General features: G+C 41.0%; 2 protein-coding genes across 2 annotated transcripts in view; both read left to right on the top strand.

The window, feature by feature from the left end:
• The first annotated feature begins 29,343 nt into the window (after nt 1-29,343).
• Nucleotides 29,344-55,113, top strand: LOC134494699 (protein FAM217A-like). Its single transcript, XM_063299946.1, has 3 exons — nt 29,344-29,441; nt 31,310-31,980; nt 55,019-55,113. Exons 1-3 carry the CDS (start codon nt 29,344-29,346, stop codon nt 55,111-55,113), a joined length of 864 nt encoding a protein of 287 aa, XP_063156016.1.
• Nucleotides 55,114-70,511: 15,398 nt separating this feature from the next.
• LOC134494700 (protein FAM217A-like) overlaps nt 70,512-70,583 on the top strand; it is a 25,591-nt gene continuing 25,519 nt past the window's right edge. The window contains exon 1 of the mRNA XM_063299947.1: nt 70,512-70,583. This exon is cut by the window's right edge and continues 26 nt beyond it. Coding sequence (XP_063156017.1) covers nt 70,512-70,583 — 72 coding nt within the window.

Below are 70,583 nucleotides of genomic sequence, written 5' to 3' on the forward strand. Positions count from 1 at the left end.
ACCTGGTTTTGTCACCATGCTTGGAGTGGGGAGAGGAAGAGCCATTCTTGGGGCTGGTTAGTTCCCTTGCCCTGCAGGGATCAGCCTTATCCCTTTATGGGCTGCATTTGATCTGCCCTTTATTTATAAAATAAATAAAATATATCTGGGTGCTAATGAAAGGCTTGCTGTGTTCAATTGGGTTGGCACTTCTGCAACAGCACTGAATAATTGATATTCAACTTTCTATCAAAACTTTATCCAATGTGATATATTGCCTGCAGTTGTGCAGTACATTTGCATTTCAGTAAACTTGTGATATTTACTGAATGACACAGATTTCTACTCCCAAACTGCATAGCACAGTGACATGGACATGCCCAATCGATTCCATTGTAGATTATGCTTGTTGGTTGCATTGGCGTACTACTCCATTGCAGTTTTCTTTCTGGAAAGTCAATCACTACTTTGACTGGATCATCTTTTAGCTCATATAGAACTCTCCAGCATGCAGTAAAGAAATAAGCTAATGTTAAACTATAAGACAGCCAGTTCAATGTATGATTCAAGGCACTGGATTAGAAACCAGGAGAGAGTTCTAGACTGCTTTAGGCACCAATTCTAGAGGAGTGACCTTGGGGCAGTAATTCTTTTTCAGCATGTTTCCAAGAAAACTGCATGGACTTGTCCAGGTAGTTGCTAGAACTGACCTGAAGGCACAAAAAGAACAAGAACCTCCTATATAGATTAAGTTCGTCAACTGTAGTAAATGAATGTAGCTTGCAGTCCTATATCCTATAAGTAAATCTCATTGACCTCATTGGATTAACTCTAAGTAATTGAGCATAGGCTTGTACAGTTAAACTACGAGGCCATAATATAAACAATGTACTGAGATAAATGCCTTAATATTATTTTGGCCAGCTTAACAGAATTGAGGCATTCATGGATAGATGGATAGCTAAATAGCTAGATGAGACAGAGACAGAGACAAGAGACAGAGACAGAGAGGTGTGCAGAAAGAAGTGTGATGTCCTGTCTTTTGAAAAACTTGATTGGTGTGAGTTGTCTTCATGACAAATTTAATCTCAATATTTATGGAGTTTGAAGAGATTCCTGCTTTGCTGTAGCTTTGACACAATAAATAATGCAATGTGAATAATTCTGCATTGGGAAAGAATGTTGATATTCTAAAGGAAGCTTGTTCTAGCTTTTGATAATCTTTATGAGGCAAAACAAATTGTACATGCATCACTGAATATGCAATTGATGTTAACCCATTGAATTGTTCTGAAATTCAGTCAGGCAGTAGTATTTTATTCAAGCTGTGCAAGCTTCAGTTGCAAGACTTTATATACACAAATTCTTTTGTTATTAAATAGCTACTGGAATCCAGCCAGCCTATAATTAAAGCTGTACTAGTAAGGGTGAGATGAGTGGGCATTAGTTTAGAGTGATAATGTCCTCAGTGTCCTCTGAAACCAACATCTATTTCCAAATCCTTTAAGTTGGGCAAGGTATCTGATAATTTCAATATAATCAAAAGTATTAATAGGATAAGAAAAAACCCATATAAACATTCACATATTTGTGTATAAGCTTTACAGGTATTTTTAAAGCTGTGAGAGTTCTAGGGTTGTATTTTTAATCCCCAAAGAGTTTACAAATTTCTTTGTAGGCCTTTATTTGGACTCCAAACATTTAGCCAGCAGGGTTATACTGACAGCACATCAGCTCTATAAACCTGCAACATTTATTATTATAAGAATTGTTGGGTTCCAGCTTACAGAAAGAAGGAATGGAAAACAATAGAAAAGAAATTTTACAGACTTTTTGAACTATAGCACTGATTCCTTCCAAGGTCTGATTTGCTATTTTTTAAAACACAAGAGAAACAAATCCAATTGGTTTGGCTAAACACGATTCTTAAGGAAAGTTGCACTACTGAGAAACCGTGGCAGTGCTAAAAAAAGGGTTTTTTTTAACAAGCAGTGGAACGCTGATGAGATTCCTTGCGGTTACACTGAGTTACATGGTTGACATTTTCCATAGACTATGAAGCGGAGCTGAAACCCCACTGCTTCTGGACAGTTTTGCTCTGAAGAAAGTAAGCTGTTTCTTTTCTTCCAGTTGCTGATGGAATTTAAGGGACTTTGAGGAGAGGGAGAAACAACTTTTAGGCTTGATTAGATTATGTAAATGTTAGAAATGAACTCAGTCCCCATTACATTTCATCACACTTTCCCACAACAGCAGTGCAAAAATACACCAGAAATAAATTCCATATTATTTCAGCCATACAAGGCTATTAAGAAAAGAAAAACAAGTTCCCCAAATGAGGAAAAAACCTTGAAAATGTGCTAATTCCTGTTCCTTATATTTCCACCAATTTTATACATATTCATATTCCCATTTATTCAATCAGTCTGGAACAACAAACCTTGGACTCCAGTTTCAGTCCCCCTTAGTTAGCTAAAATGTCCCATAATCCCCATCAACATAGTCAGGGCTAAAACTTCTCAAAGGCTACCTCTCCCTATGCACCAATTTCAGTAGTTTAATTACCCCTTGTTACTCCTCTGTATGAAATTAGAACTGCACGGCTAAAACCAGAACCTATTCTCAAGATTATGGAATAGCTTCTTCCAAAATAGGGTCATTTCTCTGCTTCTCTCTTTTTACTTTCACTGTGTTTCCTAATTTGTTTATTTTATTGCAATATTATGGCTAGTTTTTCTGTGTTTATACTATTTTAAAATTAAAACTAGGCCTTTCTTTCATTAATTTGTTTCCTTGCACTTCTCCTTATTAAACTGATGTCTTTTTCTTCATTTCCAAAGATTAAAAAAAAATCATTTAAGGAAGTAGGACAGAAATGCAAAAGAGGAAAAGAATAGACAGGAAATTCATGTTTCACACATGATTTTAATGGCTACAGAAAATAAGCTGTACTAATGAAAATCTCACCCCTGAATGTAAGAGAACAAGGTGTGTTTCATTAGTCTAGGTTCTCAGAGAATATGCTATCTTAAGAGAGGAAAAATAGGTCATGTGAAATTTAATAGAAGCATTGATATTATCCATTGTGAAATATTTAAAATGAATTTGAATTCTCAACTCATTTTAATTATTTATGTGGATATGTATAATGGTTTAGTTTAGAACTATTGATTTAGGATTTTTTCCCTTATTTTATTGAGTGATTTCATAAAGAGAAATCAAGAGTGGAAGGAGAAGGTGGAGTCAGTTGTTTTGCGTGTATATGAAAGTCAAGCCCAGGACAAAGACTGTGAACAAATGTGTATAGAAAAAAAATGCTAATGAGAAAAGCATAGATGTTTTGTTTTTTTACAACTAAACCAAATACTCATACACATGCACACAAAACAAAACAAAAAAACCTCTGATCCATTCTTTTTCCTACAAGTCCTTTTTTTTTTTCTGGTGCCTTTGAGTCAGTGTTGACTCTTGGTGACTGACTCGACAAGTCCCTGCAGTTTTCTTGGCAAGATTTTTTGGAAGTGGCTTGCCATTGCCTCCTTCCAAGGGCTGAGAGAGACTGACTGGCCCAGGGTCTCCCAGCTGGCTTTGTGCCTAAGGCAGAACTAGAACTCATGGTCTTCCATCTGATGCCTTAACCACAACACCAAACTGGCCCTAGCTGCCAGGTAGCAATCCTATATTCAGTCCTGTATGTTTATCAAACCTAAACCCTGTTCAGACATTTGCTTAAACAAGAGAGTATAAAGGGAGATACACAAGACCATTCTTTTCAGATTCCCCCCCCCCCCGACTGTGCAGAAGTAGAAAAGAGCAAGGAGTAAGACTGCGTATCTTCTCATGTTGAACTCTCCATGTGTATACTGAACTGTTTTGCAACTAAAACCTGAAACAACTAATTGCTATAGAGGACAGAACAGATGCTTGATTCATAATGGAAAGGCGGGTGTACTAGGAAAAACCTCTTTTGTTTCATAATAAAGATGTGAGTCATAATTACAGTGCAGCGGACCTCCTTCGGTATCCCAAACCCTGCTAGTTCATGCTAGCTAGAATAGAAAGTGAGGTTTTAGAATCATGTCCCTTTCCCTTACCTACTATCAGCATAAAAGATAATACAAAGAAATTGAACTGTATCAGTTCTAGAGTTGGTATAACTGTCCCAGCTGGCTCAGATCGATTTCAGACAATAGAGCAGTTTTGGTCCAGTGGTTCCAAAACCAATTCTCTGCTATTCCTTCCTATAAAAGCCAAGAGTGCACAATGTTAACTCCTGCCTGCCAACAATATGACTTAGGACTAGAACCTTGCCGTTTCATTTATTTTATGCAAAACAAAAACCAGACCATTAAAAGAGAGCAAGAACCCTTTTTTGGTTACCCAGCTATAAGAATACATCCACCCTGTCCTAACAGTCAGAAATCACGCTGAGATGAGGAGTAGGTCTCTAGTGTTTATTACTGCTACATTAAACAGAATCCTAACAAACTGAAGAAGCGTGGGAAAAACCCAGACAGATAAACCCCGAAAGTTAAGGCGGGTCTGATCTGTGTCTCTTTGAATGGCTGCTTAATTCCTCAGTACTACGCATGTGTTTTCCCCCCTGGATAGAGGCCCCCTCCTGCTCGCCATCAGTACTCATGACACATCCTATCCCAAAAAAGTCAGTGTGCTTAGGGTTTTCTTCTCACTAAATCCCACCCAGGGCCGCAACTAGGGTCTGTGTCACCCGGGGCAATCATGGATTCCGCACCCATTTTGGTGCCCCCCCCCAGTGCTCATTTTGGTGCCCCCCCAGTGCGGCACCTGGGGCACATGCCCTGCTTGCCCCCCCCCCCCCAGTTGCGGCTCTGATCCCACCCACTCAGGAGTGAAGCAAAGACAAGATTTGATCAACAATCCAAGAATCAGCCAATGTATCAAAGAGTTCTACACCTGAGAGGTTTCAAAAGAAGAGCAAGGTCAGGGTCCAAGTAATCATCCCTATAGAAGAAGGCAAAAAATCTGTTATATGGCAATATTTCCAGCAGTGAGTGGCACTCTCATCCTCACAAATGATGGCAAAGCGGGGTCAGTCATATACCCTATTAGTGTAGCACCATTTACTGAAAAAAATTGTACATTCAGTTAGTTACAATAAACACAATTCTAGTGACCCATAAAAATATCCACAAGAGCAAAGCAGCATTTTTAATTACTCTAAGCACTGTGCTCAGTACTCAATCTATTTCTACACTTATTTTTGAAGGAAACTAAAGAATTTTTTCATTTTTACAACTTAATCAAAAATCAGCCTTGTAAATTTGGCTTTAATTTATGCAAAGGTCAATAGAGAGACAGTTTGGTATAGTGGTTAAGGCACCAGGCTAGAAACTGGAAGACCATGAGTTTGCCCAGTTTTGTGCTACCATCTGCACAATACACTGCACCATCACTTAGATTTTGAATTTCTTAACATGGTATTTTATTTCAATTCATTTTAGTATTTTCATTCTTAATTAATTTTGGATCATAGTATATTAATTGCTTTTGTTTTTATATATATGTATTAATGTAAGATTGTTGCTATTGTATAGTTTTATTGTGTCTGGCCTTAGGGCTGTAATAAACATGATGATAATGATGATGATGATGATGATGATGATGATGATGATGATGGAAGATCATGAGTTCTAGTCCCACCTTGGGCATGAAGCCAGCTGGGTGACCTTGGGCCAGTCACTTTCTCTCAGCCCCAGGAAGGAGGCCACGGTAAACCACTTCCAAAATCTTGCCAAGAAAACTGCAGGGCCTAGTCCAGGTAGTCACCAGGAATCAAGATTGACCCAAAGACACCTCCCCCCTCACCCCAAAAGTCCAATTATATCACTGTAAAGGGCATATGAAATAAAAGAATAAGATAGCTGCATTATATTTCTATGCCTGGTAGTTAGCAAGTGCAAGGATATGGTCAAAGTAACTGTTATGAAACTAGGGCAACCACAAAGGTGCAGAGGAGCTTAAATTTTACATATAGTAGCCTAGCTAAGTTCTCCCTCTTTCAGTCTTAGAAAATGACTGTTTTTACCAACATGAAAACTTTAGATACCTGGAGATTTCCATCGTTACCCACTGTATGTTGCCATGGCACTACAGATACTTTGCTAAGCAGCACAAGATAAACTATAAGTAGGGAGCTTCCAGATTAGTTAGAAGATGACCAAATATGGAATAATTCATGTATTAGCCAATGCTATTGTATCACCTGTAACTCTTCATGTGAAAATGACTGTATTTTTTGTATATATATTTTTTATTAAGGATTTTGATTACAATAGGAAAGTTATAGGCATGAGTGACTGGCAAGGCCTCCTGATCCAGGAATGGGCACAGTTGGTGCACAAGATGGATCTGCGCAAAGACTCCCTTACCCATGACTGTCACCTGCTCCTTGAGCAGGAGCCATAAGCCCAACAGGACTTCCAAAATGCAAATCACCTCTCTCTGGAGGAGTGCTACCCCACTGAGAGTCAAAGACGACGTATCTTTGGATCCAGGAGAAAAAGACCTAAGCCACTCTGTCTTGCTAGGATTGAGTCAGGGCTGGTTCCTCAGACTCCTGTCTCTCAGCCTCCAGGCACTGGCTCAGCACCCGGATGGCATCACCTGCCTGGGCAGGGGTGGAGATGTATAAATGGGGAAGCGGTGAGAGACCTGAACCCTGAGGCACCCCATACAAAAGAGGCCTAGAGTTGGGCTCCCCAACCAACACTAACTGGAACCAGCCATGAAGGAAGGAGGAGAACCACTGCAAAACAGTGCCCCCCACTCCAACCCTCAAAGCCAGCCCAGGAGAATACCACCGAGAGATCCAAGAAGGCCAATGTGGTTGCACTGTCCTCACCCCAAGGCTTCTAGAGGTTATCCACAAGTTCAACCAGTATCATCTCAGTACTATAACATGGCCTGAAACCAGACTGAAAAGAGCCCAGATATTCCACTTCATCCAGGGCCCTCTGAAGCTGAGTGCTTTCCACCCTCTTATCAATTTTCCCTAGAAAAGGAAGGTTGGAGACTGGACAAAAGTTGTCTAACATCGTTGGGTCCAAGGAGGGCATCTTGAGAAGGGGATGCACTAGCAAATCCTTCAGGGCAGGTGGCACTGCCCCCTCCTGCAAAGACAACAAATTATTTCTTACATTAATTAATGATGCCCTATTACCACTGCTTGCACCCAACCACCCGCCATCTTCCAGGAGGACTTAACCAAGTCGGAAGGGTGTGGGTCCAGAATACAGGTGGCAGAACTCACAGTTGTGAGTACTCTGTCCACCTCCTCAGGATCAACCAGTTCAAACTCTTCCCAGATAACTGAGCTCAGATGAGCCTTGGACACCTTCATAGGATCTGCCTGGCCAGAGTCCGACTCTGAGTGAAGCTGAGTGACTTTGTCCATCAGATGTCGACAATATTCCTTGCAACTTCCCTGCAAGGGCTCCCCTAGCACCTTCTTACCCAGAAGGCACCTGGTCACCTGAAACAGGGCTACCAGCTGGCTGGCTGTAGATGCAGTAAGAGCGAAGTGAGTTCACTTTGCCAGTCTTATTGCCACAAGGTAAGGCCTAATGAAGGCTCTTACCTGTGTTGGTTGGCTTGACTTTGTCTTTTCCCAGTGGCACTTTGGCGTCTCTTATGTGATGAGTCACAGAAGACTGTTTTAAAGTTTGTACTCTGTTTATAATACAAAACTGCATTGATTGCCTGAAGACAAGAAATCAAAATTGACAACAAATTATTTCTTACATTAATTAATGATGCCCTATTACCATTTGCATTGTTTCCTAAAAAAACAGCTTGCAAAATACCATTTGGCTCATATCAGGAGGTGATTACAGTGATCAAATTATCTGTGTTGAAATATTTTTTTCTTGGAATAGCACTTGAAAGCTGATGATCTTAAATTATAATAAATCATGAAGATATGTTCCCCCTCAATGTATACTAATTATCATAAAAATGATTTTTAGTTAAATAAGTTCAAGTATATTTTCCCTAAGACAATTATGATTCCATTCACTAGATGAAAACTAGCATAATTAAAATTACGGTTTATTTGCTTTTATAGAAGACTATTATGTAAAGATATTTATGTTGCTAGGAAGCAACAGAAAATCTTCCCCTTGCAATGTCTACAAAGAGATAAATGAAGAGACAGACAGACAGACAGTCATAGATAATCATTCTTCCCCAAAGCAGCAAGTGTGAATATTTTCCCACGATAGTCACAGTTCTGGATTATTATTATGCTAACCTAATCAGTGGTAGAAACTAATATCTATTCATTACCCACAAACATAATGGTTCACTTTCAGAGGCAAGAATTATTCAAGTATCAATTCATAGAGATATGTGGTTTTTTTATTTTTATGGGAGTATAGGATGTTTTTAGAATATAAAGTAAACTTAAACCAAGATTAATACAAAGGAGATTAAAAGACTGATGTTCTTGTTTTCAGAAGCTGCTGATTGCAAAGAAAAAAGTGAAAAATATGTGTGAGCTTAAAACTAAGAAATAGTACACATTGCATTGGACTTCAATGGTCAATTGAAAGTCAGTATTTGTGGATCGATGACCAAAACAACGTCCATATACACAGATATTACCAGATAGAGTACAAAGAAATCAAATTGACTATATTATTCCTAAAAGGAAGTGGAGGATCAGTTATAGCATCAAAAACATGGCCATAGTGAATGTAAAATAGATCATGAACTGCTCACATTCAAAATTTATTTATTTATTTATTTGTTTGTTTGTTTATTTATCCCATTTATATGGCCACCCATCTCAACAAGTGACTCTGGGCAGCCACATAAATTGGATAAATAAATAACGTTCTAAGTCAAGCTAAAAAATAAGAATGCTAACCAGTTTCCACAATCTGATCTTGAGCATATTCCCAACTAATTTTAAGGAGAACATCAGGATTTGCTTTGAAGTCCTGAACTGTATTGATAGAAAACCAGAGGAACTGTGGAATATACTTAAAGAAGTCGTTAAGGATGAATGTGAAAAGAGACTGCCAAGATGAAGAAATAGAAGAAAACAAACTGGATGTCAGAACAAACCATGGAAATTGGAACAAACTATGGAAATTGCCAAGAAGAGAAGAGAAGCTGTGTTAATACGTTTTCTACTACAGATAAGGTTACTATGGTAACTAATCATCTTGGCCGGGTGAAGAGGTTGAATTTAATTGTCCTCTTTTCGGATGTTAATTTTTGCACCTGGGGAGAAGAACTTGCCTGGACTTGTTTTAGTTTTCAGTTTCCCTTCTGTGTAGGCATGTAGAGAGTTAAGCAGCTCTCACTGAGAGCCTGTAAATATGTTTGCTTTCTGTAAATAAAATTATTTTTATAGAAATGCCTGGTGTGTGACTTTTCTGATCTCTCCTGGGCCAAAGGCTTTCCTAGCAATCTGCCAACAAGCTGAAGCCAAGAAAGACAAAAATCTCAGATAGGAATTTCACGAAGTGTTTCAGAGAGCTGTTGTAAGAGACAAGAAGCAGTATTACAACAACATCTGTAACAACATCGAAGATGGAAACAGGCATGGAAAAACAAGGAAAGTTTTCCAAAAGATCTCTGAACTCAGAAGGAGGTTCCAGCCTCAAATTGGTTCACTAAAGGGCGCCAATGGGCAGATAGTAAGTGATTCAAAAAAGATCAAACAAAGGTGGAAGGAGTATACTGAAATTCTGTACAGTAGAGATGCAATCATCCAAGATATCTTAGAAGATATTCCCTATTTACAAGAATCTCTAGTACTAGAACATGAAATTAAATCAACACTTTAGTCATTATCAGGTCAGAAAGCTACAGGAACTGATGGAATACCCACAGAAGAAGAATCAATAATGGTTCTAACTAAGGTAGGCCAGCAAATCTGGAGAATGACCCAGTAGCTACCGAATTGGAAAAGGTCAACCTACATTTCAATTCCAAAACAAGGAGACTTAGCAGAGTGTGCAAACTATCATACAATATCCTTAATTTCACATGCTAGCAAACTAAAGCTTAGGACCATCCAGCACAGATTAGAGGAGATGTCTAATGTTCAAGCTGGCTTTAGAAAAACCCAGGGAACACAAGACATTATTACTGATGCACGCTAGATAATTGAGAAAGCCAAAGAATATTTTAAAAAATGTCAGTATGTACCTTCATTGATTATAGAAAGACCTTCAATTGTGTCGATCATGTCAAGCTGTAAAATGTGCTTTGAAAAACAGGAATCCCAAAACATCTCATTGTTCTCATGTGAAACCTTTATTTATTTATTTATTTATTTATCAATCAAATTTATCACTGCCCATCTTTCCAGAAAAGGGACTCTGGGCAGTTTACAATAAAACATATACGAAAAGCCATATAAAACTATAGAATAAATATAATACAAAATAAAATACAAGTATGGTAGGAACCCGATGGCTAAAAGTTCTCTATGACCCGCAAGCCAAACAGGGCCACTCTAAGGAACTAGCCATCCCCAGAAGTGACTATTCTCCCTCCCGCCCCAGGAATACTGACAAAACCAGGTCTTTGTTTTCTAAAGTCAGGAGGGAGGGGGCCAACCTCACTTCCGGGGGAAGGATGTTCCAAAGGGCGGGATCTGTTGCAGAAAAGGCCTGCCTCCTGGCCCTGCCAGATGGGATTCTCTTGCAGACAGGGTTCGTAGCATGCGCTGTCTGCATGACTGGGTGGGACGGGTTGATGTAGTGGGGATGAGACAGTCCCTTAGGTAGCCTGGACCCATGCAATGTAGGGCTTTAAAGGTGGTAACCAACACCTTGAATTGAACCCAGAAGCATACTGGCAACCAATGCAACTCGTGGAACAAAGGAGTAACATGTGCTGATCTTGCAGCACCTAAGATTGCCCATGCGGCTGCATTTTGCACCAGCTGTAGCTTCTGGATATTCTTCAAAGGTAGCCCCGTGTAGACCACATTGCAGTAGTCTATATGGGAGATAACCAAGGCATGAGTGACTGTTCAAAGGGCGTTCTGCTCCAGGAAGGGCCATAACTAGCGCACAACACGAAGTTGTGCAAAGGCCCTCCTAGCCATGACTGCCACTAGCTCTTCGAGCAGGAGTCGTGAGTCCAGGAGGACCCCCAAGTTACGCACCGGCTCAGTCTGGTGCAGCGCAACCCCATCCAGAACTAAAGATGACAATTTCCCAGAAATCGAGAGCCATTAATCCACAGCCACTCAGTCTTCCCTCGGTACAGCCACAACCTGTTGTCCCCCATCCCGGCCCCCACAGCCCCCAGGCACTCAGAAAGGGTGGTCACGGCATCACTTACTTTACCTGGGATGGAGATGTATCATTGAGTATCATCAGGATATTGATGATACCTCACCCCATAGTGACGGATGATCTCACCCAGTGATTTCATGTAGATGTTAAAAAGGAGCGGAGAGAATACCGAGCCCTGCGGCACTCAACAAAGTAGGGGCCGTGGACTGGTTCTCTCGCTCCCTATCCACACCGACTAAGACTGACCCTGGAAGAAGGAGGTGAACTAGCGCAGAACCATGCCACCCACCCACAACTACCTAAGTCGGTCCAGAAGGATACCATGGTCGATGGTATCAAAAGCCGCTGAGAGGTCAAGAGGAGCAAGGACGGATGCACTGCCTCCATCCTGCTCCCACTGACCAATGCCGTTACCGTCCCTTAACTGGGCCTGAAACCTGACTGAAAGGGGTCTAGATAATCCGTTTCCTCCAGGATCCTCGGGAGCTGTAACGCCACCACTTTCTCAACCACCTTCCCCAAAAAGGGGAGGTGGGGGATTGGGCGAAAATTGTCCAGTATAGTAAGGTCCAGCGATGGTTTCTTGAGGAGGGGGTGCACCAGCGCATATACAAGTCAGGAAGCTGTAGTGCAGACAGAACATGGTGAAACAGACTGACTCCAGGTTGGCAAAGGAGTGAGACAAGGCTGTATATCCTCCCCTTATTTATTTAACCTGTATGCTGGATAAATTAAGGCAAGCTGGACTGGGAAGAAAATGAATGTGGTTCTAAAACTGGAAGAAGAAACATCAATAACCATGCTTTGCTGCTGCTGCTATATATTTAAAGGTTAAGGAACTAATTAAGAATTAAAGAAAATGATTATCATGACTCCTACAGGTCTTATCTCGGCTCCTAATCTTTTGGCAGGAATGCATATCCAGACAAATTTGATGATAACATCTGCAATATAGATTCCACATTTTAGTTTAAGGAAGGGTTTGCAAAGGTAGAATTTGTTATAAACCGTAACTTATTGAACAAGCTCAGGGGATCATATGAAAAGCAAGCTAATTATATTTGTTCAGCCAACGTTGGTTTGTTTTTCAATTATTAATATCTCAAAGAAATGAACATTACATACAAATAAACTAGGAGTTAGTCAAGTGCAAATCAGGATTTGGGTTTAGGACAGAGTAAGAAGCCAATCAAAAATGATAAACAACTATGTTTTCAAATGAGGCTGTTGCCAGAACAAATCTTGGTATCTTTCTTGGGATGGGTTTGGCTTAGCCTCTATTTTCATTATGAACAGAATGAGAACATTATGTTGACCAATAAGAAGCAGAAATGTTAAGTCTTTGGCATTTTTTTCATACGTCAAATACATATGCTTCATGTGTTTAAATGCACAGAGGACATACGTAAGCTGTCAGAGATGAAAGATGATGTGAATATAAGCAGAATCAACCTGTCAGCTGAGAGGAATCTGTCCTTGCTGACCTCAAGTATGTCATACATTATGTTTCATAACTACCAAAAGTGTAAATTGAAAGCTGACTTGTGTTAAGTTTTTTGTGAGTTATTATTAAAACAGAATGACTCTTAATTTATATCTTAAAAGAAGAAATACAATTATTCAGTGCAGGGGGTATAGTCCAAGTTATCACATAAGGCAATGAAAAACCTACCTAAAGTTTCCCAAGTAGAGATACTCACAAGAGGTAACTGGAATGATCTCTGTTGACTCTCAAACAGCCCTGGGAGCTCCTGGAGACATAGCGAGCCTGGATGACTGTGAGAGCAGCAGAGAGAAGAGGCAAGAGGGGGGCCACAGCGGTGGCCATGAGTGAAATAATTCAGAAGCTGCTACAAAAACAGAAAGGGAAGAAGCATTCCGTAAGCTCTGGGAAAGGAAATAATATTAGGAAGAGAGGCTGGCTCCTTCCTGACTCACTGGAATATAGGAGGGAGGAAAGGAAAAACACAAGCAGACTTGCAAGCTTCTCTTAATGTAGCCTATCTCAATAAAGCTTAGTTCTAGTCTTCTTCTGGAGTCTGTTCCCTCATCTGGACAACCGCAAAGGGTTGACAGGCACAAGCCAGCAAGACAGCTGGACCCAGTTGGACCGGCAGTAGAGTCGTTGTGGAGGCTAGCAGTTTGCTGGGAATAGTGCCAGGCTGGTTTGTTGTGGTTTTTTCCCGCCAGCTGGATATAATGGGTCTGGCAGCTGGCATGGTGTGGCTGGGGAGAGGTTGTTCCAAGTGGCAGACCTGGTGGGCTGGCAAGACTTAGACTTCAGAGATACTTCAGTGGGCCCCCTGTTCTGCCAAGTGTCCAAGTAGTGATCAGATGCTCAATTGGTTCTTTTCGATCCAGAGACAATAAGCACACCAGTGGATAAAGAGATTTTAAGCTTTATTATAAACTTAAGCAAACAGTTAAATAGAAACACAGTTTAGGCAGATTAAACAAAAGTATAAAAAGCATAGCATAAAGAAATGAAATCATTACATACCTAAGCAAGTTGAAACCCTATCCCCTTAAGCTGTCAGGAGCCTCTTGACCAAGACAGCGGAGATACCCCAGGATGGCTTAATTTCCACAGCGCCCAGTGCTCACGTCTGTGCAGAAGCTCCCAAACTCAAAAGACAATCCTAAGGTTTTTATCAAAGTCTGGCCCCAAAACCTCGTGACCCTGTTTCCATGGTACTGAGGCTGCAGGACTGGCCTTAACGAGGACAGTTCCTGGGGTTTGAAACACCTGTTTCCAAGAGTCGGGGAAGCTATACAGATAAGCTAGTGCTTAACAAAAACAGTCTAGGGGTATTCTCTTATCTCCCCCCCCGCCACATTCCCAACACAAATAAAAAACAAGCCAGTTCAACATTAGTATAACTCAAAATAAACTCTAAGCTTCTTCGTGTGAAGGAGAGAATCAAAATATGTCACTGAAACTCCTCGAAATAACAATGGTCTTCCGCATTGACACTCCACTCCACCCCTGGCATATTTTGTTCCTCACACCTTCATATTTTATAAATTCCAAGTCTCCAAGTAATAAATTGAACATTTGTATACAATCACTTAACTTTAACATACACCATACAGATCAGTATTAACAGAATGCAAAGAGCTATTAGAAAAACAATTACTGGGTGCCAGGCCAAATTTAAAACACTGGTCATACTTGGGCTCTGTCCATATTAATTGAGCTATTGAGCTGATATTAAATCCCATAGGAAGTGTAAAGTTCCATTCTTCAGTCTCCCAGCCTAGAGTTTTTGTTTCAGACTCAATTGCTGCAAAATATCCAGTGGTAGTGCGAATGTGGGATACATTACATCGACATTCTCTAACAGGTGGCGAGATAAACTTCCATCCTCCCAATAAACCGGGTCTAGCGATACTATACAGACACACCCTCTACCATTATCAATGATCCTAGGAGCATCATCATTTAACTGAATCCATACACAGGTAGCACTGCTAAAATTAAAAGCACATGGTCCAAATGGAGTAGCACGGGTTGGGCGAAGCCATCTTTGAAAGCCCCAGTGTTCATATCGGGTGGTCATAAAAAGGATTCCTCTGTGGTAATTGTGAATTGAAGTGAACTTTCCACAAGTGATTAGTGATTATATCAGGGAGTAGAAGATATGGATAGGCAACTATAGTTGCTCCTTTGATTATGGACGTAACTGAAAATTTTAACACTGAATATTGTTTTCCAAACTGGGTTACTTTGATCCATTCTCAATTTACATCAGTATTAGAAAGATAAAAATGGCTGTTAGAAAAATATGCATACGAAAAGCCCATGCAATGATTAAACATGGCACTACAATTATGCAACAAAACATCAAAACTTTTTTCTATCACACTCCCATCTTGAAAACACTTTATTAAGCTCCTCCAGCAACTTCTGGGTATACAATGGCATTGCTCTGCTTTCTTGAACTGTGGATGCAGGATGAACAAACATGCTCCTATGAACATTCCTGCTTAATGGCACACATTCCTCTTTGAGCAGCTGTTAGCACACAGAGGTTCCCAATTTACTGGGTGGTAGGACATCAGTGGTAGTGTTCAAGGTCTCTAAAAGAAAATCTAAAAATACATATACTTTAATCATAACATGTTCCACTTTAACAAAAGGTATTAAAGATAGCCCATAATCCCAGTTCCCAAAAACACTGCTTTTTTCCATCTATTCTTTCTCTCACAAAAATCCTTATCACCATCATAAAAACTTATTGTTGGTTAAATAAGATAAACATACTTTTCCTTTAACTTTTTTTCCTAAAAGGTCTAATTGATAACAACAGTACCTTAATAAAGACTCTAAACACAATAGAAATCGACCATGCCAATGTATTGGCAAAGCAGAACAAATCCAACAATTATAATGATCATTTATTGAGGCATACTTATGCTAGATGTCTTTATTAACCCAAGGATCTGCAGAAGCAACTGCAACCCAAGATACATTCCAGGCTCAAAAAGATGTTCATCTAGGAGATAGAAAATAGTTAGAAACAATGACAGATTTATTGTGAGCAGTTTTACCTTCGCCAGCTTGCTGTATCAAACTTTTTTCTTGTGGACGTAATTCCACCCTGACCCTTTAAGGTATTATCTTTTGGCATTTACCTGTTTTTGGCGGGGTGGGGGGGGGAAATCACAGGTTTTTCCAAAATTAGCTGGGCAATTCGATTCTCTTTCTCAATAGACAGACTGCTGTCCCTCCTTTACATAGGGCAGCCTGAAGGTCTCCTCTGTAAACTGGGTCTATTACACTGTGCTTCATACCTGGATTCCCTTTACAGCCAAGCTAGACCTGGGGGCAATCCGGCTATCAATTTTTGGTGCAGCTATGATCACAGAGCTAGAGCTACAGAGATCCTGCCCAATTGCTTTTTGAGTGCCCCAGTAGACATTAGTACATTAAAAACAAAGTAGGGCTTCAAAAGATATTCAAATCTTTTGCAAAAGAGAGGGCAAAAATCCCCTAGTGCAGTTGCTTCCTTCACCAACTGCCTCCCCCAAACCATTTAACATTTTCTGGAGGGGCTGTTGGAAGAGCGGGCTCATTAGCAACCTTTTCCAAAAATGTGACCCGTCTCCAAATTACCATGTGTTCAATGCTTAATGGTGATAAATATAGCACCCTTGTTTTGTTGTACATAAGTTTATTTTATCGAAGTAGAGGTTTGCGCTGACCTCAGCTTCATTTTTCTTGTATTGGAATCACTTATCCACCCCCTTATTTATGAGTTTGTAGAAGGAGCAAAGTGTTTATGCTAAGTGTGGGAGGATCCCAGCACTCTTCAAAATGGCTGCAACTCCTTCACCATCTGGGGATGGGGAAAAAGTTGTACCTTGCCACCCATGGTCTGGGGCAAAATCCATGTCCTTTCTGACCATAGGACTCCTAAAAATGTTTGTAGGTCAGTTGAACACTTCTGCAGTAAAGATAAATCATCAAAGATTAACATTATCACAATAATGCATGCCTCTATACCCTGACAGGGCAGGGCTAAATGCAAGCCAACTTGTTGAGCACCACGGTTCTAATGTACCAAATGTGATTTCTGCTCCAGGCTCTTTCATCTAAAGCATCTTCTTCTGTTTCATATGTAGTTTCATTTCATTTCTGTTTTTCAAAGTCCCAGAACTGGGAATGCATGCCTTTTTGCATGGCAGGTATTTGTTTATATTTAACAACAAATGTCTTTACATTTAACAATAATTTGTACACCTAGAAGTTGAAGTAGTGGATGTCCTGTTCCGGTCCCTTTAAAATGGGGCCAGGAGGGCCGGGCAGGGATTGTGATTATGAAGAATATGCCAAAGTTTAGCTTCAGTCTAAAATGAAGTTAGTAAAATTTCATTTTAAACTAATTTTGTATTAGCTCTTAATTCTTCTTAGGTCTGGAGAGAAACTGGTATAGGTAAAGAAAACAATTTAAACACATGGAACAACATTGGTTTCATTTTCTTCAATGGAAAAATCATATTCCGCAATGGATTATAATCCTAAAGGACAAACACAAAAAATATGGAACATGGCTTTAAGTTAGAGACAATGGATGGATAATGAAGATGTATGTGTAACTTTTCTTTCTCAGATTAAATTATTAGTGAACTTAATTGATAACTTAAATTATTAGTTTATCACTAATAAAAACTACGTAGAAACTCTGAAGTTCACTAGTAATTCACAATTGTCATATGACATTTTAAATCTGCTTTTATTATTTGAGGCAAGTCTGTTTTTGTACAGAATTTGTTCCCAGCTTAAGGACAAACTTTTTCCTTTATAAAGAATATGATAATATTATGACGAATAAAAACAATTTTACATTCAAGGTTGCATGACAATTGGACTTAATCAAATGTCAGTCTTTTGCATAATGATATCAGTACAAATTACAAACTTTCTCATTTCTTTGGAATAGATAAGAGAATTCCATTTGGCGGGGTCCAGGAAGCGGGCCTTCTCTGCAGTAGCTCCCGCCCTGTGGAACTTGCTGCCCCCAGAGGTGAGACGGGCCCCATTACTCCTGGCCTTCTGGAAGAGTCTGAAGACCTGGCTCTGCCGCCTCACTTGGGACGGAGAGGGGAATAGATCTACGTGGGGATGGCTGATATAGACCACTCCTCCCACATATGGACTGGTTAGATTCTCCTGCCACTTGGACTTTTTTACTTTTTTACTCTTATTTATATTTATTTATTAGAGTAATTTTATCTTTGTATATTCTATTTTTATTCTATGGTTGTTGTTCTAATCAATTATTGTAAACCACCCAGAGTCCCCCAATGGGAAGAGTGGGACGGGGACTGACTGACTGACTGACTAAATAAATAAATAAATACAATAGACAATCTACCCTCCATTCTATCTGTTAAATTCAGGTTTATTGGACATGCTTTTGCATTATCATATGGGCTCTTGAAACGGTAATGCTAGTTTATACTAATGATAGGAATAGGTACTCTTGACACCTGTAGAATTTAGAAGTCTATCAACTGGAGACAGATGGAAAAACGGCTCATATGAAGAACATGGAGCACGCACGGAGAGTCAGTGCAATGTAGTGGTTAAGGGATGGGACTCAGACTGGGAAGTCCTAGGCTCAAGTCTACTCAGCCATGGAGCTTGCTGCGTGACTTTAGACCAGTGATTCTCTTTTAACCCATCGCAAGCTGGGGGGAGGTTTGATGGGGTTTTATATGGGGGATTTTAATTTTGTAAGCCACCCGGAGTCACTGTATGTAAGTTGGGTGGCCATATAAATTTGTGGAATCAACCTTCTTTCCTTGAAACTTTTTTTTAACATATGGCAAAATTATATTGATCTGGAAAAGGACTATAGAAGAAAGTTACTTTCTTCTCTTTCTCTAGTCCAACTTGCTTTGGGTTGGAGAAAATGTGGAGTAAAGAAGATGGAACTTCACATATTGTAGTTTGAGTCATAATTTATGACATGTTAACATTCTAAACTGTAAAGCTCTTGAAGAGTGCGTAGGCTGCTATCACCACACTCGGTTCTTTGAGTTAGAGTGAGGAAGTAGTGGTTGATTTCTCTGTTCTCGTTTGTTCTGTTTTTGCTTTGTTCAGATTGTAGGCTATAAAACATTAGTTTTTAAGTTAGTTAATGTTTTGTTTTTTATTATAGTATTCCATAGAGTTAATATAGCTTTTAGTCAGTTAGTCAGTTAAGTCAGTTGGTTAGTCAGTTAGTCAGTCAGTTAGCCAGTTCATCAGTTAGTCATCTAGTCATTTAGTTTCTTAGAGTTCTGGGGTTTTTTTATTATAGTATTCCATATAGTTAATATAGTTTTTAGTCAGTTAGTCATCTAGTTAGTTAGTCATTTAGTTTCTTAGAGTTTATTTTCTTTGTGATCATGCCAAAGAACCAGAAACTGCTTTATGTATCAAAAGCAAATGTTGTATATGGCCCACAAAGTGGAAAACCTGTGGGCAAAGGCATCAACCACAGCACAGGTGAACAAATGTTCACCTGTGGTCAGCAGAAGAGCATAGAATGTGCACTACCCATGGCACCTGCCTTCAGTCCAGCCTATTTTTCTCAGAGAAAACTGAGTAAATTTCGTGCTGAAGAGGGTCAGCCATCTTCTGGAAACAGTATTACGTAAGTTTTAAATATCCTGAAAAAAACTTTTAAGAGCAATGTATTACAACTAACTGTAATACGAGTTTTGTGGCAATATTTCATTGACCAGACATTGAACATGCAGTTAATTTAGGCAATATTTAAAGTTTGGTCTAGTGGTTAAGGCAACGGACTCGAATCCAGGAGTCTGAGAGTTGTAGTCCCTCCTTAGGCGCGAAAGCTGGCTGGGTGACCACGGGCCAGTCACTCTCTCTCAGCCCAACTCACCTCACAGGGTGGTGGTTGTGGGGAAAATAGGAGGAGGAAGGATTATTAGATCTGTTTGCCACCTTGAGTTATTTATAAAAATAATAAAGGCAGGTTAGTAAATAAATAAAATAAATACATTGTGCATATGCTTAGATCTAACTTTTTTTAGGGCTCTTCCCCATGGTTAATGTCCATTTAATCTGGACTCAAATTGGTAGAAAAGTATGCCGGCATATACTGGCCTGCTTTCAGTGTTTTGCACCGGTGCATGGAGCAGCTCCGTTGCGCCCTCTGCCACCTCTCTTGCCACACCTTGTCCAGCTATGGCAGTCTTGGGATCAACTATGAATGTTGGACAAGGTAGCCAGAGAGGTTAGGGCTGGCATAAACCGCCGGGTCTCTGGAGCAGCTCTCTGTGATCCGAGATTTGGTGAAGGATCAGCTCCACCATCGTTTCTCTTGCCACCTTGCCTAGCACTTGCAGCATGGAGATTTGTTACAGAAATAGCAGGAGTGGCCAGAAAGTGGGAAGAGATGGCTCTTTGGTAAAGTCCAGCTGTGGGGGGGGGGGGGGGAACCAGAGTCCACTCCTAAAGGCCTAATGGCCATAAAAAACAGTGCCCAAGGAGCTGGAATGCAGTGGGGATAGGTGTTACCTGTAGTCTCCTAAAATGGCCAACTGGGGCTGAGCAGACTATCAATGAAGCATCACTAATCACTTAAATTATCAATGAAATGTCACTTGTATTGGGAAAGGAGGGAACGTTAAAACGGTAACAGCCAAGGAATATGAGCGAACTCTGTTGCAGCAAAAAGCAAGGCAGCTGTGCCCCCTCCCCCCAAGGATTATGGCACAGATTTTGACAGACTAGTCTTCCCCGCGAAATGCAGACAGGCTCCCCAAAGCTATAGGGCCTTGCCTATAGGACCTTGTAATCGCTACCTGTTAATATTGCTAAGTAACACCACAAACGCTGCTCGTAAAGAAATATTAATGAATAGTATCTCTCACCAAACAATCCCCACAGGCTTTCCTCGCGTCGGTACCACTCACGATCCTTTAAGGAGGCAACTTACCCTTTCCTTGCCTATGACCCAGCTAGCCGGCCGAGGGGAGCATTTCACAGAGCCAGAGCGGGGCTGCCTCGGCCCGAGACTCTTTCCCTCCCCATCGCTCATTCCTCCCGAGAGAGGCCAACTGGAAGCGCCCCATCAGGAATAGGAATGGGAAAGGAGCGACCGGCCAGAAGGGATCAGAGGGGGCGCGGGGAAGAGCAGCGCCAGGGGAAAGAAACCAGCGGCCTCCTCGCCCTTGAGGGGCCTGGGGGTCCCCGCGGGCTGCGGCGGCGCCATGGCCGTTCCCATGGCGACTGGCGGCCCGCAACGCACCCTGAAAGCCGAGGCGGAGGCGCAGGGCGCTGAGCTCGAGCTTCGCCCAGCCGTGTCCTGCCCTAGCATGTACCCAGCGCTGTGTGTGTGTGTGGGGGGGGGCGTCTGCCCCTGCTTCTCCTCATGAGGAAGAAACGCTCGGAAGTTTCAGAAACTTCCCAGGCTAGAAGGCCGCATGCGAGTCCCCGACGCAAAGGAAGCGGCCTTCGAGCCGCCCGCTCTCCCCAATGGGAGGCGATCCTGACTGTCTCCTGGCCGGGTTGGGCTGCCCTGCGCTTGCGCTTGCGCTTGCGCTTCTCTTCCTTGCTTCCCGGTCGGTCGCCTTGGGAGACGGCAACGCTTTCTCTCTGGCTTGAGAGGGGGGAGGGGTCAGCCACTGTCTTGACACGGAGGACTGATGTCTCCTGTCAAGTGTTCTGTGTCTAAGGACCGCCCTTTATTTTCTGGCTCTGCTTCTTCCAGTCAGTTTAACCACTGCAATCTAATTTTCTGAATGAATGTGTGGTTCTAAATAACACATTTTTTTCACCCTTTCAAGCAGCCTTTCCCTGTCTGCTTTCCAGATGCGTTCGATTACAATGCTTGCTGTCCTCAGCAAACATCCTTCTTGGCCATGATCTCAGGATCATGAGAGATGTAATCCAATACACTGTAGGACGTCAAGTAGGATTTGTACTTCTTTCACATCTCTTTTACTTCATTTGCCTACCATACATAGCTTGTTTTTTATTCCCATTGCACATTTCATATCTCCATCTAGTTCTTGCTTACCACTAGTTCTACTGTACTTCATACCCCTCACCACACGCGTCCCTAAACAAATATATTTTCCCACAATGTATCTGCAGCAATTTTAGGAGGAAGCAACAACGTATTTTCCCAGAAGTCATTCTGTTGCGGGGATATAATTTTCCAATCCTTTAATACAGTTTCAATGAAAATTGTTATCATAATGTCCAATATGATTATGTATATTCTATGGAAAGGAATGATCAACGGTTGCCTTTTGGGCAGCATGTGTGTGACACTGTTAGGCAAAACATATGTCCTCCCACTCTTTGGTATCATTTTTAAGATTTTGTTTTTGTTTTATTAATTTAATAATAATAAAAAAATAATAAAATAATTCTTCCAGCCTAAGTGCTTATCCATTACACCACATAAATATGCAGTTGCCTTTAAGGACAAACACTTAAGGGCTAGGCTTCTTTCTCTCCCCCAAATAACTTCAACTGTTTGATAACCCTATAAAAATGTCCTCTTACCTCTTGGAAGATGACTTTCTCCTTTGCTGGCTGGAGCACAGAAGCTGCTGAGTTTTTTTGTGTGCCTTTTGAAGTAAGATGACCATGCCTCTGGAGATTATGTCCCTTTCAGAGGACTAAATAAGGCATATCTTGTTTTTAGAAAAAACAAATCCTTCAATTTTGTCTTTTTTCCCTATGGTCTTACTTTAACATCTGCTGTTACTGTTCCTTTGCAACCTGTCATCCTGGCCCTAGTTTATTTTGAGAACAGAAGCCAACGTAGATGAATATTGCAATGTCTTCTTGAGAGAGAGCTGGTAAGAAATACTTCAAGCATGGACATCTAATTCTAGCCCTATAGTGATTTTTAAAATCATCTTAAATTCAGCCTAGTGGAATACGATTTGGCAGAGCTCTGTCTGTTGTTCCTATATTAACTATCCCTATCACATACAGTTGATTGTCATTTCTTGCTCATCCTGATATACGTCCTTTTTGTCTCTTTCCTAATTCTCCTCCGCAAACAGGCTTGGTGGTGAAAGCAAGACAGACAAGACTGCCAATTTGAAGGAAAAAAAAGAAGCTATCCCTGCAATTTATGGGACTAGAGTGCCACTAAGCACCTTCTCTCACCAGGTACATGAATCTTTCATCAAATGAATCCAGGCCTTTACACGGTACCCATTCATTCTGTACTATATCCGCTGTTTAATGATAAGCTGGATAGTTTGTCATATGAATTAGAGCCATCTTGCTTCAGACTTGGTTCCAGAAAGGGGTTTCAGAGCACATGGGAGCAGGAACACACCACCTGTCTGCAACTCCTCAAAGCAACTGAACCTTTTTCGAGAATCATGCAGCTTCCTACCACAACTGCCATACGATCTGAGGAAAACATGTGGCTGCTTTAAAGACCTGTAGGCAGATACTAAATCCATACTCCTGAATCCGCTGGAGCATCTTTCCTAAAACTGAATTCAAAGTGCTGCGCAGCCCTATAACTATACTGCGTTATCATTTTGAAGAAGCAAAATAGACCCAAATCTCAGATCAGAACATTATGCAAAGAAAGACCTGTCAAATGTTGAATAGAATAAACAGTGAAGCCTGCCATTTTGAGAAGTACTAATATCAATTGAATAAAAGTATTCACAATTGAGGTATTGTGCGTATTGGTTAAATTTTGAAGTTTGAGGCATTATTTTTAGAGAAAACTTGCTTTCGGAGATACAGTGATATGCTGAAAACTCTATAGTTAAGGAAGTTATAATAAGAAAGAGAAATAAAGAGAAATAAAATGAGGTCCAAATTAAGATTGAATAAAATTTGTTGGTTTTCACATTGATAGGAAATGTATTTATGAACTTTATTTCATACTGTATGTGACTTTTATTTACCTGTGCCTATATTATCACATAATTGAACTCTCCCAGTTAGATATACAATCACTGACATCCACCCACTCCTGGATAGAATATATCCTGGCTCTGATGCCATATGACTGCCTGTGATAAAAGATAGAGGGGAAACAATATCATAACACTGTCTTTAATATATTTTATATATGGTTAAGTTTAGGAATCATTGTATGTTTTGAGACAGAGGTATCCTCACCATGGAGGACTAAGAAAGCCAAAATGGTGGGCTTGACTGCAATTCAAAGTTATGCCTCTTTTTGTATCTGCGTACATCAACACATGTAGAATGGGGCAAGGCTTCAATCCACAGCTCATGCCTGCCATTTTGGATCCCTTAGCACTGTCCATTGCAGCTGGCAGTTTTGAGTTGATTTTTTATCATCACTAGTATTTGAAAACAACTTGGTGGCACATAATCAATCAATCAATCAATCAATCAATACCTGGGACTTTAAGTACAGATTCCCCAGTCCTCATAATTTCAGTGTTTAGGCTACTTCATTGTATATCTGTCATTCAGTTCTAGGGCTGGAAAAAACACAGAAGCAATGCAGCTGGTGTGTTTTACTTTCTTTCTGAACGTGTGTAGGCATTTCTTTCTTGGTTATATTCTGTTGTACCCAGTTTAACACCAAACAATAATAGCCATGTTTATCATGAAAAGCAATCAGTGGATACAGCATCTTTATTAGGTTGACAAGGTGTAGAAGATTACTATAAGCTGCTAAATTTCAACACCTTTTCATCCAAAAAGCATGATTTGCTTCCAAGAACTCTTGAAATTACAGGAAATGAAAAATAAGACTGAATATTAGGAATTTCCTGATGATAGGAGTTGTTAAACAATGGAGCAGTTTACCCAGAAGAGTGAAAAATCAGAAATAGCACCTTTTAAGACTGATTTTTATTTTAAGGCATAAGCTTTCATGAGCAACAGCTCACTGCATCAGGTGCATAAAGGGGCTTTCCTGACATGGGATTAAGTGCAGTGCAAAGTCTTCATATGTATGAATTAGTTCTTAGGTGTTAATCTGATATGAGGGCTCTCCCCAAGCTTGGTGAGGAGAAGCAAGCAAATGTCTATTAATTCTGTTTCTGAAAATATTAATTACCCAGTTGGTGAAGTCAAAACTGTTTCCACCATGTATCTCTGAGATACATAGAGCTTTGGCCAGTTTTCAAGTAGAGTATTTGAATTACTTTGTGGAGAGAGGAATGATTTAAAACATACTTGACCCCATATACAAGCTTTTTGCCTCCTAAAACTGAAACTAGAGAACCATCACAATAGGTAGGGATTCAGACCTGTTTTGTGTCTATCAATTTTGGCTTTACACTACACCTCTCTTCTGTGCTCTTTGCATAGGTGTGATTATGGATGTTTTTCATACCTAACTCATTGTCTTGGGAAGGATCCAGATAGCCTTGTGCATACACCAAGAGGGTGGAAATGTCTGATTTCTCTGATGACTGCTTCCCTTGGTGTCTCTGGCTCCCCTTTGGAGATTTGTCCAAAGGAGTTAAACTTTGTAAAAGTTCAGTTTCCCAAAATATGTTGATCATTTTCTGTTAAACAAATAGAAGTTTTTGATTGATTGATTGATTATGTGCCATCAAGTGTTTTTCAACTCCTAGCGACTACATAGATAGATTTTCTCCATGGTGATCTATCCCTAACCCATTCTTTCAAGTCTCCCAATGGGGCACTCATTGCCCCTGTAACTGAGTCTGTCCATCTTGCTGCCGGTTCTTCTCTTCTCTTCTCTTCTCTTCTTTCCTTCCACCTTTCCCAGCATTAGAGCCTTTTCCCAGAGAGCTGGGTCTTCGCATAATGTGTCCGAGGTAGGATAATTTGAGCCTGGTCATTTGTGCCTCAGGTATGAACTCTTGGTTGATTTGTTCAATGATCCATCAGTTTGTTTTCTTGGCTGTCCACGGTATTCCCAGGATACTTCTCCAACAGTAGAGTTCAAAAATGTCAATACTTTTCTTATCCTGCTTCTTTAAAGTCCAACATTTGCTATAAGCTCTGTATTTATTATAACTTATATATTGCGATAACAATAGCAAAAAGTTAACTCTTGAGACTCTAAAAGAAAGACTCAGCAGGTAGCAATATCTAGCCAGATGTGATTGATCTGGGAAAAGCTAAGCAGAATTGTTATTGGAGGCCACCAGAATAGACTAGACTGGAGGTGAAAGAATAAAATAAAATAAATGCAGAATAAGGCAATGGCAAATCACTTCCATATTCTTGTATAAAATAAAATAATAAAATAAAATAAAATAAAATAAAATAAAATAAAATAAAATAAAATAAAATAAAATAAAATAAAATAAAATAAATAAAATAAAATAAAATAAAAAGGGACATGTCTGCATATTCACCAGGAGTCAAACTCAACTTGAGGAAAACGTAAGGTGATACAATCAGGCAGGACATTCTCAAATAACCTTTCCCAAAATGCAGTCCCAAGTTGACTCTTCAATGTTTTTCAAAATGCGCCATAGCTATGGTGGCAAAGTTTTATTTATTTTGTAAGAGGCCTGAACTCCATGACAGCTCTGAGTGGCATACAGTAATAAAATCATTACTAAAAAGATACAAGTAAAAATGTATAGTTTTATTTATATGCAGTTAGTGAAACTGAACATGAGTATAACTACAGGCATCATGTGTCTATGGCTTGGAAACTGGCTCTTCTGCTGAAAAGAAATTTCATCCACCAGAAGATAAGCTTGCCACAGGAGGTGAGATCAAGTGCAGATATCCTTTATGTGAAGAATGCGCTGCAGCCAGATACTCGGCGGATAACGGATCGGAGGCCACTCCTGAAATTCATCTCTTTGGAAGAGAGTAGGAGACTTGCAAGATTGATGTCAGCCTTACCAAGTAGACCTAACAGGAAACACAATCAGATCGGCTAGTTCTACTTTATTGTCAGATTACATGAACCAGATCTTGCAAGTCTGAAAGTACAATTCTCCTCCTATCTCCTTTAGCCCTGAGGAATTAGGGAGGGTCTCTTCCGAGCCTCTTGCCCCACCCTCTATCCAGCTACAGACTATGATGTCTCTTATCTGACCATTCCCTAGGCGGTGTCTCTGGGCCCAGTCTCCCCAGATCATTCCCACGTACCATTACAGGCAGGAGTGGGATGGGGGTAGTGCATCTATCCTTGCTCTTCTTGACCTCTCAGTGGCTTTCAGTACCATTGATGATGGTATTCTTCTGGACCAGCTCCAGGAGTTGGGGTGGGCAGCACTGCGTTGTGCTGGTTCTCCTCCTTCCTACCCAGTTCCAGTTGCTGTTGATAGGAGGGAGAGGTCCAGACCGTGGCCCTTAGTTTGTGAGGTGCTACAGGGCTCAGTCTTCTCCCCTTATTTAACATCTACATGAGGTCACTGGGTGAGATCATCTGATGGTTTGGGGTGAGGTATCACCAAGATGCTGATGATACCCAGCTTTACATCTCCACCCAGGCCACCTGAGTGATGACATCCCAGTGCCTGGAGGCTGTGGGGACATGGATGGGGTGTTTGGATCTTCCGGTTCCAGGGATCTTCCACCTTTGGTTCTGGATGGGGTGGCACTGCTCAGACAGACCTGGTACGTAATCTGGGGGTCCTTTTGGACTCATGGCTCCTGCTGGAAGAGCAGGTGGCAGTTGTGGGTAAGAGGGCTTTTGCACACTTTTGGTTTGTGCACCAGTTGCACCTGTTCCTAGACTGGGAGGCTCTGCTCACTGTCACTCATGTCCTCATGACCTCCTATGTGGACTACTGCAATGTACTCTACATGGGGCTGCCCTTGAAGTGCATTTGGAAGCTTCAGCTGGTGCAGAATGCAGCTGCACAGATAATAAATGGCACTAATTACTTGGCATATGTAACACCACTATTTTATGAGAGGCATTGGTTGCTGGTGTGCTTCCAGGTGCAGTTCAAGGTGCTATTTTTCTCCTTTAAAGCCCTTCTCGGCTCCGGACCCGGTTACTTGAAGAACAGTCTCTTCCTGGTGTTTTCTGCCTGTCTGATCTGGTCTGGCAGGAGGGGCCTGCTCCAGGTCCCATCATCTGAGGAATGCTGGTTGGCAGGCCCCGGAAAGCGTGCCTTTTCTGCAATAGCGCCTGCCTTATGAAACATTCTTCCTCCAGAGATTTAGATGACCCTGACCCTGCTGGCCTTTCGTAGGTCCCTAAAAACCTGGTTCGGTGCCTGGACCTGGGCCCTTGGTGTGTGAAGGGACCCATCTCCTGGTCTGTTAGCAACTGTTGTTTGTGATACCTTCCTTGGCTGCTGTGCATTTCGATTTTTGTATTTCTAGTTGGAATTGTTTTTAACTTATTTTAATGTTCACCTCCCAGAGTGACTTGTTGAGATGGGCTGCCGTACAAATTGATCAAACAAACAAACAAACAAACAAACAAATAAATATATGTGGTCGATTTTATTTATTCATATTTACTTTAAAGATTTACGTCCCACCTACTTCCATAGGAGAGGTGTGGAACTCGAAGCCTTAATGCTAGCCCTGAGCCTGTTTTGTAGCCACTGGAGCTTCCTCTGACCACCACTGCTAGAAATTACTGGCAGTTTCCCACCATTCTGAGTCACGGAATACATAATACAATTAGTATAAGGCCTAAAATAGGTTTAACGTAGTTTTTTAAAAAACAGAATTTCCCCAAACATCTCTCCGAAAGCTGGGAAAACACATGGAACATCCTTGTCCCGTCTGTATTTGTGTCGTGGCCCCACCCACACACGTCCCTGTGAGGCCAAGTGTGACCCGTACCCCTTCAACACGTATTAAGGCAGCCTTTGCCATAGTCGGCCCACTCTTCTTTATACAACTCTAGAATCTCACAGCATAAATAAAAACGCAGAATTATAACCTAAAACAGGAGAGAAAAAGCAATTAAATAAGTGAAATGTTAAAAGAATGATTTGATGAAAGCAATGAGATTATCTCTTAAAAGCCCTCCTAAAACACAAGGTCTTTACCACCTTCTGAAAAATTATTGGAGAGGAAGTGGGATGAGATCCCTAGACATTCATACTTCCTCTTTGATTCTTCCGGTCTCCTTTTGGATATAATCTGCTTCAAGTCCTTCCAGAAAAGTTATTTTACTGAATTCCAGAATCACATAAAATCTTTGAAAAAGGATATACTGTACTTTCTGAAAGGAAAACTGCCTTGAATTTGAGCTATTACCGTAAGGGAAATGAGACAGAAAAACACTGTCAGTTTCTTCTCAGAGGACCTCTGCTTTTTAAAGGTAAATCATGTGGGAAGCCCCAATTTTTCTTTCAAGTGATTGTACTATATTTCAGTATGAGTTGCACATCTGTGGAATTTCTGAGGCCGACATGCAGAACTGGGTGTAGCTTTGAGATCAAACATGTAGATCATTATAGTGCATGTTTTGCTTTATAAACATTACAGTGGCTCCGTTCTTTTACAGGACCGCTATAAAACTGCAACGGAAAAGTTGGCAACTCCTAACACGCCAAAAAATTCTAGGAAGGCACAGGTAGTATAAATTTGCAAAAATCATTTGTTTTACAATTTACTTATGCTTGAATTTCAGTGATTTTTCCAAGCTACATACCAATAGTATTTTTGTTAAAAATGTTTTGCATCTTTCAGCTCAATTCAAACAGCAGCAAACAAGGGCAATTCCATTCCCGGAACAATGTACCTAAACAAGGCAATAATTCTGTCAGCAGGTAAAAAAAAAAATTGAGTTTAAAACAAAATTAAACAGAATAAGAGCACAAGCAAGCCACTGGCACCTCTCAATGTCTTCATTAATAAAAACAAAGTGCCAAGTACCAACTTAGGGTAATCCTGTACTCTCACTGCATTTTTGCAGTTCTTGCTTGCTAGCTTCATTCTTTGCTCTTTGTCTATGCATGACAGAAATGCAGTTCTTGCTTGGCTTCGTTAAAAGCATTGAACTCATTTTCAAACTCTCTTGGAAATTACCTTGCTGAGTGGATTGGCATGTGCAAGAGTATGCCAACATAAAAATATATATATATATTTAAAAAACTAATTGTGGAAGAGCAACAAGTATGATAGACATTGAGATATGTCTGCTTGCAAGAAAGCTATCTCTGGGAATGACTTCATATGGCTTCTTATAAGCTATTTATTGTTAATTACCTATTAATAATCATAGTTAATAATAATCGCAATCTTAAAAGTCCCCATGATGAATACTTTAAATTTCTATGCTCTCAGGGCCAGTTTAAGCAGAATTTGGGAATTTGGGGTCTCTATTGGAGACGATGGACATAACCCACATTTTGGACCCTTTTTTTGTTGCAAAGCAGGTGTGTAGTGAGCTGAATACGGGGCGGGGGGCATTTCTATATGCCCTTTGCTGAGATCAGATCACTTCCTAATCCAGATGAAATTGGCCACCCAAGATCTCCACAGTACGAATAGCCTGATTAGGATGATCCAGCCCAGGTGCTCTCTGTATCTAGAGATGGCTTCCTGTGGGCTTTAGGATTTTCTAGGCAAACCTGCTGCCATACCCTTCATCCTGGGTACATGCTGTCACCAGGAAGTGACCTGGGTGCTTAATGCAATTACTCCCAAGGGGGCTCTTCCTGTTAGCTGATCCCAGTTGGCTGATTGGTTTACCAAAGACCTGCTGGAGATGAAGCTGTAGAAAAGGGGCTACAGCATGGTGGAAGAAGAGAAAAAGTGAATCTAACTGAACACAGGTTTGAGATCACGTTCAAACGTACGTTGTGGCAAGGAGGGAGGTGAAGCGTTCTTGTTTCTCATTCATCCTTTATGGTATCCCGAGGCTGTCATCCAGCAATGCTGTTCAGGGAGGCCAATCGCCTTATAAGAAAAATAGGTTCCTCTCCCACCTGGACGTTCTGACTGATCAGCACAACATTTTGCTGATCAAGTCACTCAGATTTGCCAAGTCCTGATTGTTCCTGGGTAGGGTCTGTTGTAGTGACTGGAGCAACATTTTGCCCGATCATCTGAGAGTTCTGATGATCTGTGAACTCTGATAACGTAGATGAGGTGCTCTGTCATACGTTTTCAGTCATTTGTGTACGTGATTCTTGCCCCTCTTGACTGAGGACCTGGGGAAAGTGTTCCTGATTGAATCTAGGTGATCAATGTCTCACTTTGGAAGAACAGTGCCAGCAGTTTTCAAACAGGCTATGCTTACCCACGCCTAAAGAGGCTGTTCCTGAATTTGCATTGAACAGCTATACAGCTTGTCTCTAACATCCCCTATTTAGGGAAGGTTACTGGAACTTTCTTGGTATACCACCTGGCCCTTCTTTGGCCAGGATTCAGATCAGGGCATGGGCCAGAGACTGCCTTGGTTATTCTTGTTGAATGGCCTTTGCTATGATCTTGATGGGGGTAATGCATCCTCATCCTTGTAGTATTTACATCAAGTATTAATTTGATGGAAATACAAAGTCTTATTTCAGAGTATTTCGCACGGCACTTCAGTTGCAAATGTAGTTTTTTTATACAGAGTTGGTGATGCTTCTTCTTAAGAGGTACAATGTGACGATCAATATTAATTTAGCTTCTTTCATTTTCTCTTCAGAGACTTCAGTAAACCTTGTGCAGAAATGCCATCTACCTCCAGTGATGTTCCTAGAAACGTAATCCATACTAATCCACTGGTACAATCTTTTTTGAAGAGACATCACCCTGTTTCTTATCCAGGAACTAAGAAGACCGCATCAGAGAAAAAGTGCAGAGATGGCGATGGGGACTTTCCCAAAAGGACAAAGGAAGCTACTACTACTGATTCTTCTCCTGCTAGAAATAGTAGTGGGGATGACGTGCATTTGGCAAACAAATGGAAAGTGAAAAAAAGAAATGATAATGTAGAAAGAAAGCTTTTAGCAGAAGAAAAGGCAGCAGCTGAGACTAAGAGAAGAAATAAAGCTCTGCTGGAAAAGTTAAAAAATGTAAATCTTAACTTAAAACCGGACCCTTTTGAGCACCAGGAAGATGATGTTCCCTCTTCTTCTGCTGAGAATGACACGTTTCCATATCCTGATTTTCTTCCTTCACCCTACAATAATTTGAATTTAAAAAAATTGTCCTTGTCCAAGTCAGATGATTGGAAATCATCTATAAAGCCACCACTTAATGCCTCGCTCAATAAACTAGTTTCACGTCTTGTGCAGATGGAAAGGTTACAGCACGCAACTATCTTAAGAGAAAGGGCAAGCGAAGCTACTTGTCCTGCTGTGGCTGCTAACAATCGTACTATTTTGACAAAAGAAGTACCCCAATCAAAACAGCCAAGGCCACTTGATTGTTGTCAAGTAAAGCGTGATGGAGATACTCACAATTCTAGCTGTGGTGGGCAACAAACAGACGTGCCAAAATGCCAACAGAGCCATAACCACAAAAATCCTGCACCCTCTATGCATTCATCCTCAACGATGACCCGAGCATCTTGCAGCAATGTTAAGTCCAACAAAACTCCAGCAGTTTTAAGCTCCACAAACGTAGCTGCACGACCATCTCTCTCATGCTCTGGAAGCTCATCCAAAATCTGCCCAGATGTGACACTGAATTCTACAAATGTAGACTCATCAAGCACAACCGCAGCTTGTTCCTTACCTGACAGTGAAAGTTCAAAGAATAAACAAACAAAGACAAAAAAGAAAGACCTTTAAAAAAGGGGGTCTTTAACAAGTAGACCCTCCCAATCTCAGAAATTAAAATCTGTCTCTCTCAATTCAAAGCAGAAGTCCTCCAGTGTTGATCCTCAGTGATCTCTGGAGTGAAGTAATCATTGATCAGTGTTATTTGTGCAAAACAATTGAGCAAGAACATTTTGGAAAGCGCCATCTTAATTTGTATTTATGTGGAAGAATGAACTCACCACCTGGGACGAACAGGCATTTTTTCTTCCTAGGATGCAGAGTGTTGGCGCTACCCTGGGAAGAAGGGTTAAAACAGCCACACCCTCTCCTTAATTGGAGAGTTTGTTTAATAAAACGGGAACTGAAAACAAACATGTGGGTGAGTGTGTCGAGGAAAAGAGTTAAGCCCAGAGGACAGCAGAGATGTGGGAAAGAGAAACTCCAACCCAAAGTGCCACTTTGGTCTGGAAACCAGGAGACCCTGAGTTCTAGTCCCACCTTAGACATGAAAGCCAGCTGGGTGACTTTGGGCCAGTCACTCCCTCTCAGCCCAACTCACCTCACAAGGTGGTTGTTGTGGGGAAAATAGGAGGAGGAAGGAGTATTAGGTATGTTCCCTGCCTTGAGTTATTTATAAAAAGGGCATTGTCACTGGATCCCACCTTTGTCAACAATTATGTTCTGCCAAGTATCCATGCAGTGGTCAGGTGCTCAGAAATACACTTTAGGCAGATTAAACAAAAGTATAAAAAGCATAGCATAAAGAAATGAAATCATTACATACCTAAGCAAGTTGAAACCCTATCCCCTTAAGCTGTCAGGAGCCTCTTGACCAAGACAGCGGAGATACCCCAGGATGGCTTAATTTCCACAGCGCCCAGTGCTCACGTCTGTGCAGAAGCTCCCAAACTCAAAAGGCAATCCTAAGAGTTTTATCAAGGTGTGGCCCTAAAACCTCATGGCCCTGTTGCCATGGTACCGAGGTTGCATGACCCAACCTTGACTAGGATGCTTCCCAGGGTCTGGTGCACCTGTTTCCAGGAGTCGGGGAAGCTGTACAGATAAGCTAGTGGTTAACAAAAACAATTGGGGGTTTTCTCTTATCTCCCCCCCCATTCCAAAGAAAGTTAAAAACCAAGCCAGTTAAACATCAGTATAACTCAAAATAAACTCTAATCTTCTTTGTGTGAGGGAGAAAAATCAAAATACTGTATGTCCTCCTCCTCCTCCCCACCAAAGAAGTTTTTCTAGCTTGTGAAAATCTTTTAAATGTTGCCATGTGACGTTACGCAGCATACTGAGTTATTTAAATGTCATAATACATTCCATAGAGTTTTTTGAACTGCAGACAGAGCCACCAGTGAATTGAAAACCACCCTGAATTGTCCCATTTCCTTGCTGGATCATGCCATTTCCATGGTTTATTCAAAACATTCAAAACATGAAACTTACATATTTATTTATTTACCATTCATGATTTCTATGTTCATAATGATTTTTGCTTTTTTTTTTTTTTGGTAGGTACCACTTTTTTCTGAAAAACAGAATTGCAAAAGTTAATATATCATAGGAAACTGTACTTAAAAAGGAACAAATTACATAAGCTGGACAGCCCTAAAATGAAAATGAGCGGGGGACGCCGAGAAGATGGCCAACTGAACAGACTGCCCGCAAGCTCAGCGGGCAGACCTGGCAGCGTGGGAGAACTACTCAAACAATTTTGCAAGATTTTTAGAAGGTATCAGTTGGCTGAGGGCTTTCTGAAAGGAGTGGAAGAGATATATCAAGAAGGAGAATCGTAAGGATCCAGAATGAGCAGGCATGCTGCTCAGGAAAGAGCTGCAATTCGACTTGCAGGACTGGTCTGTTTGTCTCAGGGCTTGTTTCGGGAATGGGATAGCTCTGATATGTGGGAAGTTCTTTGCAGACTTGCTAAGGGGGGCACTCGGGCTCCTTGATTCATTTATAAAAAATGGCCTGTGTATAATATGGAGACAAATAAATGTTCTGCTTTACTAGGAGGTGGGATAAAAAACTAAGAATAAGTATGTGGATGGATTTCAGGGCTGTATGACTCTCTTTTTCCATAATGATTCAAAGTTGGTTTGATTTTTTTTTTAAGGTATAATAGAGGCAAATACAAGGAATATGTTAAAGATTGTATGATTAAATGGGCTAAGAATTCTAGGTACAATATTATGATAAAACGGTGGGAAAACATGTGGAACAAAGGTCTGAAATTCACTTGGGACCATAATTTGAAAGAGAATTTTTATAAAATGCTGTACCGTTGGTATTTAACTCCTGACAAGCTGTCTAAAATGTATAATGGGATATCAAAAGTCTGTTGGAAATGCTCACAGGGGGAAGGAACTTTCTATCATTTATGGTGGACTTGTGGAAGAACTAAGAAATCCAGGAACCAAATATGTAGTACTATCCAAAAAATTCTTAAAGGGGACTTACAATTGAAACTGGAGCTGTTGCTCTTGGGTTTGGTGGAACAACAGCCTGAAAAGCAACATGGAACTCTGTTCTGATATATGATAACAGCAGCAAGACTCTTATATGCTCAGTGGAGGACTGGATGATTCAATTGATAGAATTAGCACAAATGGCTAAACTGACAGCAGCGATAAGAGAAAACACTGCAACTAGATTCGTTTCCATTTGGAAACTGCCCTTGGACTATTCACTGGTAACGCAATAGAATGAAGTCTTGATTTTAGGTTTTGATGATTGAGCGGTTTGATTTTAGAGATACAGTGTTACTAAATGTTTAAGTAGTAGTAAGAGATTAACTTTTATGTACTTTTATACCTGTGCTGGAAAAGATCAGAAGCCATTGGTCTGATATGCTTCTTTGCTTATTCCTGTACCGTTTTAGCTTTTCCGGTTTCTTTTTAGACTTGTATTCTATCGGTCTTATACTCTGCATTATGTGCCTTAATTATATCTTGAACAATTAATAAAACATAAATTTTCAAAAAATGAAAATGAGCCATATTTTTTCTTTGTTCTTTTATATATTCTTTTATAAATACTACAATTCTGTCTAGGGAAGAGTCCTGGTGGTAGCAGTGATAGGAAAAGTTATGTATACAGAGTCGGGAGAGAAGTTGGCGGGATTGCTTATGATTCCTTTTTATGCTTTCTTAACAGCATTTCAATGAGCTCCGTAGTGGCTACATCAGTGCAACCCTATTGGGCTAGATTTGCATGTAATTATTTTACTCCCCACAAACAGTTGTGGGGGGAAATAGATACATCCAATTTGTGAAGCTCAGATTACCTCTTTATACATGTCACTGCAAGTGTAGCATGATCTAAGGTTCAAGATTTCTAAGATTTAGATAGCTAGACAGCAACAGAACGAACGGGATAGTGATATATGTCATATACGTGTTTTTTTCTTTTTAAAGAAATTATTAAGAGATTTTAGATATAAGAAATATTTAGCAAAGTAAATGTGAAAAAGAAAAGAAATAATTAAAAAAGAGAGAAAAGAAGATAGAAAGAAGAAAACATAAAAAACCAGAAAGCATATATAAAGAAATTGCTTCTACTACACAATCAATTACTGTAGGGTTCTGTAGTCTACTAAATGCCTCTACATTCTTTGCAGCAGGATTAGGTGATAAAGTCTATCTGAAGAATTGTAGTAGGAAAAATGAGCTATCTGAAACATGTTAATGCCACTGAAATATCTGCTTCACAATTTTTACAAAGGAATGACTAATGGAGGCACCAACATACCACATAGCCAGAATATCTACCTACCTACCTACCTACCTACCTACCTACCTCCATCCATCCATCCATCCATCCATCCATCCATCCATCCAGTGTTCTGTCACGAATGTACTGTATAAATTTGCTTGATGCATATTTGCCTGATGCAGGTAACTTTTATAGTCACCAAAACTTCCTCAATCTGGTTCCCTCCTGCTGAGACTATGACAGCAAGAACGTACTGTATTTTCAGTGTTTGCAATTAAGTAGTACATCTTCTACTCTCAAGCATCCACAGAGACTAAAAGAGGAACAGGGTATTTGTAGGTACAGTATGTGTGGCAGCTGTGCCACATAGCTAAAGGGAGGTAAGGGAAAGGGAAGCATGGAAGATCAGAGAAGGGCAGATATAAGGTGGTGTGGAGGAGAGGAGGGAGAAGCAAGATTTACCGGTCTTGTCTTACTCACCAGAATTACCATTCAGAATTTGTCTTATCCCAGATTTCAGGGTGTTGGTCTGGGTGGGCCACAACCTGACCTGGAATGGTCTAGGCCAGTGCTTCCCAAACCTGGGTAAATTACCCACACTTGGGTAGAAGTGGTTTTTCTTCGAGTAACAACACACAAACCCATTACATTGACTTTAAGTGTTTTATCTACATTGGGTAAAAAGGACTTTCTGATGTGCAGTTGTGGGTAAGGAAGGAAAAGGTTTGGGAAGCAGTGCTCTAGCCAAACTTCTGAGTCACAGTGTGCTTGTTCGATGCTTGAAACAAGACACATTTTTTTGTCTTGCTCACACCCCTATTACTGCATGTGAACAGCACTTTTGAAGCATTTTAGAGCATGAATGGAATAAAGTTGGGGAATTTAAGAGGAGACAAATAAGTATGCCAAGTTGCCTAGCTGAATAGATCGTTGTTTGAAGGCTAAAGAATTTACTGAAAGTTACAAAGACAAACTTCTGATACAAGGAGCTTTTGGATTGAGCTAGTTCCATATTAATATTATATGGATCACCCCTTTTTTCTTTAGTTTTAGTTCACTTAAATTATTGTTACTTCATTTAATCACTATCAATTTCTGTATTAATTTCTTTTTGCATTGTATCATCACTGTTACATTATTCCCTTCTGTTTATTATATTTTGGCTGTTGTATTTCACCAAAACTTTTTAAAAAAATCCTGTACCCATGTTTACACAGTCCAAAATATTGCAGAAAAAAGAAGTGTACCTTGTTTTCTTTCTTGGCCTGCATATTTGACTTATTTCATCCAAGACTGGCTTAGGTTTGCCTACTACTGTAAAATGTTATTTGCACTCTTGGCACACTGTCTTTGAATTTGTTCAGGAAGGTGAAGAGTAGATTAAATATCCAGGGGAATAAAAGACTGAACCACCTAAAAGACTGAATGACCCAGCATTTGGGGAGGGGCAGGGAACAGAAGGAGCATGGCTGGCTATCCATTGAAGGTTCAGGAATCACTTCCCAAGGGTTTTTTTTAAAAAATCTCCAGAATCTTTGGTTTACATTTTGAGCTCAAGCGCATAGGCAGAAATTAGGGTAGCGTGAGGAAGGTTTTTCAAGGAGAACCTTGGGCGGATCTCTCAACTGAAGATGAGTGTTTTCTCATCCTCAGTAGCCAGAGGGTATTAAAAATATTATCACTATTAATTGCCCTTTTCGTGTTCCCTTTGGTTGTTTATGTTTGGGTGTGTGGGTGCCCATCCCTCTAACTGTATAGAAAATGAAAGGGCAACAGTTTAAAGAAGTTGAAATAGAAAAGCTGGAGTAAAATTTATTAGAGAAAGCTAAATCATTTGTCTCTGCACCCAATCTTTTCCACTATCATTGGCAGTAATAATAAAAAGATAACTGCTTTAATTGGGGTGAACTTGACTCCTGATATCAGGGCTTTGTTAAGGTGCATATGGACCAAAGTTACAAAAGGCCTTTCTGCTTTGGTCTTGGAAAGTAGAAAAAGGCACAGAATTTTGGGCTGAAATTCCTTATCAACATCTTCAAACCCAAAGTCCAATGAACCTAGGTCACCTACTAAATCCTACGCTGTGTCCTGATAATGCAGTGTTTGGGGGTCAGGGATCCAACTTGGTCACTTGACCTTCAGAGGAGCAGTAGACCATCTGGTAATACTGGGTATCAGTGGAAGAGGCATGTGGAACATTTTTGGCCTTTTCTTTTGGTGTTTTCAAGAGAATTTAAAAATAGAAATGAGAGTGAAAAGCCTCTCAAGGGCAATCCAACCCCCCCTCAAAATGGACCAAAATCAGGCGGCTGAAGTTTGACAATTTTATGTCAATTTTTCAACAGTATGGTGATGGGGGGCGGCAAATGGGATGCTCGGGTATCTATCCCTGCCCTAAAGTAATTATCTATACCTTATTATTCTGAATGTTTCTGAAATGAAAGAGACAGCATTTATTTTTTAAAATGCAGTGTATATTTCTAAATTAAAAAGTAAAAATAATAATTGCAATACCATGGCCTCTAAAATTTTCCAGTTATTATTAGCATATGGAATTTAATTTGATTATAGATTAGATTCTTTTTGTTCCACAATCCGTGTGGAGCCTAACAACATAAAAATTAAATCAACAACAGAGAGATGGCAATAGGCAATGCTGAATCCATAAAAGAAGAAAACAGTTGTAAAACTGGCATCCACAGCACAGCATACCTGACAATTTCCTGAAGCCTTCTATTACCCTCTCCAGGATAAAACCAGTTGATAACTACAGCTGCAGCTTGAAGGTAGTTCTTCAAGATTAACAACTGAGAGTATCTTCTTCCTTCCTGTTGAGTCTCAAGTCCCTAATTGCACTTCTATCATTTCAGAAACAGATTGTACCGATTTCTGCTTCCAGGACATTCTCCTATTCCTGATATTTATAAGAAGAAATGCCATTAATATATTGCATTATGGGTACTCTACAGTCACAAGACCTAGTGAGAATTAAGCTCTTTGGAAACCAAGGGACTGCTTTTGTTTGTTTTTATGAAGGAACATAAATCTGAAAAGATTAGCAACTCTCAGGCAGTACTTAATATTTCTACTCTGAAACAAGGTAAAGGTAAAGGTAAAGGTTTCCCTTGACGTAAAGTCCAGTCGTGTCCGACTCTAGGGGGCGGTGCTCATCTCCGTTTCTAAGCCTTGGAGCCGGCGTTGTCATAGACACTTCCGGGTCATGTGGCCAGCATGACGACTCGGAACGCCGTTACCTTCCCGCCGAAGCGGTACCTATTGATCTACTCACATTTGCATGTTTTCGAACTGCTAGGTGAGCAGGAGCTGGGATTAACAACGGGAGCTCACCCCGCCGCGCGGTTTCGAACCGCCGACCTTCCGATCGGCAGCTCAGCGGTTTAACCCGCAGCGCCACCACGTCCCTTACTCTGAAACAAAGGATGTCATAATTACAGTTATTAACCATATGATGGTAAAATATACCAGATTTTGCCTGAACATAAACAGATATCACAGATAATCAGCATGCAAGTTAATACTTAATTGATAAATATGGCTTGCCAATGTAATTGCTTTTATTTATTTATTTATTTGGTGCCTTCCAGTCAGCCTTGACTCCTGGTGATTGCCTGGACAAGTCCCTGCTGTTTTTCTGGCAGGATTTCAGAAGTGGTTTGCCATTGCCGGCTTCCTAGGGCTGAGAGAGAGTGACTGGCCTAAGGTCACCCAGCTGGCTTTGTGCCCAAGGCAGGACTAGAACTCACGGTCCCCTGGTTTCTAGACTGATGACTTAATCACTACGCCAAACTGGATCTCCACTTGCTTCTAATACATTCCCCGTATTCATCTCTACCTATCCTGATTTTTACAGGGGTGTGGACAGTGCTTTCTATTTAAAATTCTTCTTCTTTGGTCCTCCACTTTACATATAGAAACAAATCTGTTGAGAAAAGATGGAATAAATGTAAATATGTTTTATTTATAGTTGTATTCCAGAAATCCTGGAAAACTCTTCGTCAGTTGTGGTATCTGTATATGAAAAAAAGATGTATATAACATTGGCATGGATTCCTCCAAGTTGTTAAATAATTTGACAAATAAATAAATAAATAAATAAATAAATAAATAAATAAATCAAATAGAAAACCATGCAATTTCACTACAGCTGATAAAGTTGTTAAGCAGGTGACCTATATGCCTGCTTAGTACAGAAAAATACCGTATAGTCAAGGAAAAAATGAGCAAGCTTTTTAAGTATTACCTTTTTATGTAATACTAATATGACACAGGAAGTATTATTTTAAAAATAATATCGATTGAAGATGTCTTGCAGTCTGAGTGCAAAACTCTGATTTAGAAAAAAAACTGAGATGTGTACAGTATAAAGAATGTTGGGGGAAAGATTTAAAAGCAAATTGCAATAATGCATAGCTGGGAATATATAGTATGGAAAGAGGAGAATAGAAAGCCTTGTTATGCACACACATTTGCCTAAAGGGATTTTCTAGAATAAGTGTCCTTCCCACTGCTAAGTTAAAAGACCATCCACCCATCCCTGAGCTGGTTGACGAGTTCCCTTTCCCCCTTGTCAAGGCCCATCCTACAGCTGTTGCCTCTGTGATGATCAGGGCATGCCAAAGAAAGCAATACTGTAGATGAAAACATCTGGCTTGCCCTCCCACGTTCTGGAAACAATCTTCAGATCAGGATATTGCTGCAGGCACAGGACAGGGATGGGGGTTTGGGGAGATAGGGAGGTATGACAGATGGCTGGCCAAAGCAGGACAGCCGTGTGATAGGTTATACAGGCAGCTCTCTTGAAACTGGGCAATGTGGGTTTTGAGAGGCAGCTAATCCTGCACTCAAGACAAACACTGATTGGTAGCTGGGGCAGCTGGGTGAAAAAGCAGGGGAACCAGTTCTCTCAGAATCTGGAAAACCAGCTCTCCAGCTGATGAGCTGGTTGGGAGAAAGGTTTATATTATATACCTTTGAGATCCTTCCAGATGACTGAGTTGCAACCTTCTTGGTGAAAGGACAATTTGCAGTCAGAAGCCAAGTTCCCATATAATACAGTTTCTCCCATAAATGAGCTAGTTGAGAAACAACGGTGTGGTAGTTGTTGCCCTCCCCCCCTCACTTTTTTGTCTTACGAAAAAACCACCTGATTTTTTTCCAGTTAATTTTTTGGGTCATGCCTACAGAACTTTGTTTTGAGAAGAACTTCCAGTGCTCAAGGGCAATGCTTAATCAAGGGGTCTAATGCACCTGGGGGTGTGCAGTTTGGAGATCCACCTCCATAATAGCTCCTGAAACCAGTAACAAGCGATGAGAAAAATATTTGCTTGAAGTCGGAAGTGCTGCCAATCACAGTGGATAATATTGAGGTAGACGGACAGCTAGTTTTACCTGACATAAAGCAGCTTCCAATATTTCCAATCTTAGTGACTATATGAAAATGAAATAAGGAGAATACTGTATGTGGTGCCAGGATCACTTTGAATGTTCAAACTCTGTCAGAAAGATCTCCACGTGAAGAAAGAATCACATGAGACAAAATCTGAGATGCTTAGTCTGATATAAAGAACCAGATATACCATTATAACCATAGCAGGGCCTGAGCCCCTCCAAAAATTGCTCCTGGGCATTTTTAATATGACTGAAGGACCCAATTATGAAATGCCTGGAGAGTTTTTATTAAGTACATGTAGTATTTTCCTGAGCCCCCACAACTATTGTGAAAGCCCAGGAAAAGCTGAAGTTCTGTTAAGCAGCTCCTGACAGGTATAATGGATTTGCCCATGCTGATCCAAAGCACCTTTCCCCCCTTGGATCTGAATATTACACACCTCTAATGCACCTTTAAAATTTTTTGACTCTTGCTCCAAACAAGGCTTCTTCCTATCTCATTTCGGCAGGTTTTAAAATACTAATTGTATCCCTCAACCCCCATAGTGCAAAAAAGTGTGATGTCCCCTATGGCTCATGGGCAGGGCACAAAGGAAAAGTGTGCCTCATCCCACCCACCCATCAAAAAAGGTTGTTCTCTCTGGCTTAAGCCACAGTTCTCCTGATAACAGAGGCTCATCAGAAAACTGGGCATTTGACAAGAGAAGCTGCGGTTGGTGGGAATGCTAAATCTCATCATAATTCTCACTGGAGTGAACTATAGTTCACAGCAGAAGTGACATCACCTCTAAAAACGTAAGTACAGCCTTGATGCATCAGGCATGAACAGGTGAAAGGTCCCCTGTGCAAGCACCGAGTCATGCATGACCCTTTGGGGGGACACCGCTTTCGCCACATTTTCTTGGCAGACTATAGAGCGGGGTGGTTTGCCATTGCCTTCCCCAGTCGTCCCCAGTGTAGCATACTTAAGACAAACCACCATGCACTCTTCTTGCCTTCATCTTTTTACCATAATCCATTTATGCATTAAGTTATCCTGAAAGTAATAGGAATGTACCACATGTTATATAAAGCTGAGTCAACATACCATGTGAAAATGTGAGCAGAGTCAAAATGCCGAATATATAATTGTATTTAAATGGGTTTATCAGAAGGGGAATGAATATTGATGGAAATTGGATTCTTCTTCCTGTACATCAAGAAATCTGCTCTGAAAGGTTAAGCAGGATTATAGGTTTACGTAAGGAATATGGGGGAAAGGGGGTAGAGATAGGAAAGGCTGGTTGTGCATGATATCAGATGCATGATTGATGGTAATATCCTTTTGATAGAGAAAAAAACGGAAAACAAGTAAAAATAATAGCAATCAAGAAACAATGACAGATTGCATAAGCAACTTCTCAAATTTTACAGTAAAATTAACCACCCTACTCTAACCGGACTGAATCTACGGACATTTAAAGCTAGCTGCAGCAACCCTGTATAATCACAGATCAGAAACAAGGACAACACAGGGGATTTTTTTGCTTATTGCTCTTCTTACACTTTATGTTTATATTGTTATCGAAGTATTCATGCTGCTGTGAGTCTTGTGACACACTAGTCTTAAAATATTTTGTTTCACTCTACATCAGTAATAATCAATTGTATATAAGCTGGGACTAAAATAATCATCTTTTTAGATCATTCTGTAATTGGCCGGGAGAATGTAGGGTTATATATTATCAAGTTAAGTCTAGCCATTGTTTCTTGTCCCCTTGGCCTCCTCTGTCACTTGTAAAAGCTGGTAGAGGTTTCTGTGCAGGTGCTGTACATAAGCAGAAGCCTCTTCCACCTATTGTAAGTGAGGGATGATACTAAGATAGGGTTGCAGTAGCTAGCTATGTTCATGCTGCAACTCCTAGTCAGAAACGGATCAGGATTTCATAATCGCTATGATCATGGATATGGCTCGACTGGGATTTGTCCTCAACACATGTGGGACTCATGCTGGACGTCATGTTCTGTTTCTATGGAACCAGTGATCTGAATTTCTGTGGGGAACTCCACGTAGCTCCACTTATTAGCTTTAGACCAGCAGCTGGTACAACTGTTTGTAGGAGTGGAAGTCTAGTTAAAGTGTTCTGATCCAATTGCCCAAAGAATCTGAACGGTTTTCTGAATGTACCTGGGAAACTGCACACATTGTCTATTGTTGACATTTGGGGTGTTCTGCCTGATCTATGGAATATGTAGGTGACCTGGCAGTTGAGGAGGCAACTCCTAAGCACTCATTTCATCTTGTAGAGTGAAACGGTCCCTTGAGATTTATGGGTGGTCATGAAGTCACCAGAGGTTAATCTTGACTTAGAGAAGACTTTTGCTTAAACATAGCGGAGGCCCTCAAGTCACCATTTATAAAACTGTTAACCAAAGGTAAAATAAGGACACACAGGAAATATAGCCTGAAGTCAGAATAATTGAGTCACATAAACAGTTTCACATCATTAAAAGTGTGTGAGCCAGAATCAGATTGTAGTATTGAAAAATATATACCCAAATTGTTTGTAATTAACTCAGAATTCAGCACTATTATTGTATTGCTTTGGGCAAAGATTAACATGAAGGAAATCCAAGAGCAGCAAAAGAAAAAGAAAAAGCAGATAAAACATTTAAACAAATATATATTTTTTCTAACATTTTGCTTTGTCTATCAGTGCTTCCAAATACATTTCCAACAGCTCTATATGGATTTTGACTATAATTGTGATGCACTATCCTTATTTCTTATGGAACAAAAGTCTACACCATTTGGCTTTGCTCCACATTCTACATTGATCTCTGGAGGTCTCTGGAAGAGAGACTTATGGCCGTTGTGAAAAATTAACCTGGCAATCCCAAATAAGCATGGTGTTTTGTTGATGCTCACCTAGCAGTTCGAAAACATGCAAATGTGAGTAGATCAATAGGTACCGCTTCGGCGGGAAGGTAACGACGTTCCGAGTCGTCATGCTGGCCACATGACCCGGAAGTGTCTATGACAACGCTGGCTCCAAGGCTTAGAAACGGAGATGAGCACCGCCCCCTAGAGTCGGACACGACTGGACTTTACGTCGAGGGAAACTTTTACCTTTACCTTTTGTTGATGTATCTCTTCAGAGAGAACAAGCCCGTATATTCAGTGCCTTCTCTTCATAATCAGTTGGTCCTCTGAGGGAATGGGAAATGGAATATGATTATCGCCCTACCATGCCAAGCTAAGATAGTATCAGAAGAAGAGCTAATAAAAGAGGAGATATCCACAGTACAAGAAATCTTAAGTTTATTGTGTTGTGATTGGGTCAGCGAAATTTAAAGTTATACCTATCCCCAACATAAACTAAAAAGAAATTGTGCCACTTCTGATCAAATACATTTGGTTTTGCCATAGTCAAAATCTTGGACAGCCACTGTCAGTGAGAACAGACAAAACTGGCCTAATTCAATATAATCCGTTTTCTAGGTTCCTGAGCTCCCAAGCTCCCTATTGCTTGAGTACTACTTTGGATCCTTGGTAGATCCGGGAGTTGGTTGTCTAGCTATAAACCTCAGAGCAATATTCCCTAAGTAGACTCCAAAAGCAGTTTTTTGCTTGCCGTGATCTCCATATTTAAATAGCAAAAACTGTTCTTGCAACACCAGTTTCAGTCCCCACCTTGGCAGACCTAGAATGAGATTGGCTGCCAAGCTGACCTTGACTTCTCATTCATTGGCAGCCAAGTCATGCCAAACATCAAGAGCTTTTTCTTGAAGTAATGGTTCATAATAATAGGTACCTTGTAACATTTTAGCATGAGCCAAATATTTTTTGCTAGGAAGCATCTTGTAAGCAGAACTGCTCTGCAATATCCGTCTCCACTACAAACTCGAGGAGCTCTCCACCTCCTCTTAAGTTGTCAGAAAAGAATACCAACAAAAAGGCATTATCCCCATTGCGAATCTCTATCCTGCCTCTACTCTGGCCTGCTGATGAATGGTGGTGCCCAGAGAGGTTGTTTGCAAAGCACGTTAAGTAAAGTTATGGGTGAATTCCTCCAGCTCTGTTTCCTCCCTCCTCCCCAAATGTCAGCAACCAGTGGGAAAACATCTAGCAATCATGACAACGATGGTATTCTTTGGTTTTGAACATGCTCGCTGGGAATCTGGCCACAATACGCTTCTGGACTTTCTGGCTGAGTTGGCCCTTGAGAGCACTGTTTTGCAATGGTTCCAGACTTTCCTGTTGGGACATGTCTGGAATATGGTGTTGGGGAACTACTAATTAATATCTAGGTTTCTGTCTGTTACAGTAATTTATCTTGTCTACAGTGCCATTCAACATTTACATGAAACCACTGAGGGAGGTCATTCAGAGTTATAGAGCGAGGTGCCATCAGTAGTCTGATCATCCCTTACTCTATTGCTCCTTATATTCTGTTGGAAGGAAATCTTACCAGGTCCGTTTCGAGCTGGGAATGAAAGTTCTTAGCGATTGCTTGAACAGAGATAATTTTATTTTCCAAGAGCATGGTACAGAGTCTGCTGGTTGGAGGTGGCCACGTTTGTATTCTCCCCACAAGCTCTTTATATAGGGGAGCTTGGCTATTGTTATGTAAAAGCGGTCCCGCCCTCTAGGAGCTTCTGAGGAGGCACACTTAGCCGGTTTCTTGGCAGGGGCACTCTCTAGGAATTCTAGGAAAGTGCAGTTTACTGGCGTTGGGAGAGGAGGTGCTCTGTGCTCAGGCTGTTTGTGCTTCCTGTTCTGATAGTCCAGCTTCCCTGCTGGGCTGTGGCTTTGTCTACTGGCTTGGAATGTTCACCTTGGAAGGAATCCTTTGTTATTTGATTATGGAAATCTGTTTGGCCGGGAAAGAACGTCTACCCGGATGGGCTCTGGAAGGGGCAACCTTTTGTCTTACAAGGTCTCTGGTTAAGTCTGAAGGGAATCTTTTGTCTAAACAGTTGGGGTTTCCTGTCACATTTGAATCTTGTGCTCCCTATGAATCCATTCTATTTTGTAATCTTTAGCCTTTTACCTTGCTCAAGGAAGGGAAGCAATATGGAAGGAAGCAGTGTTTGGGCAAGACAGCATGGCAGAACAGTGTCTGGGGACAAAACTTGGCAGAGAAGGGGGGGTCTTGAATTCTTCTCACAATTCTAATAAGGAGGCAATCTGTAATGTGAACAATCTTCAATCTTGATAATGGCAGGAGGAGTAAAACAGACGAGATGGAGGTGTTTTGGGCAAGGAAAAAGCTGGACTCTGGAACTGAGGTGAGGGTTGTTCTGGATGAAGTTACAGTCCACTAAAAGGGGTAGATCTGCTGTTTGGAAATCCTCCTTGATCATCAGCTGTCACTGGATTTGCCACTGGAAGCTGTGGCAAGGAGTATGATGGCACAATTATGGCAACTGGGAATTAGCTTCCCTCCCACTTTCCTTGCCACCGCTCACAACTTTGGCAGCCATCTGAGAAGTACGGGAAGTGATATATTTCACAATATATTACAGTAAGTATTAGAGCACAAGGAAACTAAATTAATAGTGTCTAATGCTATTGGATCTGGGCCACAAAACTTGCTGCCCAATCCTTGCTCCAGATCTTCAACAGATTTGATTGGGTGGGGCAGGGCTATCTGGGCTGCAAAAATTTGGATGACCGCTAAATGACAGCATAAATAAGTAGCCTTACTGAAGGAGGCTTTGCTTTTATGACTAATGGTGTATTTATTATTGCACTGAATTAATTTAGGTTTGGGATTATTTTGTGTGACCTCACCTACGGGTCTATGAATAATGACTGTTCTACAACTAGAATATCATTCTATGATATATAAAGAGTAGAAGATTCCTCCCTCCCTCCTTCCCTCCCTCCCTCCCTCCCTCCCTCCCTCCCTTCCTTCCTTCTTTTTTCCTGAATAAAGCCAAGACGTAGTTTTAATCTGAGTTTCAGAACATCGCATAACTATAACTCAGAAGGGACTTAAACAGAAATATCTGGATTCAATGACTATATCTACTGGTCTACATATTTTATGTTGGAACAAAAACCAATAAATCAAAACAGGTACGTATATTTCATAATGTATTCTGAATGTGTAGTTTGATATTAATTCTGTAGTATAGCATTCTGCAATCACTTGATTGTTGAAAATGAACATAACAGAAAGCAATTAAAATTATCCCTTAGTCCTCGGGGTGGTCTGGAAATCTGTTACTTTAGGGAGTTAAAAAGCAATCCATTTGAAATGTGCTCTGTTGCCATTTGCACCAATATGAAAGACATTTTCCTACAGAACAGGTATTTTCTGATTCTGCTCTGCCCTCTAGTGACTTTTATTATTATTAGGAATCCCATGTCAGCTGATATTTCTGGTGCACCAAAACTATGCACACAATGAACATTTTATATTTTAACACTGCTGCTGCCATGAGCACGGATGGTGAGCAGGAGGGGGCCCCTATCCAGGGGGGAAAACGCATGCGTAGTAGCGAGAATTTGAGCTGTCATTCAAAGAGACACAGAACAGACCCGCCTTGACTTTTGGGGTTTATCTGTACGGGTTTTCTCACGCTTCTTCAATTTGGTAGGATTTTCTGTCTACTGTAGCAGTAATAAAACACTAGAGACTTATTCCTCATCTCAGCGTGGTTCCTGACTGTTAGGACAGCTGCAGACTCTCTTCCGATACCATTATTATATTCTGATGCACCAGAAAAGGAATAATAATGATAATGATGATAATGGAGGAGGAGGAGGAAGAAGGAGGTGGTTGTTTGGGATATAACTGGTCTGCCTCTGCAGAAGAACTACTAAAACTTCTTATTGTCATCCTGTAGCCAAATTTCAGTGATAAATCAATGTATATTTAAGGATAGGATTGCAGTCTTCAGACATAAAATATTTCTCTGTTTGACATGTTTATAATAATTCTGCTTCTTGAGGTTACCAGCCTTTTAATTTATTGTTTCCTGTTGGCAACTCCTTGCAGACATGCTGTGTAATTAATAATTTTCTTTTTGCAAGCAAAGGAATTGCTTCATTTATGTTATTCTTTCAGTTGTGGTTTTGTGAAAAAAAATTAAACTTTAGTAATTGCTGTGATTGCAAAAGGGAAAAAGGTAATTAAAGCATCCAGTGACAGGGAATAGGAAATGAGTAATTAAAGGCCCAATTCAGTAATGCAGGGGAGCAAGCTCATGTAATATAACATTTCACTTTTTAAAAATCCCTTACTACTACAGTTTTATTAAACCACTCTAGCCTGGGAGGATTGGGTCTTTCATTTTGAAAGTTGATACCTAGGCTAATGCAGTATATAACATAGGCATCTCTCTGCTATTTAGCTACAGATAAGTAAAGGTATCTCATTAAAAACTTCCTGGGGAAATTCAAAGGTGGGAATCAATAGAATTTCATAGAGCATTAGGAACGGGACAGTAGAGTTCAGAGATTCTCCACATACGATATATTTAAGGAACACTTCGGGGGAGTTTTCATAGATGGACTAGCTCTGCTCTTGCCATACTCAATGGTTTCATCCCTACTACCTATGTATTCTGCATGTGTAAGGAGTTCTAACCATAGGTAAGTATGTCATGTAAACCCAGTCTATGATTAGGAGCTACGGATAGGACTTTCTGGTTCTCCTTTCAAACCATCCAAACGGGTTGTCATTATTATCTTTTCTACATTTAAGTATTATACCCTGTGTGAAGTCATATTCTGAATATTATCTGTCTCCCTCATTCAGCTTGATTAGATGATCCTGGATTCCAGTACTACCAAGACCTTTGTTTGTTTGTTTGTTTGTTTGTTGAAAGAAACTTCTATGGCTGCTCAACTTACATACCATAACTTTGGACAGCTCGCAGTGGCAACAATAAAAACATGTAAGAAACAATATAAAAGCAACATTCAAATCCAACATCAACATCCAAAAGCCAAATCATATCTTGCATAATTTATACATTTATGCACTTACATCTGCTTATGGGCCAAACCTGCAGAAGCAGCATCTTTTTCTCTGCCACGTCCCCATGGCTTTGCCTTCATGTCATGCCCAGAACAGGCTCGCGGTAGCCTTAAAGTTGTCCTTAGTTCCTTTGGTGTTAGCATCATGTTTTCCTCCTTAAGCAAGCTGCAACACACAGTAATTTTCAGATAGGTCCAATCCATGATTCACTGACCATTCTATTACAGGTAGTCCTCGGTTAACCACCACTTGTTCAGTGACCATTCGAAGTTACGACGGTGCTAAACGAGTGGTACTTACAACCAGTCCTCAAAGTCCCAGAACCCCTTTGGTCACGTGATCACAATCTGGGCGCTTGGCAACTGGCTCACACTTAACGACGGTTGCAGCATCCCGTGGTCACGTGATGGCCATTTGCAACCTTCCCTGTTGGCTTCCCACAAGCAAAGTCAGTGGGGAAGCTGGCAGGGAAGGTCGCAAGTCACTCCTGCTCCCACCACTTTTTCTCCTGAGGAGCCAGACTCCGTAGCATGCGCCCAACCACAGCACCCTTCCACCTGCACTCTGTAGCACCCACCTGCCTGGCCACACTCGTGTGGTACCATGGCAGCCACCTGCATGCCTTCCCACAACTGGCAGCAGCCAACCCCTGCCTGACTTTCAATGTATGCCCCTGACTCTCAACAACTCTGGGGATTGAGAGACAGATAGACAGATACATAGGTACATATTTTTATTTCAATCATAAACCAGTACAAAAAACAACATGTAACAAAATTTGCAACTAATCCATTAAGGTCAGTTCAATCCAACAGAATGTTAGTTGTAAAACATGAATAAACCAAACATTATAAAAACCATCAAACAGTAAAAATAAACTCCATTGAATATGAAAACTGTGTAAATACATTCACATAAACGTAAAGTCTGAAACATTAAGGTAACTGAAGCAACCAAAAATATAAAAAGGCAACAGGTTACCTTAAGCAAATTTAACAAATCAGAAAATTAATCAGATTGCTTTAAAGAAAAGAGAAAAAAAAAAACCCAAACACTAAAACTGGTAACATCAATGAGCAGATAACACTATGTAATACGTATCAGTTCCAGCCTGAAAAGAGAAGCAGCACAACCTAAACGACAAATGGAAGTTTTTAACAGGTAAGTACATTGGTACTATAAGGGTAATAAAAGCAGGAACATTTACAGCCTCACTTTAAACACTTTGAAAAACTCAGTTCATTTTACTGCTAGGACATTAGTCCTGCAGCAGGGGATGAATGGAGACCCAGCTGAAGAGTGCTAGAGTTTCTTCATTTCCTTTACAAAATGAGATATGAATTTGATTCAAAAGCTGTCAGACAGCTGTTCATGGAAAAGAGGGATGAAAATGCACGCTGTCCTTACAACCAAAGCAAATTTTCAGCTGCAATTACACACGCATAAACATGCACCCCATGAGTAATATTAGCAAGAAGTGCACCTCAGTCTCATCTCTATCAGGTGTTCTGAAGACAGATTACTTTCATTCTTGATGAGAAAAATATATATGTATATTTTAAAATAGAGTTTTTTATTTCCAGTACCAGGGTCCAGGAGAATAATGTAAAGGTACAGGGTTTTCATGTAAAAATCCTGATTTTTCTGACCTAGGGACAAAAATTAATTGATTGAGACATATAACAACTTAATTGTACTTTCACATTCAATTGATACATCTAGATTGACTAATTTGCTGGTTGAATTATGCTTTTTCTTATCTACGATGTGCTTTATAATAACATCTGATTAAATGTGTGGAGTTTGACGAATGAGCAATTGTATCTTAAAAGACTCAAAAATTGTGTTAAATGTTTGCAATAGACTGCTTTGTTTATCACTGGTCATAATGGTGGGAGAGAAATGTGTTCTATAATTCTTATTGAAATATGTGTATGCACGTTTTTGCAAAAGATTCAGAATACCATTTCTAAACCAATTAATACTGATAATAGGAATAGCACAAACCCACAAAATGGCCTTTTAAAATAAAAAGATCTGGAGAAAGAAGTTCTCCAGCAATTGCTGCAAAAGACCAGTCCCAGGCTATTACTCTCTGTACCTGGCACAAAGATGGCATCTCTAACAGGGCCTCTTCCATGCAAATGTATGGCTGACTGGTCCGTATTTTGCTACCAAGCTTTCTGGCAAGCTGACCTATTTTTGCAATCCTGGATTAGAAACTCCTGGATGGGACATCACACATAGAATGGTAGTATCAGTGTGTGTGTGCGTGCGTGGACACACAGACGCACCCACACACACACACATGTAGGGGGGCTCCCAAGTTATGTGCAATTACTCTTCAAGCAGCAAAATTATTTGAGCTGTATTGCATGATTCTAGCACCCATATTTTAAAATAATATCCTGCACTCAAGACTCATCCCTGAGATTGCAGAGAATCTGACAAGACTTGGGTGCTCACTGAGTCAAATGAGTCAGTTAATTTTCATATTTTAATTACACTGTATGGGGAAATATTTAATTTTACCTGTTATGGAGCTCTCACCATTTTGTTTCATTGGATATCCTAGGTACTAGTATAATGAAGAGATATACTACCTCATGCTCCAGCTTGGTGGCAATTTCTAGCTGATCTTGGCTGATTCTGAAATGGTAAACAGGGCTGGACAAGGTTAGGATTTGAACGGCAGACCATCAGGAAATACTGATAGCTATGGGCTACACAGTGTGGTCGCTAAGAATCAACACCAACTTGATGGCACATAATCAATCAACCAGCTACACAGGAAAGTTGAAAAAGTATCCCAGAAGCAGTCATGGCAAACTCCTTCCATATTCCCTGTTGTGGCACCTTCCTTCTGGAATACCATTCCCCACCCCACCCCCTGAGATGTGTTTTGCCCCCACTTTGGCTGTTTTGAAAAGAGTTCTGGAGACCTGGATCTCTCCCCAGGCCTTGGGTTAGTGTGGGTGGTGAGTCGTACATGTTCGATTGCATTTTAATGGTTGCATTCCTTATGATGTTTAGGGATTTTGTTTCAGTTGTTTTCATGATTGTTTTTTTTTTCAGTATGCTGCCCAGAGTCATTGTAGAGTTGGGCAGATTTATAAATGTCTAAGTCAAATATTTATTTATTTATTTATTTATTTGTCAATCAAATTTGTCACCACCCATCTCCTCCCACCGGAGGGACTCTGGGCAGTTTACAACAAAATAATCAAAAAACAATAAATATATAATAAAATTCCAGTATAAAAGTGCACTATAAAACAATTTCACATAGCTACTAAATATAAGTAAAGTCCAGATGGCTGCTATCTCATTCAGTCCTTGTCTAGGAGGGGCAATTCAAGGCACTAGCCAACCCCAAGTATGACTATTCTCCTCTCCACGCCAAGCCTGGTGGCAGAACCAGGTCTTCAAATTCCTCTGGAAGGCTAGGAGCGATGGGGCTAATCTCACCTCTGAGGGTAAGATGTTCCAAAGGGTGGGTGCTACTACAGAGAAGGCCCGCCTCCTGGACCCTGCCGGATGGAATTCTCTTACCGACGGGGTCCGCAGCATGCCCTCTCCGCATCATTGGGTGGGATGGGTTGATATAGCGGGGAAGAGTGGTCCCTCAGGTAGCCTGGTCCCATGCCATGTAGGGCTTTAAAGGTGATAACCAACACCTTGAATTGGACCCGGAAGCAAACTGGTATCTAATGCAGCTCGTGCAGCAAAGGTGTTACGTGCGCCCTTCCAGGGGCACCAAAAATAGCCCGCGTGGCTGCATTCTGGACCAGCTGAAGCTTCCAGACACTCTTCAAGGTTAGCCCCATGTGCAGCACATTGCAATAGGCTAAATGGGAGATAACCAGGGCATGAGTGACTGTTTGAAGGGCCTCCCGATGCAGGAAAGGGCGTAACTGGTGCACAACACGAAGCTGTGCACTGGCCATGGCTGCCACCTGCTCTTTGAGCAGGAGTCGTGAGTCCAGGAAGACCCCCAAGTTACGCACCGGCTCAGTCTGGTGCAGCGCAACCCCATCCAGAACTAAAGATGACAATTTCCCAGAAATCGAGAGCCATTAATGCACAGCCACTCAGTCTTCCCTCGGTTCAGCTACAACCTGTTGTCCCCCATCCGGGCCCCCACAGCCCCCAGGCACTCGGAAAGGGTGGTCACGGCATCACTTACTTTACCCAGGATGGAGATGTATCATTGAGTATCATCAGAATATTGATGATACCTCACCCCTTAGTGACGGATGATCTCACCCAGTGGTTTCATGTAGATGTTAAAAAGGAGTGGAGAGAGTACCGAGCCCTGCGGCACCCCACAAAGTAGGGGCCGTGGGCTGGATCTCTCGCTCCCTATCCACACCGACTAAGACCGACCCTGGAGGGAGGAGGTGAACTAGTGCAGAACCATGCCACCCCCACCAACTCCCTAAATCGGTCCAGAAGGATACCATGGTTGATGGTATCGAAAGCCACTGAGAGGTCAAGAGGAGCAAGGATGGATGTACTGCCTCCATCCCGCTCCCACCAGAGGTCATCCATAAGTGCGACCAATGCCGTTTCCATCCCTTAAACGGGCCTGAAACCTGACTGAAAGGGGTCTAGATAATCCGTTTCCTCCAGGATCCTCTGGAGCTGTAACGCCACCACTTTCTCACCCACCTTCCCCAAAAAGGGGAGGTGGGGGATTGGGCGAAAATTGTCCAGTATAGTAAGGTCCAGCGATGGTTTCTTGAGGAGGGGGTGCACCAGCGCATATACATTTTAGTTTAAGGAAGGGTTTGCAAAGGTAGAATTTGTTATAAACCATAACTTATTGAACAAGCTCAGGGGATCTTATGAAAAGCAAGCTAATTATATTTGTTCAGCCAATGTTGGTTTGTTTTTCAATTATTAATATCTCAAAGAAATGAACATTACATAAAAATAAACTAGGAGTTAGTCAAATGCAAATCAGGATTTGGGTTTAGGACAGAGTAAGAAGCCAATCAAAAATGATAAAAAACTATGTTTTCAAATGAGGCTGTTGCCAGAACAAATCTTGGTATCTTTCTTGTGATGGGTTTGGCTTAGCCTCTATTTTCATTATGAACAGAATGAGAACATTATGTTGACCAATAAGAAGCAGAAATGTTAAGTCTTTGGCATTTTTTTCATACGTCAAATACGTATGCTTCATGTGTTTAAATGCACAGAGGACATACGTAAGCTGTCAGAGATGAAAGATGATGTGAATATAAGCAGAATCAACCTGTCAGCTGAGAGGAATCTGTCCTTGCTGACCTCAAGTATGTCATACATTATGTTTCATAACTACCAAAAGTGTAAATTGAAAGCTGACTTGTGTTAAGTTTTTTGTGAGTTATTATTAAAACAGAATGACTCTTAATTTATATCTTAAAAGAAGAAATACAATTATTCAGTGCAGGGGGTATAGTCCAAGTTATCACATAAGGCAATGAAAAACCTACCTAAAGTTTCCCAAGTAGAGATACTCACAAGAGGTAACTGGAATGATCTCTGTTGACTCTCAAACAGCCCTGGGAGCTCCTGGAGACATAGAGAGCCTGGATGACTGTGAGAGCAGCAGAGAGAAGAGGCAAGAGGGGGGCCACAGCGGTGGCCATGAGTGAAATAATTCAGAAGCTGCTACAAAAACAGAAAGGGAAGAAGCATTCCGTAAGCTCTGGGAAAGGAAATAATATTAGGAAGAGAGCTGGCTCCTTCCTGACTCACTGGAATATAGGAGGGAGGAAAGGAAAAACACAAGCAGACTTGCAAGCTTCTCTTAATGTAGCCTATCTCAATAAAGCTTAGTTCTAGTCTTCTTCTGGAGTCTGTTCCCTCATCTGGACAACCGCAAAGGGTTGACAGGCACAAGCCAGCAAGACAGCTGGACCCAGTTGGACCGGCAGTAGAGTCGTTGTGGAGGCTAGCAGTTTGCTGGGAATAGTGCCAGGCTGGTTTGTTGTGGTTTTTTCCCGCCAGCTGGATATAATGGGTCTGGCAGCTGGCATGGTGTGGCTGGGGAGAGGTTGTTCCAAGTGGCAGACCTGGTGGGCTGGCAAGACTTAGACTTCAGAGATACTTCAGTGGGCCCCCTGTTCTGCCAAGTGTCCAAGTAGTGATCAGATGCTCAATTGGTTCTTTTCGATCCAGAGACAATAAGCACACCAGTGGATAAAGAGATTTTAAGCTTTATTATAAACTTAAGCAAACAGTTAAATAGAAACACAGTTTAGGCAGATTAAACAAAAGTATAAAAAGCATAGCATAAAGAAATGAAATCATTACATACCTAAGCAAGTTGAAACCCTATCCCCTTAAGCTGTCAGGAGCCTCTTGACCAAGACAGCGGAGATACCCCAGGATGGCTTAATTTCCACAGCGCCCAGTGCTCACGTCTGTGCAGAAGCTCCCAAACTCAAAAGACAATCCTAAGGTTTTTATCAAAGTCTGGCCCCAAAACCTCGTGACCCTGTTTCCATGGTACTGAGGCTGCAGGACTGGCCTTAACGAGGACAGTTCCTGGGGTTTGAAACACCTGTTTCCAAGAGTCGGGGAAGCTATACAGATAAGCTAGTGATTAACAAAAACAGTCTAGGGGTATTCTCTTATCTCCCCCCCCGCCACATTCCCAACACAAATAAAAAACAAGCCAGTTCAACATTAGTATAACTCAAAATAAACTCTAAGCTTCTTCGTGTGAAGGAGAGAATCAAAATATGTCACTGAAACTCCTCGAAATAACAATGGTCTTCCGCATTGACACTCCACTCCACCCCTGGCATATTTTGTTCCTCACACCTTCATATTTTATAAATTCCAAGTCTCCAAGTAATAAATTGAACATTTGTATACAATCACTTAACTTTAACATACACCATACAGATCAGTATTAACAGAATGCAAAGAGCTATTAGAAAAACAATTACTGGGTGCCAGGCCAAATTTAAAACATTGGTCATACTTGGGCTCTGTCCATATTAATTGAGCTATTGAGCTGATATCAAATCCCATAGGAAGTGTAAAGTTCCATTCTTCAGTCTCCCAGCCTAGAGTTTTTGTTTTGTTTCAGACTCAATTGCTGCATAATATCCAGTGGTAGTGCGAATGTGGGATACATTACATCGACATTCTCTAACAGGTGGCGAGATAAACTTCCATCCTCCCAATAAACCGGGTCTAGCGATACTATACAGACACACCCTCTACCATTATCAATGATCCTAGGAGCATCATCATTTAACTGAATCCATACACAGGTAGCACTGCTAAAATTAAAAGCACATGGTCCAAATGGAGTAGCACGGGTTGGGCGAAGCCATCTTTGAAAGCCCCAGTGTTCATATCGGGTGGTCATAAAAAGGATTCCTCTGTGGTAATCATGATCTGCAAAATGATCTGCAAAAGCAACTACAACCCAAGATACATTCCAGGCTCAAAAAGATGTTCATCTAGGAGATAGAAAATAGTTAGAAACAATGACAGATTTATTGTTAGCTCTTCTACCTTTGCCAGCTTGCTGTATCAAACTATTTCTTGTGGATGTAATTCCACCGTGACCCTTTAAGGTATTATCTTTTGGCATTTACCTGTTTTTGGCGGGGGGGCATATCATAGTTTTTTTCCAAAATTAGCTGGGCAATTCGATTCTCTTTCTCAATAGACAGACTACTGTCCCTCCTTTACATAGGGCAGCCTGAAGGTCTCCTCTGTAAACTGCATCTATTACACTGTGCTTCATACCTGGATTCCCTTTACAGCCAAGCTAGACCTGGGGGCAATCCAGCTATCAATTTTTGGTGCAGCTATGATCACAGAGCTACAGGTACAGAGATCCTGCCCAATTGCTTTTTGAGTGCCCCAGTAGACATCAGTACATTAAAAGCAAAGTAGGGCTTCAAAAGATACTCAAATCCTTTGCAAAAAGGAGGGCAAAAATCCCCTAGTGCAGTTGCTTCCTTCACCAACTGCCTCCCCCAAACCATTTAACATTTTCTGGAGGGGCTGTTGGAAGAGCGGGCTCATTAGCAACCTTTTCCAAAAATGTGACCCATCTCCAAATTACCATGTGTTCAATGCTTAATGGTGATAAATATAGCACCCTTGTTTTGTTGTAAATAAGTTTCTTTATCGAAGTAGAGGTTTGCGCTGACCTCAGCTTCATTTTTCTTGTATTGGAATCACTTATCCACCCCCTTATTTATGAGTTTGTAGAAGGAGCAAAGTGTTCATGCTAAGTGTGGGAGGATCCCAGCACTCTTCAAAATGGCTGCAACTCCTTCACCATCCGGGGAAGGGGGAAAAGTTGTGTCTTGCCACCCATGGTGTGGGGCAAAATCCATGTCCTTTCTGACCATAGGACTCCTAAAAATGTTTGTAGGTCAGTTGAACACTTCTGCAGTAAAGATAAATCATCAAAGATTAACATTATCACAATAATGCATGCCTCTATACCCTGACAGGGCAGGGCTAAATGCAAGCCAACTTGGGGCAAAAGCAGCCCCCATTTTTCAGAAGGCATATTGAGCCTTGTTGAGCACCACTGTTCTAATGTACCAAATGTGATTTCTGCTCCAGGCTCTTTCATCTAAAGCATCTTCTTCTGTTTCATATGTAGTTTCATTTCATTTCTGTTTTTCAAAGTCCCAGAACTGGGAATGCATGCCTTTTTGCATGGCAGGTATTTGTTTATATTTAACAACAAATGTCTTTACATTTAACAATAATTTGTACACCTAGAAGTTGAAGTAGTGGATGTCCTGTTCCGGTCCCTTTAAAATGGGGCCAGGAGGGCCGGGCAGGGATTGTGATTATGAAGAATATGCCAAAGTTTAGCTTCAGTCTAAAATGAAGTTAGTAAAATTTCATTTTAAACTAATTTTGTATTAGCTCTTAATTCTTCTTAGGTCTGGAGAGAAACTGGTATAGGTAAAGAAAACAATTTAAACACATGGAACAACATTGGTTTCATTTTCTTCAATGGAAAAATCATATTCCGCAATGGATTATAATCCTAAAGGACAAACACAAAAAATATGGAACATGGCTTTAAGTTAGAGACAATGGATGGATAATGAAGATGTATGTGTAACTTTTCTTTCTCAGATTAAATTATTAGTGAACTTAATTGATAACTTAAATTATTAGTTTATCACTAATAAAAACTACGTAGAAACTCTGAAGTTCACTAGTAATTCACAATTGTCATATGACATTTTAAATCTGCTTTTATTATTTGAGGCAAGTCTGTTTTTGTACAGAATTTGTTCCCAGCTTAAGGACAAACTTTTTCCTTTATAAAGAATATGATAATATTATGACGAATAAAAACAATTTTACATTCAAGGTTGCATGACAATTGGACTTAATCAAATGTCAGTCTTTTGCATAATGATATCAGTACAAATTACAAACTTTCTCATTTCTTTGGAATAGATAAGAGAATTCCATTTGGCGGGGTCCAGGAAGCGGGCCTTCTCTGCAGTAGCTCCCGCCCTGTGGAACTTGCTGCCCCCAGAGGTGAGACGGGCCCCATTACTCCTGGCCTTCTGGAAGAGTCTGAAGACCTGGCTCTGCCGCCTCACTTGGGACGGAGAGGGGAATAGATCTACGTGGGGATGGCTGATATAGACCACTCCTCCCACATATGGACTGGTTAGATTCTCCTGCCACTTGGACTTTTTTACTTTTTTACTCTTATTTATATTTATTTATTAGAGTAATTTTATCTTTGTATATTCTATTTTTATTCTATGGTTGTTGTTCTAATCAATTATTGTAAACCACCCAGAGTCCCCCAATGGGAAGAGTGGGACGGGGACTGACTGACTGACTGACTGACTGACTAAATAAATAAATAAATACAATAGACAATCTACCCTCCATTCTATCTGTTAAATTCAGGTTTATTGGACATGCTTTTGCATTATCATATGGGCTCTTGAAACGGTAATGCTAGTTTATACTAATGATAGGAATAGGTACTCTTGACACCTGTAGAATTTAGAAGTCTATCAACTGGAGACAGATGGGAAAACGGCTCATATGAAGAACATGGAGCACGCACGGAGAGTCAGTGCAATGTAGTGGTTAAGGGATGGGACTCAGACTGGGAAGTCCTAGGCTCAAGTCTACTCAGCCATGGAGCTTGCTGCGTGACTTTAGACCAGTGATTCTCTTTTAACCCATCGCAAGCTGGGGGGAGGTTTGATGGGGTTTTATATGGGGGATTTTAATTTTGTAAGCCACCCGGAGTCACTGTATGTAAGTTGGGTGGCCATATAAATTTGTGGAATCAACCTTCTTTCCTTGAAACTTTTTTTTAACATATGGCAAAATTATATTGATCTGGAAAAGGACTATAGAAGAAAGTTACTTTCTTCTCTTTCTCTAGTCCAACTTGCTTTGGGTTGGAGAAAATGTGGAGTAAAGAAGATGGAACTTCACATATTGTAGTTTGAGTCATAATTTATGACATGTTAACATTCTAAACTGTAAAGCTCTTGAAGAGTGCGTAGGCTGCTATCACCACACTCGGTTCTTTGAGTTAGAGTGAGGAAGTAGTGGTCGATTTCTCTGTTCTCGTTTGTTCTGTTTTTGCTTTGTTCAGATTGTAGGCTATAAAACATTAGTTTTTAAGTTAGTTAATGTTTTGTTTTTTATTATAGTATTCCATAGAGTTAATATAGCTTTTAGTCAGTTAGTCAGTTAAGTCAGTTGGTTAGTCAGTTAGTCAGTCAGTTAGCCAGTTCATCAGTTAGTCATCTAGTCATTTAGTTTCTTAGAGTTCTGGGGTTTTTTTATTATAGTATTCCATATAGTTAATATAGTTTTTAGTCAGTTAGTCATCTAGTTAGTTAGTCATTTAGTTTCTTAGAGTTTATTTTCTTTGTGATCATGCCAAAGAACCAGAAACTGCTTTATGTATCAAAAGCAAATGTTGTATATGGTCCACAAAGTGGAAAACCTGTGGGCAAAGGCATCAACCACAGCACAGGTGAACAAATGTTCACCTGTGGTCAGCAGAAGAGCATAGAATGTGCACTACCCATGGCACCTGCCTTCAGTCCAGCCTATTTTTCTCAGAGAAAACTGAGCAAATTTCGTGCTGAAGAGGGTCAGCCATCTTCTGGAAACAGTATTACGTAAGTTTTAAGTATCCTGAAAAAAACTTTTAAGAGCAATGTATTACAACTAACTGTAATACGAGTTTTGTGGCAATATTTCATTGACCAGACATTGAACATGCAGTTAATTTAGGCAATATTTAAAGTTTGGTCTAGTGGTTAAGGCAACGGACTCGAATCCAGGAGTCTGAGAGTTGTAGTCCCTCCTTAGGCGCGAAAGCTGGCTGGGTGACCACGGGCCAGTCACTCTCTCTCAGCCCAACTCACCTCACAGGGTGGTGGTTGTGGGGAAAATAGGAGGAGGAAGGATTATTAGATCTGTTTGCCACCTTGAGTTATTTATAAAAATAATAAAGGCAGGTTAGTAAATAAATAAAATAAATACATTGTGCATATGCTTAGATCTAACTTTTTTTAGGGCTCTTCCCCATGGTTAATGTCCATTTAATCTGGACTCAAATTGGTAGAAAAGTATGCCGGCATATACTGGCCTGCTTTCAGTGTTTTGCACCGGTGCATGGAGCAGCTCCGTTGCGCCCTCTGCCACCTCTCTTGCCACACCTTGTCCAGCTATGGCAGTCTTGGGATCAACTATGAATGTTGGACAAGGTAGCCAGAGAGGTTAGGGCTGGCATAAACCGCCGGGTCTCTGGAGCAGCTCTCTGTGATCCGAGATTTGGTGAAGGATCAGCTCCACCATCGCTTCTCTTGCCACCTTGCCTAGCACTTGCAGCATGGAGATTTGTTACAGAAATAGCAGGAGTGGCCAGAAAGTGGGAAGAGATGGCTCTTTGGTAAAGTCCAGCTGTGGGGGGGGGGGGGGGGGGAACCAGAGTCCACTCCTAAAGGCCTAATGGCCATAAAAAACAGTGCCCAAGGAGCTGGAATGCAGTGGGGATAGGTGTTACCTGTAGTCTCCTAAAATGGCCAACTGGGGCTGAGCAGACTATCAATGAAGCATCACTAATCACTTAAATTATCAATGAAATGTCACTTGTATTGGGAAAGGAGGGAACGTTAAAACGGTAACAGCCAAGGAGTATGAGCGAACTCTGTTGCAGCAAAAAGCAAGGCAGCTGTGCCCCCTCCCCCCAAGGATTATGGCACAGATTTTGACAGACTAGTCTTCCCCGCGAAATGCAGACAGGCTCCCCAAAGCTATAGGGCCTTGCCTATAGGACCTTGTAATCGCTACCTGTTAATATTGCTAAGTAACACCACAAACGCTGCTCGTAAAGAAATATTAATGAATAGTATCTCTCACCAAACAATCCCCACAGGCTTTCCTCGCGTCGGTACCACTCACGATCCTTTAAGGAGGCAACTTACCCTTTCCTTGCCTATGACCCAGCTAGCCGGCCGAGGGGAGCATTTCACAGAGCCAGAGCGGGGCTGCCTCGGCCCGAGACTCTTTCCCTCCCCATCGCTCGTTCCTCCCGAGAGAGGCCAACTGGAAGCGCCCCATCAGGAATAGGAATGGGAAAGGAGCGACCGGCCAGAAGGGATCAGAGGGGGCGCGGGGAAGAGCAGCGCCAGGGGAAAGAAACCAGCGGCCTCCTCGCCCTTGAGGGGCCTGGGGGTCCCCGCGGGCTGCGGCGGCGCCATGGCCGTTCCCATGGCGACTGGCGGCCCGCAACGCACCCTGAAAGCCGAGGCGGAGGCGCAGGGCGCTGAGCTCGAGCTTCGCTCAGCCGTGTCCTGCCCTAGCATGTACCCAGCGGTGTGTGTGTGTGTGGGGGGGGGGCGTCTGCCCCTGCTTCTCCTCATGAGGAAGAAACGCTCGGAAGTTTCAGAAACTTCCCAGGCTAGAAGGCCGCATGCGAGTCCCCGACGCAAAGGAAGCGGCCTTCGAGCCGCCCGCTCTCCCCAATGGGAGGCGATCCTGACTGTCTCCTGGCCGGGTTGGGCTGCCCTGCGCTTGCGCTTGCGCTTGCGCTTCTCTTCCTTGCTTCCCGGTCGGTCGCCTTGGGAGACGGCAACGCTTTCTCTCTGGCTTGAGAGGGGGGAGGGGTCAGCCACTGTCTTGACACGGAGGACTGATGTCTCCTGTCAAGTGTTCTGTGTCTAAGGACCGCCCTTTATTTTCTGGCTCTGCTTCTTCCAGTCAGTTTAACCACTGCAATCTAATTTTCTGAATGAATGTGTGGTTCTAAATAACACATTTTTTTCACCCTTTCAAGCAGCCTTTCCCTGTCTGCTTTCCAGATGCGTTCGATTACAATGCTTGCTGTCCTCAGCAAACATCCTTCTTGGCCATGATCTCAGGATCATGAGAGATGTAATCCAATACACTGTAGGACGTCAAGTAGGATTTGTACTTCTTTCACATCTCTTTTACTTCATTTGCCTACCATACATAGCTTGTTTTTTATTCCCATTGCACATTTCATATCTCCATCTAGTTCTTGCTTACCACTAGTTCTACTGTACTTCATACCCCTCACCACACGCGTCCCTAAACAAATATATTTTCCCACAATGTATCTGCAGCAATTTTAGGAGGAAGCAACAACGTATTTTCCCAGAAGTCATTCTGTTGCGGGGATATAATTTTCCAATCCTTTAATACAGTTTCAATGAAAATTGTTATCATAATGTCCAATATGATTATGTATATTCTATGGAAAGGAATGATCAACGGTTGCCTTTTGGGCAGCATGTGTGTGACACTGTTAGGCAAAACATATGTCCTCCCACTCTTTGGTATCATTTTTAAGATTTTGTTTTTGTTTTATTAATTTAATAATAATAAAAAAATAATAAAATAATTCTTCCAGCCTAAGTGCTTATCCATTACACCACATAAATATGCAGTTGCCTTTAAGGACAAACACTTAAGGGCTAGGCTTCTTTCTCTCCCCCAAATAACTTCAACTGTTTGATAACCCTATAAAAATGTCCTCTTACCTCTTGGAAGATGACTTTCTCCTTTGCTGGCTGGAGCACAGAAGCTGCTGAGTTTTTTTGTGTGCCTTTTGAAGTAAGATGACCATGCCTCTGGAGATTATGTCTCTTTCAGAGGACTAAATAAGGCATATCTTGTTTTTAGAAAAAACAAATCCTTCAATTTTGTCTTTTTCCCCTATGGTCTTACTTTAACATCTGCTGTTACTGTTCCTTTGCAACCTGTCATCCTGGCCCTAGTTTATTTTGAGAACAGAAGCCAACGTAGATGAATATTGCAATGTCTTCTTGAGAGAGAGCTGGTAAGAAATACTTCAAGCATGGACATCTAATTCTAGCCCTATAGTGATTTTTAAAATCATCTTAAATTCAGCCTAGTGGAATACGATTTGGCAGAGCTCTGTCTGTTGTTCCTATATTAACTATCCCTATCACATACAGTTGATTGTCATTTCTTGCTCATCCTGATATACGTCCTTTTTGTCTCTTTCCTAATTCTCCTCCGCAAACAGGCTTGGTGGTGAAAGCAAGACAGACAAGACTGCCAATTTGAAGGGGAAAAAAGAAGCTATCCCTGCAATTTATGGGACTAGAGTGCCACTAAGCACCTTCTCTCACCAGGTACATGAATCTTTCATCAAATGAATCCAGGCCTTTACACGGTACCCATTCATTCTGTACTATATCCGCTGTTTAATGATAAGCTGGATAGTTTGTCATATGAATTAGAGCCATCTTGCTTCAGACTTGGTTCCAGAAAGGGGTTTCAGAGCACATGGGAGCAGGAACACACCACCTGTCTGCAACTCCTCAAAGCAACTGAACCTTTTTCGAGAATCATGCAGCTTCCTACCACAACTGCCATACGATCTGAGGAAAACATGTGGCTGCTTTAAAGACCTGTAGGCAGATACTAAATCCATACTCCTGAATCCGCTGGAGCATCTTTCCTAAAACTGAATTCAAAGTGCTGCGCAGCCCTATAACTATACTGCGTTATCATTTTGAAGAAGCAAAATAGACCCAAATCTCAGATCAGAACATTATGCAAAGAAAGACCTGTCAAATGTTGAATAGAATAAACAGTGAAGCCTGCCATTTTGAGAAGTACTAATATCAATTGAATAAAAGTATTCACAATTGAGGTATTGTGCGTATTGGTTAAATTTTGAAGTTTGAGGCATTATTTTTAGAGAAAACTTGCTTTCGGAGATACAGTGATATGCTGAAAACTCTATAGTTAAGGAAGTTATAATAAGAAAGAGAAATAAAGAGAAATAAAATGAGGTCCAAATTAAGATTGAATAAAATTTGTTGGTTTTCACATTGATAGGAAATGTATTTATGAACTTTATTTCATACTGTATGTGACTTTTATTTACCTGTGCCTATATTATCACATAATTGAACTCTCCCAGTTAGATATACAATCACTGACATCCACCCACTCCTGGATAGAATATATCCTGGCTCTGATGCCATATGACTGCCTGTGATAAAAGATAGAGGGGAAACAATATCATAACACTGTCTTTAATATATTTTATATATGGTTAAGTTTAGGAATCATTGTATGTTTTGAGACAGAGGTATCCTCACCATGGAGGACTAAGAAAGCCAAAATGGTGGGCTTGACTGCAATTCAAAGTTATGCCTCTTTTTGTATCTGCGTACATCAACACATGTAGAATGGGGCAAGGCTTCAATCCACAGCTCATGCCTGCCATTTTGGATCCCTTAGCACTGTCCATTGCAGCTGGCAGTTTTGAGTTGATTTTTTATCATCACTAGTATTTGAAAACAACTTGGTGGCACATAATCAATCAATCAATCAATCAATCAATACCTGGGACTTTAAGTACAGATTCCCCAGTCCTCATAATTTCAGTGTTTAGGCTACTTCATTGTATATCTGTCATTCAGTTCTAGGGCTGGAAAAAACACAGAAGCAATGCAGCTGGTGTGTTTTACTTTCTTTCTGAACGTGTGTAGGCATTTCTTCCTTGGTTATATTCTGTTGTACCCAGTTTAACACCAAACAATAATAGCCATGTTTATCATGAAAAGCAATCAGTGGATACAGCATCTTTATTAGGTTGACAAGGTGTAGAAGATTACTATAAGCTGCTAAATTTCAACACCTTTTCATCCAAAAAGCATGATTTGCTTCCAAGAACTCTTGAAATTACAGGAAATGAAAAATAAGACTGAATATTAGGAATTTCCTGATGATAGGAGTTGTTAAACAATGGAGCAGTTTACCCAGAAGAGTGAAAAATCAGAAATAGCACCTTTTAAGACTGATTTTTATTTTAAGGCATAAGCTTTCATGAGCAACAGCTCACTGCATCAGGTGCATAAAGGGGCTTTCCTGACATGGGATTAAGTGCAGTGCAAAGTCTTCATATGTATGAATTAGTTTTTAGGTGTTAATCTGATATGAGGGCTCTCCCCAAGCTTGGTGAGGAGAAGCAAGCAAATGTCTATTAATTCTGTTTCTGAAAATATTAATTACCCAGTTGGTGAAGTCAAAACTGTTTCCACCATGTATCTCTGAGATACATAGAGCTTTGGCCAGTTTTCAAGTAGAGTATTTGAATTACTTTGTGGAGAGAGGAATGATTTAAAACATACTTGACCCCATATACAAGCTTTTTGCCTCCTAAAACTGAAACTAGAGAACCATCACAATAGTTAGGGATTCAGACCCGTTTTGTGTGTATCAATTTTGGCTTTACACTACACCTCTCTTCTGTGCTCTTTGCATAGGTGTGATTATGGATGTTTTTCATACCTAACTCATTGTCTTGGGAAGGATCCAGATAGCCTTGTGCATACACCAAGAGGGTGGAAATGTCTGATTTCTCTGATGACTGCTTCCCTTGGTGTCTCTGGCTCCCCTTTGGAGATTTGTCCAAAGGAGTTAAACTTTGTAAAAGTTCAGTTTCCCAAAATATGTTGATCATTTTCTGTTAAACAAATAGAAGTTTTTGATTGATTGATTGATTGATTGATTGATTATGTGCCATCAAGTGTTTTTCAACTCCTAGCGACTACATAGATAGATTTTCTCCATGGTGATCTATCCCTAACCCATTCTTTCAAGTCTCCCAATGGGGCACTCATTGCCCCTGTAACTGAGTCTGTCCATCTTGCTGCCGGTTCTTCTCTTCTCTTCTCTTCTCTTCTTTCCTTCCACCTTTCCCAGCATTAGAGCCTTTTCCCAGAGAGCTGGGTCTTCGCATAATGTGTCCGAAGTAGGATAATTTGAGCCTGGTCATTTGTGCCTCAGGTATGAACTCTTGGTTGATTTGTTCAATGATCCATCAGTTTGTTTTCTTGGCTGTCCACGGTATTCCCAGGATACTTCTCCAACAGTAGAGTTCAAAAATGTCAATACTTTTCTTATCCTGCTTCTTTAAAGTCCAACATTTGCTATAAGCTCTGTATTTATTATAACTTATATATTGCGATAACAATAGCAAAAAGTTAACTCTTGAGACTCTAAAAGAAAGACTCAGCAGGTAGCAATATCTAGCCAGATGTGATTGATCTGGGAAAAGCTAAGCAGAATTGTTATTGGAGGCCACCAGAATAGACTAGACTGGAGGTGAAAGAATAAAATAAAATAAATGCAGAATAAGGCAATGGCAAATCACTTCCATATTCTTGTATAAAATAAAATAATAAAATAAAATAAAATAAAATAAAATAAAAGGGACATGTCTGCATATTCACCAGGAGTCAAACTCAACTTGAGGAAAACTTAAGGTGATACAATCAGGCAGGGCTAGCTCTACATTCTCAAATAACCTTTCCCAAAATGCAGTCCCAAGTTGACTCTTCAATGTTTTTCAAAATGCGCCATAGCTATGGTGGCAAAGTTTTATTTATTTTGTAAGAGGCCTGAACTCCATGACAGCTCTGAGTGGCATACAGTAATAAAATCATTACTAAAAAGATACAAGTAAAAATGTATAGTTTTATTTATATGCAGTTAGTGAAACTGAACATGAGTATAACTACAGGCGTCATGTGTGTATGGCTTGGAAACTGGCTCTTCTGCTGAAAAGAAATTTCATCCACCAGAAGATAAGCTTGCCACAGGAGGTGAGATCAAGTGCAGATATCCTTTATGTGAAGAATGCGCTGCAGCCAGATACTCGGCGGATAACGGATCGGAGGCCACTCCTGAAATTCATCTCTTTGGAAGAGAGTAGGAGACTTGCAAGATTGATGTCAGCCTTACCAAGTAGACCTAACAGGAAACACAATCAGATCGGCTAGTTCTACTTTATTGTCAGATTACATGAACCAGATCTTGCAAGTCTGAAAGTACAATTCTCCTCCTATCTCCTTTAGCCCTGAGGAATTAGGGAGGGTCTCTTCCGAGCCTCTTGCCCCACCCTCTATCCAGCTACAGACTATGATGTCTCTTATCTGACCATTCCCTAGGCGGTGTCTCTGGGCCCAGTCTCCCCAGATCATTCCCACGTACCATTACAGGCAGGAGTGGGATGGGGGTAGTGCATCTATCCTTGCTCTTCTTGACCTCTCAGTGGCTTTCAGTACCATTGATGATGGTATTGTTCTGGACCAGCTCCAGGAGTTGGGGTGGGCAGCACTGCGTTGTGCTGGTTCTCCTCCTTCCTACCCAGTTCCAGTTGCTGTTGATAGGAGGGGAGAGGTCCAGACCGTGGCCCTTAGTTTGTGAGGTGCTACAGGGCTCAGTCTTCTCCCCTTATTTAACATCTACATGAGGTCACTGGGTGAGATCATCTGATGGTTTGGGGTGAGGTATCACCAAGATGCTGATGATACCCAGCTTTACATCTCCACCCAGGCCACCTGAGTGATGACATCCCAGTGCCTGGAGGCTGTGGGGACATGGATGGGGTGTTTGGATCTTCTGGTTCCAGGGATCTTCCACCTTTGGTTCTGGATGGGGTGGCACTGCTCAGACAGACCTGGTACGTAATCTGGGGGTCCTTTTGGACTCATGGCTCCTGCTGGAAGAGCAGGTGGCAGTTGTGGGTAAGAGGGCTTTTGCACACTTTTGGTTTGTGCACCAGTTGCACCTGTTCCTAGACTGGGAGGCTCTGCTCACTGTCACTCATGTCCTCATGACCTCCTATGTGGACTACTGCAATGTACTCTACATGGGGCTGCCCTTGAAGTGCATTTGGAAGCTTCAGCTGGTGCAGAATGCAGCTGCACAGATAATAAATGGCACTAATTACTTGGCATATGTAACACCACTATTTTATGAGAGGCATTGGTTGCTGGTGTGCTTCCAGGTGCAGTTCAAGGTGCTATTTTTCTCCTTTAAAGCCCTTCTCGGCTCCGGACCCGGTTACTTGAAGAACAGTCTCTTCCTGGTGTTTTCTGCCTGTCTGATCTGGTCTGGCAGGAGGGGCCTGCTCCAGGTCCCATCATCTGAGGAATGCTGGTTGGCAGGCCCCGGAAAGCGTGCCTTTTCTGCAATAGCGCCTGCCTTATGAAACATTCTTCCTCCAGAGATTTAGATGACCCTGACCCTGCTGGCCTTTCGTAGGTCCCTAAAAACCTGGTTCGGTGCCTGGACCTGGGCCCTTGGTGTGTGAAGGGACCCATCTCCTGGTCTGTTAGCAACTGTTGTTTGTGATACCTTCCTTGGCTGCTGTGCATTTCGATTTTTGTATTTCTAGTTGGAATTGTTTTTAACTTATTTTAATGTTCACCTCCCAGAGTGACTTGTTGAGATGGGCTGCCGTACAAATTGATCAAATAAACAAACAAACAAACAAACAAATAAATATATGTGGTCGATTTTATTTATTCATATTTACTTTAAAGATTTACGTCCCACCTACTTCCATAGGAGAGGTGTGGAACTCGAAGCCTTAATGCTAGCCCTGAGCCTGTTTTGTAGCCACTGGAGCTTCCTCTGACCACCACTGCTAGAAATTACTGGCAGTTTCCCACCATTCTGAGTCACGGAATACATAATACAATTAGTATAAGGCCTAAAATAGGTTTAACGTAGTTTTTTAAAAAACAGAATTTCCCCAAACATCTCTCCGAAAGCTGGGAAAACACATGGAACATCCTTGTCCCGTCTGTATTTGTGTCGTGGCCCCACCCACACACGTCCCTGTGAGGCCAAGTGTGACCCGTACCCCTTCAACACGTATTAAGGCAGCCTTTGCCATAGTCGGCCCACTCTTCTTTATACAACTCTAGAATCTCACAGCATAAATAAAAACGCAGAATTATAACCTAAAACAGGAGAGAAAAAGCAATTAAATAAGTGAAATGTTAAAAGAATGATTTGATGAAAGCAATGAGATTATCTCTTAAAAGCCCTCCTAAAACACAAGGTCTTTACCACCTTCTGAAAAATTATTGGAGAGGAAGTGGGATGAGATCCCTAGACATTCATACTTCCTCTTTGATTCTTCTGGTCTCCTTTTGGATATAATCTGCTTCAAGTCCTTCCAGAAAAGTTATTTTACTGAATTCCAGAATCACATAAAATCTTTGAAAAAGGATATACTGTACTTTCTGAAAGGAAAACTGCCTTGAATTTGAGCTATTACCGTAAGGGAAATGAGACAGAAAAACAGTGTCAGTTTCTTCTCAGAGGACCTCTGCTTTTTAAAGGTAAATCATGTGGGAAGCCCCAATTTTTCTTTCAAGTGATTGTACTATATTTCAGTATGAGTTGCACATCTGTGGAATTTCTTAGGCCGACATGCAGAACTGGGTGTAGCTTTGAGATCAAACATGTAGATCATTATAGTGCATGTTTTGCTTTATAAACATTACAGTGGCTCCGTTCTTTTACAGGACCGCTATAAAACTGCAACGGAAAAGTTGGCAACTCCTAACACGCCAAAAAATTCTAGGAAGGCACAGGTAGTATAAATTTGCAAAAATCATTTGTTTTACAATTTACTTATGCTTGAATTTCAGTGATTTTTCCAAGCTACATACCAATAGTATTTTTGTTAAAAATGTTTTGCATCTTTCAGCTCAATTCAAACAGCAGCAAACAAGGGCAATTCCATTCCCGGAACAATGTACCT

The sequence above is a fragment of the Candoia aspera genome, chromosome 3 (assembly GCF_035149785.1).
Source record: "Candoia aspera isolate rCanAsp1 chromosome 3, rCanAsp1.hap2, whole genome shotgun sequence".
Taxonomy (NCBI): domain Eukaryota; kingdom Metazoa; phylum Chordata; class Lepidosauria; order Squamata; family Boidae; genus Candoia; species Candoia aspera.

Excerpts from the sequence above, each read along its gene's own strand:
- LOC134494699 (XM_063299946.1), top strand. The coding sequence starts at position 29,344 with ATGTTTTGCATCTTTCAGCTCAATTCAAACAGCAGCAAACAAGGGCAA. Across the intron at positions 29,442-31,309 it reads GGCAATAATTCTGTCAGCAG|AGACTTCAGTAAACCTTGTG; the intron begins GTAAAAAAAAAA and ends TTTTCTCTTCAG. Across the intron at positions 31,981-55,018 it reads TGCTGTGGCTGCTAACAATC|CCCTGGGAGCTCCTGGAGAC; the intron begins GTACTATTTTGA and ends ACTCTCAAACAG.